The 72,089-nt window shown below is 37.3% G+C and overlaps 1 protein-coding gene across 18 annotated transcripts; it reads left to right on the top strand.

Annotated features, from left to right (window-relative positions):
* The first annotated feature begins 38,941 nt into the window (after nucleotides 1-38,941).
* On the top strand, nucleotides 38,942-47,649 carry LOC147504372 (AP2-like ethylene-responsive transcription factor PLT2). 18 transcript variants are annotated; one of them, XM_086557275.1, is made up of 13 exons: nucleotides 38,966-39,421; nucleotides 40,611-40,721; nucleotides 42,240-42,506; nucleotides 42,849-42,918; nucleotides 43,183-43,354; nucleotides 43,647-43,781; nucleotides 43,862-43,944; nucleotides 45,120-45,191; nucleotides 45,943-46,027; nucleotides 46,136-46,218; nucleotides 46,294-46,392; nucleotides 46,880-46,982; nucleotides 47,446-47,649. In XM_086557275.1, exons 5-8 carry the CDS (start codon nucleotides 43,248-43,250, stop codon nucleotides 45,137-45,139), a joined length of 345 nt encoding a protein of 114 aa, XP_086413401.1. In that variant the 5' UTR covers nucleotides 38,966-39,421; nucleotides 40,611-40,721; nucleotides 42,240-42,506; nucleotides 42,849-42,918; nucleotides 43,183-43,247; the 3' UTR covers nucleotides 45,140-45,191; nucleotides 45,943-46,027; nucleotides 46,136-46,218; nucleotides 46,294-46,392; nucleotides 46,880-46,982; nucleotides 47,446-47,649. The 18 variants fall into 17 exon arrangements, with proteins under 18 accessions (XP_086413407.1, XP_086413409.1, XP_086413401.1 ...); XM_086557283.1 differs by having other exon boundaries at nucleotides 46,291-46,392; XM_086557292.1 differs by having other exon boundaries at nucleotides 39,006-39,280; nucleotides 39,380-39,421; nucleotides 43,183-43,781.
* Nucleotides 47,650-72,089: the final 24,440 nt, after the last annotated feature.

Genomic DNA, 72,089 nt, shown 5'->3' on the forward strand with positions numbered 1-72,089 from the left:
AGACCTGTCCACTAACTGCAACGTCATAGTTGTAGGTTGCATTTCCTGTAGACCTATTTGTTTATACAAATAAAACGGGAGTAAGTTAACACTAACTCCCCAGTCTAAAGCGAAGCCGTCGCCGTGGTGGGAATCTCCTAAGGTGCATTTTACAGTAGAACGACCAGGGTCCTTGTACTTAACAATTCCATTATTTTCTGATAAAGTTGGGAACTGTTCAGTTAGAAAGGCTTCTTTAGGTATGTTGGTCTTACGCCTAGTAATGCACAACTCCTTAAGAAACTTAGCGTGGTTAGGTAGTTTTTTAATAGCTTCGAGAAAAGGAAGGTTTATCGTTAGATTTTTGAAAACGTTTCTAATCTCCTCAAAGTTTGTATCCCTGGTTAGCATGGCTAATTTCTGGGGAAACGGGGGTTTCTCTCTATATTTAACGTATGGCTCAACTGGATGTCTAACCTTGGGTATCTGTTTCTTAGGTTGTGGTTTAACTGGTACCTCTACAGTGGTAGGCTCTTCAGGTTCTATTTCGCTATCTAGTTCGATATCCGGTGTAGGGAGTACTGATGGGGTAACTATAGGCATAGTTACTTTGTTATCAACCACTTTTCCAGAACGGAGAGTGGTGATGGAATTTAGCTCACCTACGGTTGTAGTTTCCATACTAGTATTACCGTTTACCTCAAAGGCTGTGTTTGCTATTTTAGGGTTTGGTATCGCTTGGCCTAGAAACACGCCTTTTGGTTGGGCTTTCTCTTGGGCTAACTGTTGTATGCCCTGATTTATGGATTGTAAGATCTGTTGGTTTGATTGAGTCATTGTTTGGAAAAGTTGTTGGGTAACCTGTATAAAGGCGTCGATACGATCCGGTTGTGTAGGTGTAGTAGTCACAGGTGGTGCGACTGGAACTATCTCACGTTGATTATTTATGGGCAGGTTGTGATAGTTATTATTGTTAACCGGAACGATACCTCTATTGGTATTATAACTATTATAATTACCCTGACTTTGTGCTTGACCTTGTCGTGGTTGCGCTTGGTTGTTATAATTATTATAATTCCCCTAACCTTGTCCTTGGTCTAGGTGGAGCTTGGTTATAATTGTTTGCTTGCCTAACATTTTGGTTATTAAACCCTGGAGGTGTAACTTGTTGATTGTTTCTCCAACTGAAGTTAGGATTTTGTCTCCATGGGGCATTAGGAATAGGATAGCTATTAATGGAGCAAACATTATCTTACTCTGATTGTTGTTGTTCATAGGCGAGAGGACAATAGGAGTCAGGGTGCTCAGGACTCAAACAGAAATTACATGGGTTGGAGTTGACATTCATGACGGGGATAGGCTTTTGTTGAACGTAAATAGCCTCTACCTTTTAGTTAGAGATTCGATTAAATTTTTAAGTTCGGATCGGGTTTCATCTCAAACATACCGGGCGGCCTTAATCTGTTGAAGAAGAACTAGCGGTGAGCGGGGATATCATCACTACCCCCATTTATTATTAAGCTTTAGTTTGATCTTCTAAAATTTGTAAGCCTCCGAGGCTCCTTTACTTAGGAAACTACCCCCATTCATTATGTCAAGGACTTCTTTATGGTGGTGTAGAAGTCCTTTGAAAAAGGCACGAGCTAACGTGTCTTTTGCTAGGTTATGATGTGGACACTCTATAAGGAGATCGGTGAAACGATTCCAAGCCTCTGAAAATGATTCATGAGGATTTTGTCGAAAGAAATGAATCTTGGAAAGCATCTCATCCGTCTTTAGGGGTGGGTAAAAATGTTCCATAAACAGCTGAACAAGTTTAGCCCACGAGTCCACAGAATTAGGCGTTTAGGCAATTAACCAAGACACCGCCTTATCGGCTAAGGTGAAGGGAAATACCCTCAGTTTAATTTGTTCCGCACCAACCGTAAGATGGTGGAATGTTGTAAGGACTTGTTCAATCCTACGCATGTGCTAACGGGTAACAAATTAAATATGTTTGGGGGGATTCGAAAATCCCCCACTGGGTCTGCTAGAACGATGCAAGATTTAGGGCTATCGCTCAAGGCTGTATAAAAGTCGGGAGAGAGGAGTCTCTCTTTCTTCAGCCATTATGTCAGGTGTGGTGTGGGGAATAGTAGCTAGAGGTGTAGTGATTGGTATACTAGATAGACTGGTTTGTTGACGTTGACGGTTAATTACGTTCGGTGTTTTTCTCCGGCCAGACCTTAATCTCATGCAAGTCTAAGTTTAAACACGACAACACTCCAAACAATCTTGATATACTAGTATAAACCTCTAACTGGAGATGCGAGGTGTGGAAGAAAAGAGTACTTGAATGCCTCCTTGCTTAAACTTTACGAATAACGTCTTGTTTGGCGTGATCGATGTGTATAACAAGTTAGAACAACCGAAAACTTGAAGAAATGGAAAGTTTGAAACAAACCCGAGGAAATCGGGCAATTTCAGCAGAGGGCGCAGCGCTCTGTTTGGCGCTTGAGTGCGCCCGTGTAACTTCAAGTTACATGTTTGAGCCGCCGTCGCCTTCGGTTTTGGGCGCAGTCGCTCGTGGTTCAGTGTTTGAAGCGCGAAGTGCTCCCGTAATTTTTTTCGAGGAACTTTTCAATGCTTTGAACGGACAACCACACATGAATCAAACAAGGGTGGGTGGGTTTAATGGGACTTAAAAATGACTAATTATACTATGAAACCAAAGCTAAAGGGAACTAAGATGGCAGCGGCGCCATTTGATAAACGTAAAAATGTGTAGTTTTACCGACTAAAGCTCGCGAGAACTTTAAACGCTAGTAAAACTAGAACTATTTTCGTGTATCTAATTTATCAAAGTTTTCTACTCTCAATCAAATTAAGATATAGTGGAGTAGGAAGTTCGTTCCACTCCTAGTTCTTTAGCATGCGATGGTTTCGTGTCAAGTAATCAATCATAAGTCTAGTGAGAGATTTACGAGGGGAATTTTATACTACGAGGTGAATTCAATTAACAAGTTACAAATAACGAAATGATAGAATGCTAAGGGTTTGAATCTAGATAAAGAATTAAAGGGAATTGAATCCACCTTAACTCGACTTAATCCTACTAACAAAGACTCGTCGTGATCCAAATTAAATGCTTCGCATATCAAAATAGTGATTCTAATCCCTAATTATACATGGCATTTCTACCAATTCATAACTAGCATGTAAGTGATTAAACCCATTCTCATGGTGAATTAATCGTTTCTAGAGTGGAATAACTATCACGACGATTTCTAAGTTTAACAAAGATCAAGCTTCATCAAGGCTTCTTCAACCCCTCTAATGGAGGTTTAGCCTTGATTCATACAACTATCATTTCCCATTGAATTAAAACTAGACATCATATAAAAATTCTATCTTTATGCAATTTGTCTAAACAATAATTGAAATCTTAGGTAATAACTGGGAAATGAATAACAAGTAATAAATGAATTTAGATCTAAACAATTGTAAATGACAAAATCGAAATGAACAAGAATCTACTATTTTATTTATCTAATCGATGAAGAACAATGATTTAAGAGTTTAATCTAAAACATGAATTGAATTGAAACTAAACTTAATTAAAAACAATTAAAACTAGATCTAGAATTATCTATAGTGTAGGTTTAATTAGCTACCACTAACAAAGAGCTAAGCTTTTGTTTTTATATGCTTCAGATCCAAAAATCGTGCATGGGCTTGGAGCCATGTTTTGGGCCGGAAAATCGGGCCCAAAACCCAATTCTTTTAGTCCGAAAAGGGCTCTTCAGCTAGATTTGGCTTCAACAGACTTTTCGTCCACTTCTGCTCCTTTGATTGGGTCAAGACTTGGACCATTAGAAAGCTCTTCCCGAGCCGGTCGTTTTGACATAAGGTAGACCCAATTCCGAGGTCTGAGTCCAAAGATACGGCCTTCGGAAGTTCTGCTGACTTTGTGTGCTGTTTCTGCCCGCATTGACTTTGACTTCTTAGCTTTTACCGGGCTTTAGAAAGGCTTTGTCTCCTTGAATCTTGGCCTTTATCACAGAACTTCTTAGCAACCAATCCTTGCTCCTTTATCTCACCAAAGTAGCACATTTCTGCACATAATTGACTTTACTACCTGAAATACATAAAAAAACACGTAATCAGTGTTAACTCTTATTTATTACTCACATAATTGGTCTAAAAGTATGATTATTAAAGGGTTAAAACTACAGTTTTGGGCTCTTATCAATCACCATGAAGACACATGTTGTTGCTGTGTGATCAGACCCCAAATGTGCGATTAATTACCTTTACAATGCTTCAAATATTCCTTTCTTATGCTTAATGAACATACAACTCATAACTTTTGCTAGCTTTTGCAGGATACAAGCCATTTAGGACTTATACGCATTTTAGCATAAAAAGGAGTTTTATCGACGCTGCTTGGGAAGATTCCAGCTTAGGAGAAAAAGTGTCGAAAAGTCAAAGTCAAAGTCAATGGTCAACAGTTAGTGACTTAAAACCAAAAGACGGAAGATCATGTCCTTAACCCAAAAGACTGAAGATTATGTCCTCAACTCAAAAGTGGGCATCCTTAGCAAGCTTGTTCAAAAAGATACCTAAAGTATAAAGCAACCCTAATGAGGTGTCTTATTTCAAAAGGATGAGGGCAATCTTGTAAAGTGTAAAATGTGTAGTATATAAGCCAAAGTGAGAAGAGAGTGTGAGAGCTTAGCCTAGAATTAATCTTTGGTTATTAGGAGTAGTTTAACATGTTTTAATTAATAGTTTAATTGTTATTTACCTTGTTTTCTATTTTTATGTTCTTCAAGCTTTAGTTAATGAATCAAGTTCTTCTTTTTCTTCAATACAAAGTTTTCAATCTTGTTTCCCACTACTCTTATCTCATTACATCTTTCTAATCTTGCATTCACAACCCCAAACACAAGTTCACTCATTTGACAAGTTCAAATGAGTGTTACTTGGTGACTAAGCAATCTTAAACAAATCACTTTCCATACATATTTTCATCTTAACAATCTTAAAAGTCTAGTTGTTCAACTTCCTTTCAAACAACAATAGTTTTTACTTTGATAAAACCAACACAACCCATAGTTTGATTAGAAAAGCTTAGAGAGTTAGAGTTTCTATCATCAAAACCATCCTTCTTTACATATATTCAAGATGAACAACAACACCCTTACGTACCAATAAAACAAACATCAAATGGCGCCACCATCATGGATTTAGTACAAAGAGGAGGATGAATCAAACTCTTCTTCTCATTTTCATTTTTTTCAAGTTTTTTCATTGTGTTATAACTGACCTATCGTTTTGTGTACATTGTAGAAGGTTTCTAAGTAAACAGAGTCCAGGAAAAGCTTGGGGAAGACAACCTGGAGGCAGCTAGAGAAAAACGAGGCAAGTCGAAGAAAATTGACTTGCGCGGTGATTTTTCCATCCGTGCCTGCATCCTACGCACAATCACGCCCCTCAAAAGCCGCACCACACCTCAAATTTCTCTGACGAAGATTCTGTTGGCTCAGAATCTTCGTATGTAAGTGAGTTTTAGTTTCCCACAGTTAGTTTAATTCAACTGTTAGAAGATAAAAAGTAGATAGATTTGCAAAGTTTTGAGTTCTCAAAACCAAAAAAATTAATTAAAAAAGAATTTAAAATTTAAATTAATTAATTAATTAAAATAAATTAGTAATCCATCAGTAAAGTTAAACATTAAAATTAGTTTAGTAGCATACTTAAGTTTTATTTTCTATTAATTGTTGTTTATGCATGTTAGTTTAGGATAATATCATATAGTTAAGGAAAAAAAATTAATTAGAATAAATACAAAATAGTTTAAGTTTTGAAAGGGTAGTCTTTCGATTTAAGTTTACTTACCAAGAGTTGGGGATTCAACCAACTTGGACTAGTTGAATGCGCGAGGCGAGTAGTGTGATATCACGCTCGTGCATCTTAACCCAACTTGGGGGTTGAAGTTCTAATCTTTGATGAACACTTTTTAGCTTTTGAAATCAAAATAATATTTCGTTTAATTAATCATTAGTGAATAGTTAATTAGCTAAACGTAGTTACTTTTCGTGTTTACCGCTTCCATAGTGTTTCGGCAGTAAACTGCTTCAACACAACGAGAGCAATGGTAAAGAACACACTAAGAAACAGAGGAATTTGATGTTGGGGGAGATGAAACTGAACCAAATAATGGCTGCCTACGTACCCAAGATCTTTTCTCTAGGGATCAAGTTTCCACGTAGTTCCTTATGAAAAATAATGTGGTATTTATATAGGTAGAGTAGAGAGTCCTTGTAGCTCAAGTAATCTTGTTGCTTAAGTAATTGTGATAGAATATAACTGTCAACTAATAATTATCTCTTTGATAATAAATGAATCTTGACATAAATCAATGTACATTAGTGGCAAGCCATGTGGCTAAGGTTCAGCCTTAGACACGAGTTAATGGGCATGTACATTGATCCATGGTATTGTAAATTGGGCTTTAGCCCTGTTGATTAAATGAATAAAATAGAGACCCCTACTAATAGAGGTTTGCCACGTAGGTGGGGGTCGAAACACCGCCCCCTCTTTGTCATGCGAACAAAGTTCACATGGCAAAGAAGAGAAGAAAAATGAGCGGAATGTATAACGAAGTGTCGTGCAAAAGGAAATGAGAGGAAAATTGACTGTTGAAAAAATCGTGAATTATCGGGAACGAAAAAATGTCAAACTAACATATACGGAATGCAATATAATTAAATAAAAGATGGCCGAAAAATGCACAGAAAAAAATAAAATATGCACAGAAATAAAATTGCAAAAGAATTCGATTGCCAAAAACTGTACCGAACGCATAACGTAACAATATGAAAGATGATTCTGATGACGCATGCCAGCGGAATAGCGATACTAGTATAGACCGTTGAAATTATACGTAGGGGCAATATAGTAATAATAGTAATAAAAGGAAGTTAAACATTAATCGGACTCAAAGTGTTCGGATGAGATAAGAATGTGGAGTAGATAAGAATTGAGAGTAGAGATGAAGTTGGAAGGAGTTGGAGTTAGAGAAGAATCCTACCAGCAATGGAAAACTAGCTCGGAAACCCGATATAAGTGTTGCGCTTATCAAACAGACGTGGTCAAGACTCCCTGAAGTCGCAGTACTGCCGATATAGAACGCTGTGTTTCGTCTTCACGTAGACTAGCAGGTACGTTCTATCTCCAGCAAACTCTGTTTATATATAAACTTGCGTCGGTTTCCGGTTAGACTCAGGGCTGGCCGGCCAAGCAACAGGGCCTTTGGTGGCAGAGCTTTGTGCTTGCCTCATAACGACGTGCTCTCGCCATGAAGCTTTGCGTGAACGAGGTACTCACGTGATCCAGATTTGAGATTTCTGAACAATCAAAAAGGATCAAATATCGCATGGCGGTGGTGATTATCGTGGGTTGGACCACATTGAACTCTGGTGAGTTTGGTTGCAAAGTGGTGTCCCTCTTTAGATCAGCACCCCGTATAAAAAAATCAGCCGCTTCCATCAAACTGCCACTTTTCAGCTCATCTTGGATTTCGACGTTTGTGGTAAACAAACTTGGCGCGGTATGCTGCTGTCATTTTTCTTTATTTATTTTTTTTATTTGTTATGCATGGCCTTTGAACTGTTGAATTTTGTCCTTAGGAATGTCAACATATGGTGGTAACCAAAAAATACGAACATCGGTTTTCTTCATGAGCTGATGTGGAAGACATGCTGAGATGGCGATACTGATGGCGCCTTAATTCAAAAACGGATATAAGCAAACATGATACGGTGCAGCGCCAGAAAAGGAAGGGCACTGTACCTGCTTTTCTTTAATTTGGCCTGGTGCACCCTTTTGGATAAAGCGAACCCGGTTTTTGACCAATCTGACCCGATTTTTTTTTTTCCAGGTGAGAAACGACCGTATTATACTGGCGAAAGATAATCAAGAAGAAAAAATTGGATGACGATCGTAGATACGGTGAGGTGGAAAAAAGGTGACAAATACAACGAACACACGACGCCACGACGATGGTCACTTAAAGAACTACGGAAAATACTAGTACTCGAGAGATTTGAGATGGACGAAGTGTATGAATTTGAAACGAAAGTCGAAGAAGATGAAGTAGTAATGGCTTACTCACAATTAAGTTGCGGGAGTGCAATTCCGTTAAGCAAAGAAATTGTGCAATAATTGAGTTATATTGGGCTGCTTAAGAAGACGGAGAAAAGTTCGGAGAATATGACAAAGCGGTGGCAAAAAAAATTCGACAGCATGAAACAGGTATGTCAGTATTTTTTTTTCCCAGTTAGCTTCACATTTTGGTTAAGTCTGAAAGACTAACGAAAAGATTTGTATTTGCGTCGCAGGTTGAAATGGCGGAATTACAAGCAAAAGATATTGACGAAAAGTTTCGAACGGAAAGATCACAATGCCGTAGAAAAAATAATAATAAAGAAGTTGAATAAAGTTTTCGCTTAGAAAGTTAACGTAATGCGAATTTTTGCCGCACGGAGAAATGACAGGTTTTGTAATGAAGTCTTGGAAAGTTTAAGCTTTCGAAAAGTTCGGCTTAATGCCTTAGAAAAAATAATGAAGCCGCCAAAAATTTCACTTGGTAAATTTCTCAGAGAAAGATCGCAATGCCTTAGAAAAAAATAATGATCTTGTGAAAAAAAATTTTAAACGGAAAAATTTTTGGAGAAAGATCGGCACAATGCCATAGAAAAACTAATGACCAGCGAAAAATTTTCGCCGGAAAATTTTTCAGAGAAAGATCGGGCACGCTGCCTTAGAAAAATAATGAAGTTTGACGAAAATTTTTTAAACGGAAAATTTTTCGTAGAAAAGATCGATTACAATGCCTTAGAAAAAATAATGAAGCTGACGAAAATTATCGCTAGGAAAATTTATCGTAGAAATATCGGTACAATGCCTTAAGAAAAATAATGAAGTTGATGTAAATTTTTGCTCGGAAAATTTCTCGGAGAAAGATCGGCACAATGTTTAAAAAATAATGAAGTCGGAAGATAGTTAACCGAAAGCGCTAGCGAAACGAATGCAGATTTCGAAGAAGAAAACGAAGATTTAATAGAGCGACCGTAAGACAATTGACAGAGACAATTGATTAGGTAATTATGTGATGTAATACCATAGTGCTAAAACTTCTTTTGATGAAAAATAAAAATAAAAATGGGTTTGCTATTGAATATTGTTGTTGTGTCAGATAACATACCTGCGGAATACTGACAATGTTGTAGATTTATGTAATTGAAATGAAATAGAACAAGAGACGCCCCCATGTAGAAAAAAAATGCCCCCAATGCGTACTTAACTTTGCAAAATTAGGCTAAGCGAGCATAAAAGCGTTCAAACTTAGGCTGACGAAGCTAAACGTGGTAACCTCGTCAGATTTTGTCGGAACGATAGTAATGGACTAAGCGAGCGTAAAAGCGTTCAAACTTAGACTGACAAAGTTAAATGCGATAACTTCGTCAGATTTTGTCGTAGCGATATTAACGAACTAAGCGAGCGTAAAAACGTTCAAACTTAGACTAGCGAAGTTAAACGTAGTAACTTCGTCAGATTTTGTCGTAGCGATAGTAATGAGTAAGGGAACGTAAAAAGCGTTCAAACTTAGACTGACAAAGCTAAGTGTGGTAACTTCGTCAGATTTTTTCGTAATGATGGTAATGAATTAAGCGAGTGTAAAAACGTTCAAACTTAGACTGACGAAAAGATGACTATAAAAGTGATGTGTCAAGCCCTTCGCTTCTAACGGCGGCGGAGAGATAAGCCAATGAATCTGCATGACGTAAGTCATTTCGGGGTCTTTGAGTGATAGAGATGCTATCAAATTGTCGAGCAAAACTATGTATCAAACTAAGATAAGCCGCCATACGCTCATCTCTTGCTTCAAAAGACCCACCAAACTGATTTGCAACAAGGCGAGAATCCGTGTATAACTGGAGCTTTCACGCCCCCAGTGTCAAAGCTGTTCTCAAGGCACAAATGGCATCCTCATACTCGGCTTCGTTATTTGAAGCGGCGAAGCCAAGTCGCACAGATTTCCTAATCTTTTCTCCGCTGGGTTTAACAAAAACACATCCAATTCCCGACCCAGATTTACTATAGGAACCATCTGAGTAAACAATACAAAGGTCAATGGGTTTAGGAATTGTGCATTCAAGTTGGTCTTCGTCGCCCCCAGTTATTAGCCGCAGAATGTCTTCCATAGATTCTTCCTGGCACAAAAAATCGTCAATAGGAGAATCATCAATCGGAAAATCAGCTACCAAAGAAGCCAGAGCATGTCCTTTTTCAATAGTACGACTTTCAAAGACAATACTATATGCATTAAGATAACTTTCCCATTCGGCTAATCTACTTGATTCTGATAAAAAAAGACGGGTCTACCATCATTAATGAAAAGAACAAAGACTAACAAATTGAGTTGTAGCTGCCGGTATATGCCACTAGGTTGACCCGTTGAAGGACTTGTCAATATAGGAGGATGGCCAAGTATTTCTTCGGTTGTTGCAATGCCATCTCACAATCAATGTTCCAAGTCCGCCCTTCTTTAAAGTCTCAAGATCCTTCGATTTAACGACTATATCATCGATATAAGCCTCCATTATTTTTCCCAGCGATCGGAAAAATTGTATTGAAGAGTGAAATCCATTTCACCCGGAAGATTTAACGCATTGACAGACGCCGGGTCGAGCCTATGTGGAAGATGACACCGCCATTACCTCTTACAAGAGTTAGAGATTTTAGGCGGTACACACTTTCGGGTCCGACTGGAGATTGTCTTTTTGTTTGCGTGTAACCAACCTATCTAGGTCGGTAGTTTGTCTGGGATTGTGGTCTTCCCTCTAGTTGCTTCTGTGACACCTTCATCCCTGCCTGGTCGGACCTGTCTGGGATGGCAGTTTTTCTCAAATATGCTAGGTCGGCCTTCCCTGTCAAGTCGGTGCAGTCTAGGATGAAGGTTTTCATTATACTTTCTTCCGTGACGCCTTTTTTCCCTGTCTGGATGGACCTATCTAGGATGGCGATTTTCCGCAAATCTGCGAGGTCAGCCTTCCTTGTCAGGTCGGTCCAATATGGGATGAAGTTTTTCCTTATACTTTCTTCCGCGATGCCTTCTTTCAGAGGCGTTAAAGTATTGGCTCGAACAACTGGACGCCCCCGGTCGTGCCCATGTGGAGAATGATACCTTCCATTATCTCTTATTGGAGTTAGAGATCTTTGGCGGCACGCGACGATCATCCGACCGGTGATTGTCTTTGTCTATCCTCGTAAACTAGCCCGTTTCTGGCGGTAGTCACCCTTGGCCGGGTGGTCGGTATAATTATACCATTTCTCCATGTTTTGTTGCTTTTGTGCGGGATGCCCGCCTTCCCCATGTGTCGACATATATCTCGGATGGCGGTCTTCCCTGAAATTGCTTCTCAGAGGTAAATCTTCCATTTGAGATCGGACATGTCTAGGGTAGTAGTTATCCCTTCTAATTCTTTAAGAGGTTTATCTAAAAGATTCTGCCAATCCGATTCTCCCCATAAGTACGGGTAATAGGGTCATTACTCTTAGAGTGTGCACTGGTTGATTGTGTTTGAGAAATAACACGTTGTTGAGGACGATGAAGTGGATCTTCAAGACGGTCCCATACACTGGAATGGCCTGCATCCCTTCGTGGTGGCCTGATGTTGTTGAATTTGCAGCCTCGTCCACCGGCCTTTGCCTCTTTGCCAGCTTCCTTCTCAAGTTCCTATTTTAAATTTTTGACTTGTCGTAACTCACGCTCAACCGTATTAGGAGTGGCGGTAGCGGAGGCGGTGGTGGTGGCGGTGGCGCTGCTACGGTTGGATGTTGAGAATTGATCCTACCACTAGGAGCAACTTGATTGTTCAACGGTTCTTGCATTGGCCGATTTGAATTTTGAGGGTTGCAATTCCTATTAGCAGGAGGAATATGTTGACTATTTGGTCTGCTTCTTGTGCTTACCATCTTGATTGTTTCACGTGATAATGAATTCTAAATTCCCCACAGACGGTGCCAATTATGTTTCGGCAGTAAACTGCTTCAACACAACGAGAGCAATGGTAAAGAACACACTAAGAAATAGAGGAATTTGATGTTGGGGGAGATGAAACTGAACCAAATAATGGCTGCCTACGTACCCAAGATCTTTTCTCTAGGGATCAAGTTTCCACGTAGTTCCTTATGAAAAATAATGTGGTATTTATATAGGTAGAGTAGAGAGTCCTTGTAGCTCAAGTAATCTTGTTGCTTGAGTAATTGTGATAGAATATAACTGTCAACTGATAATTATCTCTTTGATAAGAAATGAATCTTGACATAAATCAATGTACATTAGTGGCAAGCCATGTGGCTAAGGTTCAGCCTTAGACACGAGTTAATGGGCCTGTACATTGATCCATGGTATTGTAAATTGGGCTTTAGCCCTGTTGATTAAATGAATAAAATAGAGACCCCTACTAATAGACGTTTGCCACGTAGGTGGGGGTCGAAACACATAGTTTTAAGCCCACGAAGGCAACTTTGTTTTAGGCCCACGAAGGCAACCAATTGTATCTTATTGGCTTTGCCACATTTCAACCTGACTTGTGGGTCTTAGATAGATTAAACTTGTAACCGTAAGGAAATGCTTAAATGGTAAGTTGACACGCAAGACACCTAACACTTCATTAACCCCACCACGCCGCCTTCACCCCAAGGGTCCTTGGGTGGTACTTTCTAAACCTCCTCGCTCCAAAGTGTTAGAGGATACTAGCATGTTCAAGGCATGATTGTATGATTGTGTGATTTCCGATTCAGTCTTGTTTTTACATTTAACACAATGGTATTGTTGAAACTTGCTTGAACATGAATAACTCCTTTTGGTATTCGAAATGGGTGTAGATATTCCACACACTACACCCATATATCTAGAAATGGGTGTAGATATTCCACACACTACACCCAGATTCCAGCCTATCTAGAAATTCACATATCACTACACACACCACCTACACCCACCAACACTACATCTGTAGCAATGGGTGAAGAAATAACAGAGAGAACCCTGTCTAATTTTTATAAGGCCTTGAACGATGGACCTGAGTCTTGCATCATTCTTGCATATACTACGGGAGATTTTAGAATATCCCCAAATATATTTAATCTGCTACCAGTTTTCCATGGTTTAGACCATGAGAAGCCTTATCAATACTTACATAGGATACAACAAGTTCTTACTACATTTCATCATCCTAACGTATGACCAAAACAAATAAAGCTTAGGGTGTTTCCTTTCACCTTAGCTGACAAAGTGGCTACTTGGCTAACAGCACAAAAGCCGAATTCTGTCGACACATGGGAAAAACTAGTTGAACTATTTATGGAACAATTCTACCCACCACAAAAGACTGACGAAATGCTACAAAATATTCATTTATTTTGCCAAAAGCCTTAAGAATCTTTTTCTGAGGCTTGGAATTGTTTCAATGATTTTCCTGTAGTTAGTCCCCATCACAACCTTGGAAAAGACACACTCATTCGTGCCTTTTTCAAAGGTCTTTCTCAACACCATAAGAAGACTTTAGACATCATGAATGGAGGTAATTTCCTAAGTAAAAGAGCCACAGATGCTTATAACTTCTTAGATAATCAATCCAAGAAAAGCAACAGTTAGAGAGGTAATAATTACTCCTGCTCCACTTCGTTTTCTTCAATAGTTAAGGCAACCAGTATGTTTGAGGTAAAACCAGATCGTGAACTTAGAACTTTAATTGAACCCTCACTCAAAAGGTCAATGCCCTCTCTGTGCATAAACAAGAAGCGAAACCCACTCCAGTCATGAACATAAACTCTCCTTGTTGTAATTTCTATTTTAGGTTTGAGCATTCATCCAATTTTTATTGTCCTATTGCCTACGAACAACCACCACCACAACCCGTAGATAATTACGCTTTCACCAACCCTAACACACAATGGAGGCAGAACACTAATTATAATCAACAACAACAACCTGCACCTCTAGGTTTTAATAATCAAAATGTTAGGTCCACTACAAACTTCCACCAATTTAAGCAACATCTAGGACAAGGAGATTTAGGTGACCAGAACAAAGGTTTAATGCCCGTGACCCAGAACTATCCTCATAAACACATGAACACTTAAAGAGCCTTAGTTCCAACCACTCCTCATATGGCCACTTACCCAATTAAACCATCTTCAGAGGAAGTAGTAGTGACTTTGCTGCAACAACAAAATCAAATTATTCAACAAAACTCCAACTTGATGAAATATTAGCATGATCAAAACTCTAACATGCTACAACGAACGATGCAAATGATGTAGTCTTTGTGCCAAAAGGTTATTGACATGTCTCCTAACCAAAATAATAACCAAACAAGCATGTTTCCAGGTTAAGCGGTGTTTAATCCTAAGTATACAAACACTGCCTTCAATGTAAACAGTATTCAATGTAATGGTAATATAACCTAAAGGGAACTACAGGCAGTCACTACCCTTTGTTCAGGGAGAGTAGTTGATATTAAAGTGACTATGCCTGAAGATTGCCCACATATGAAAGTTGAACAAGAAACCATACCTATTACTGTCATAGAAACTGAAGACCTTATAACTAAAAAAGTATCAGTCCAACCACAACCAAAAGAGAAAACCTTACAAGACCCCATAATAGAAATTGATGATCCTACACCTATAGAGGTTCCAATATGGAAACCTAGTTGGAAAGCGACAAAAGATAAAGATAAGGTTAATATTGCTATTGACCTTTATGCTAAATAACGAGATAAACCATTGTATCCCCAGAGCCTAGCTAGTTGTGTCTAAAAAGGACGAGAATTTTGATGAGATTAAAGAAGTGTTTAAAAATCTAACTATAAACCTGCCTTTTCTAGATATTATAAAAAGTCTACATGGACACGCTAAGTTTCTAAAAGAGTTGTGCACCACATAGAGGAAAACCAACATACCCAAAGAAAATTTCTTAACTGAACAATATTCCTCTTTATCTTAACATAACAGAATTGTTAAGTACAAGGACCCTGGTCGTCCTACTATACAATGCACCTTGGGAGATAACTTCATAACAACTACACTATTAGACCTAGGGGCGAGTGTTAACTTACTCTCTTTTTATTTATATAAACAATTAGGTCTTCATGAACTTAAACCGACCAAAATGACTTTGCAGTTAGTCGATCGTTCTATTAAGTATCCCAAAGGTGTAGTTGTAAACATTCTCGTTAAAGTTCAGGATTTTTACTACCCAGCTGACTTCGTTATTCTTGATACAGAAATTGCTCATGATTCTACTCCTATCATCTTAGGGCGTCCTTTCTTAGTAACCACCAATGCCCAAATCAATTGCTGGGATAGATCAATGACTCTTTCCTTTGGAAATCTTTCTATAAAGGTAAGTATGTTTAGACTCAAGCATGAACAACTAGGTTTGCCTGTAGAAGGAGAAGTGAAGTCCACTGAGAGTTTCGTATCCCACATTAGTGTGGCCGACCTCATCCCACACTAGTAGATATCCCTCTTAGGAAAGAAGACAAAGATCAAAATTTTGACTCCTTGAACGTAGATGAAATCGAGAAAGATTTCCTTCGACTTTTGCAACCCTTCTTTGCCACCTCGCGAGTACCCTCCTATTAACATCAATTCATCCATTAACGCCATGAGGGAAGAATAATTTTTCACCCTCTATCCTAGTAATTCTTCTGACCCACCTATTGAGGAATGTCTTGCATATCTCAAGGCTTCTGATGACCTAGAACTGAGAACACTAGCTGAGCACTATTCACCCACCTCACATCATCCTGTTACTAATTCACCTTCCATCACCAATGGTCCCCACCCTCCTCCTTTTCAAAGTAACCTTGAGTTTGCACTTGACCTTTTTGTTTCTCTTGTGCTTCGTGATTTTCTAAACCCTCCTGATACAAAAATAATACCCAAGGACAAACCACTTGACACCTTCATTTTTAGATATGAGACAATTCAGACCTATACTATGAATAAGTTTTGCACAAAACCCACATTCTTAATTTTTCCATTCCTTCCTTCTAAAACTTATCCATATCCCACGTATCTTCCACAACCATCCATTTTCTCACGATCATTCACTTGGCCACCCTTTCGTTGGAAGAAAAAGAAAAAACTGCATGCTCGATTAGGTTCTTGGTCAATCAGACTTCACTCTCATTCCACTAAGCCACGTCGTAGGAAGTCTTGGTGCTTGATTCTGTTTGAGGGTACATTCCGTGTTAATTATTTATGGAAAGACCCACAACTCTCTAGGTTGTTCATATATGATAAATTGCATGTTAATACACGTTTTAGATAAAGTCTCAAGTATCTAACTATAAAAGACTCATTGTACTTTGCGGTGCACTCCTTTCTAATCTTATTTTATGGGAGTGCAACATTAAGGTAACCGGATCCTCCTTTTGGAGTGAGTGGTTGTAAGTGTCGGATCCTTAGACCACATTTCATGTGACTCATGCATTCATCTCTTGCATTTTCTCGTTGTTTGAGTTGTATTTCTCTATGGAGTGAGTTCCATTTTTAATTCTTCATCGAAATTTTGTTTTTCCAAAATAAGAACTTAAAAAAAAATAAAATAAATAAATAAAAAATAAATAAATAAGTCTAGAGAATCTGACTTTAAACGACCCATGTTTTTGTAAAATACTACTTTAATGGAGTATAGGCTACAAAAAAATTTCAAACTTAAAAAGAGTTTTAAAATTTTGTTTGGGGGTTGTGTATTTGGTCTATCATTTCAAAACTTTTTGCCACCCCTTAACCTGTCATGTTTACTTCAGTAGAGTCTAGGTTAGTTAGTTACGTAATTTAATTATGCTATTGAATTATTTCATGAACCCCCTTCTCCAAAATTGTTTGGGGGTGATATATTTAATTTTAGCATATTATACATTCAAGTATTAAAATTGCATTTATAAATATCGAAATACATAACCCATGGGCCTTGTTGATTTAATTGGGATGCATAATGTAATTAGGTACCTTAATTTTGTGAAATTTCACTATTTTGTGGAAGTTCGGAGGCTTATCCTATAGGAGCCACGATATGCGCATGCTTGATTTGTGAACTTATGGTACTATATTATTTCTGTTAGAGTCCACTTATGTCCCAAGTGCTATATATTTATTATTTCATCTTATCCCCATAACGGGTGGAACTCATATATATAGGAGTTGTGTATGTTTTTTATTTCTTTATATTAGTATATATTAACCTTCTTTTTCAGGTGCTCCCATTTACAGGCACGTTTCGATGGTACTCTCTATCCTTTATTTTCATTTTATACTTTGGCGACAAAGCATGATTCTGTTTGGTGGTAGTATAAAAACACGTTGTAAATGTTTAAGCACATATTAGGTTGTATATTACGTATTATTTGTCGTATAAAAATTAGAAAAGTATAAAAAAAATTATAAAAATAGTTTATACTATGCACTTAGTGATAATGGTATTGTTCCCTTCTCCATGATGACATTAGTCTAGAAATCTCACATAATATTTGAATTAGGATTTAATTTTTGAAACTTAGATTAATATGTAGGTAATAGTCAATGCATCTTTTCATGAACATCTTACATGAGCATCTATGATTGTACTTGGCAGTAATTTTGTGAAACCTAGGTTAGAGTACTTAATACATATCCTGTGAGTATCTAGCATGAAGGCCTAATAAAAGTGAAATATCTTAGGGATGAGACAAGGGAGAAGTAAATTCCGAGTAGAGAAATCACACATCCAATTGCTTGATCATCATACCATATCCTGATAGGGTTATATACTAAAAGCATTACTTTTGTATTAACTCTAATTCTTTATATTTTAAATGAGAATCATATGGGCAAATGTTATGCATATTATATATGTTATTAGTTATATGCATGTGTCTAATACTTTATGTTGTAGATGATATGGTGTGAACACACAAAAAATCATATCATCAGTACTTTATAAAGTATAAGTAATCGTTCACAACCTAGATGGATTTGGACAAACCATTAGTACGGTTGTAGTATAATCCGGTATTAGTCTATCTTGACTATAGGATTACACTAGTACACTTTGTGTGTATTGAACATGACCAAGTGAGGTTGTTTCTCTTTAACTGACTATGTAAAAGAACAAACGCCTCTGTTATTATGGATGTTTGTCCTCTAACTCCGGATATAATAACGGGCACTTACGTGCATTGTACATAGCTTTAAATCATCAATGAGTGAGATTCATTTGTGAATCAACAAACTCGATGGATTGGGTAATGATATTGTATGTAAGGTGTGCTGTTGATTATAGAATGAATCCGTGACCCGCAGGAAGTCGGGTTGATGATGTCCCCTTAAGGAGCTCAAAAAGATTGTCATGTAAACCCTACAGGTGGATTTATTCCGATATGACAATGAGGTTAAGTGGTACTACTCAAGGACATAAAAAATTGATTAATGTAGTTGTCAATAACTTAACTTAATCAACGGACATTCGATATCTTAAACGCAGGGAGATCAACGAGCATATAATATGGAGCCCATAAACACTGACACATAATTTGGGATTAGGGCGGTAGTGCAACAATGGCTTCTAGTGGAATAAGCTATTTGTTGACGGACTTGAGCCGTGTGTTATGGGCGAACATGGGAAGCCCAAGCCCGTCAGGAGGCCCAACCCTAATTTCTCCCCATGGTCCCTGTTGTAGCCTATAAATAGAATACTCTCTCTCTTGGCCGAATTCACTATTCACTGGATTAGAAAAAGAAACAAGGAAAGATAGATCTTAGATCTAGCTTTGTGAGAAATAAGGGGATTGGTAGATCGTTGCCCACACAACGTCCAATCTATTCTAAAGGAATACAACAGAAGATCAAGGGGTTGATTGTTGATTCGGATTCATAAAGCTTGGATTCTCAGAGTTATCTAAACCGGATCTAAAAGGTATGTTTTCCATTCCAAAATCGTGAGAACTATTAATTCCGATGCGCGTGGTTTTCGCGGTTTATAGAAATATTAATTCTGAAAATAACGGTTCCTACAATTGGTATCGGAGCATGTAGATTTGTTTGGTAGATGTAGAACTGTTCTAACATGGTTTTGCAGGCATCTAGACCAACTATTATAGTCATAATGATTTCTGGAAAGAAATGGATCGTTTTTTATTTTATGAAAAATTGATCGGTTTTATAAGTTTTGATTATCAATGGATGTAATTTAAATCACGGTATGTATCGTGTTATTGTTTTTATCATTGATGTAATCTATTGTAAAGATCAAAAGATCAAAAAGATCAAGATTTGGATTGGTCGAAATCTGGATTTGAGTTTTTTCTCATGGAGCGCGAGTCGCACTGACGCACCTAGAAGTCGAGACAAGTTTGAGCGCGCCACGCGCCTTGGACAGGCAAAAGTGGAGCGCGGGTCGCGCTAATGCGCCTGGAAGTTGCTGAAGGTATGAGCGCGCCACGCACCCTATACAGGTATATTTGGAGCGCGGGTCGCGCCCTTCAAGGCAGAAAGAGAAATTTTTTTCTCTATAATGAGATGATTTTTGTTTGCTATTCGGGGGTCTATGAAGTGATTTCATGAGGTTTCCAGTGAAAGAAACAAGTCACGATTTCTAAATAAAAAATAAAAAAAATCGGGGCGCTGCCCCAAACCCTGCCAAATTTTGCGAAGGCAACTAAAAGAGTTCGGCGAACAGAATGGAGCAATGAATATGGGCCATAACAGTTGGGAATTTATTTTCCATTTTATTGTTCATATTTGCTTATTCTATATGCATGTTTTTATTTGTGAATGTTTGTGAAAAACTAAGCCCACATGAATAATAGAGAACATGGACATAGACCTGACTAGTAAACAGAAAGATCCTCAGTTCTAAATAACTAAGTGGGAGCAGGAATTTAGTTTCGTATAAATCTCACGGTCTCCATTACTGGTTTGTTGGTAATGTAATTATACTTGCGCGTCGGTTTTAGTGCCTTCCTCCATATCGGATGAGTCTAATTACGGATTACCAGAACAAACTTCTAAAGGACAACTATATGAAGTTATTAATGTATGGATTCACTTCTCCATCTGAAGGGATTCATTACAAATAATGGACTAAGAAGTTGAATAATGGTATACACTTAGATGCAAGTAATGGTATCCTGCCCGGCCATCGAAGTCACTGCTATTATTTGTAGGACCAAAGAAGGTCAGCATTTTAGTTTTACTTGTCTAGATGGCATGTGTCCACTTTAATGAGTGGTGTGTTGTTAAATTGACGAGAAGTAGAACTAATAGGAAAAATCTCTCTACACGAATGTAGATAGGGTAAACGTCCACACTATCCTGGCTTACTACATCTCGGTGTGTAGGGTGCTGACGGGTTAATTAATTGATTTTTAAGTTAACTCCAAAAGTATTTCTACGAATGTAGAATGGTAAACGTCCACACTATCGTGGCTTACTACTTCTCGGTGTGGAGGGTACAAGTGATGGGTTGATTAATTAATTAATTTTTGTTATTCACTCAAGAAGTTTTTACCCTACATAATAGTTATTTTATGTGATTCTCAGGTTTTCAAAATGGTTACTTTCAACCCACTAGCAACTATTCTTAAGGAAAACAAACTTATTGTCCCTAATAACATAGACTGGAAGGGAGATGGTCCTCTTCTCAAACCAGAGAATAATGGAGGTATGTCTCATGCACTAGTTGTTGAAACATGTTTAGTGGTGTTATCTACCAACACCTGGTGTGTAGATATAGGAGCCACTGACCATGTATGCATTTCGATGCAAGGGTTCCAGGAAACCAAAAAACTAAGTGCTGGAGATATTACCATATCTTTGGGGGATGCTACGAAAGTAATGGCTGTTGTAGTGGGAGATGTTTGTTTATCTTTTGGTAGAAATAAGACTATGATGTTAAAGAATTGCCTTTATGTGCCTAATTTTAGAAAGAATTTAATTTCAGTTTCTATGGCAATTAAGGATGGATATTCTGTTTCTTTTAATGACAAGGTAGTCATTAAGAAAAAGTAAACATTTTATCTGTTCTGGTACATTAGAAGGCAATTTATACATCATTAATCCTATTCCACCCACAGTGCATCAAATGGAAATTAATAACACATCTTCTAATTCAAATAAGAGAAAGGAACCTTCTCAAATGAACCAAACACATCTCTGGCATCTACGGTTAGGTCATATCAACTTGAGGAGGATTCAGAGATTGGTAGCCGATGGACCTTTGGGTTCATTGAAAGTGGAAACTTTTCCTATTTGTGAATCCTGCTTGAAGGTAAAATGACGGAAAGGCCTTTCCCGGCCAAGGGGTATAGAGCCAAAGATGTGTTGGAACTGGTTCATTCTGATTTATGTGGACCCATGACTGTCTAGGCTAGAGGTGGTTTTGAATACTTTGTCACTTTCATTGACGATTATTCAAGATATGGGTACATTTATTTGATGCATCGTAAGTCTGAGTGTTTTGAGAAATTCAAAATGTACAAGGCTGAGACGGAGAAACGTCATGGAAAATGTATCAAGTCACTACGATCAGATCGTGGTGGTGAATACCTTTTAGGAGAGTTTAGGGATTATTTATCAGAGGTTGGGATTACATCCCAAATGTCTGCACCTAGGACTCCCCAACAGAATGGTGTAGCAGAGAGGAGAAACAGGACTCTTATGGAAATGGTTAGATCGATGATAAGTTATTCGGATTTACTAATTTTGTTTTGGGGATATGCCTTGGAAACGGCAGCTTACATCTTGACCCTGGTACCTTCTAAATCAGTACCTAAGACCCCAACAGAATTGTGGACCGGGCGTGAGCCTAGTATGAAACACATTCGGATTTGGGGTACCCCAACACATGTGTTGGGAGATGTTGATAAGTTGGGATCTCGTACAAAAGTACGCTTGTTTGTAGGCTATCCTATAGGAACGAAGGGTGGTTTATTTTATAGTCCTAAGGATCAGAAGATCATTGTTAGCACCAATGCTCGATTCTTAGAAGAAGACTATGTGATGAACCACAAAACCCCAAGTAGTATTATTCTAGAAAAATTAAGAGGAGAGACACCAATTACTTCAGTACCAATTGTACAAGAACTAGAACCACAACGTGTCAATAATGACGTACAAGAACAAGAGGTGCTTTGTTGTAGTGGGAGGGTTGTTAGACAACCTGACAGGTGGATTGGTTTGGGAATGTCTTCAGACATAACCACTGATAACCAAGATCCTGATCCCCTGGACCTACAATGAAGCACTCCAAGATAAAGATGTAGAATCTTGGCAAAAGGCAATGATTTCTGAGATAGAATCTATGGATTCTAATCAGGTATGGGAGCTTGTAGAGCCACCCAATGGTGTTAAAACCATTGGATGCAAGTGGGTCTATAAAAGGAAAAGAGGGGCAGACGGTAAGGTTGAAACCTTTAAAGCAAGGCTAGTGGCAAAGGGCTTTACTCAGAGAGAAGGTATCGATTATGAGGAGACCTTTTCACCAGTAGCCATGCTTAAGTCTATCCGGATTCTTTTATCTATTGTAGCTCATTTCGATTATGAAATTTGGCAAATGGATGTCAAGACAACTTTCCTTAATGGAAGTCTTGAGGAAACCATCTATATGAAGCAACCGGAAGGATTCATTGAAAAAAGTCAAGAGCATCTTGCTTGTAAGCTTAAAAGATCCATTTATGGACTTAAACAAGCTTCTAGATCTTGGAACATTTGTTTTGATGAGGTAATCCAATCTTATGGATTCGATCAAAGCCCAGACGAATCTTGTGTGTACAAGAAATTTGATGGAAACGTAGTGGTATTTCTTGTGCTTTATGTAGATGACATCTTACTCATTGGAAATAATGTGAAAGTGTTGTCAGACATAAGGGTATGGTTATTAAAGCAATTTGATATGAAGGACTTGGGAGAAGCGGGTCACGTCCTTGGGATCAAAATTATAAGAGATCGCAAGAAAAGGATGTTGTGCTTATCCCAGGCTATCTATATTGATACTGTGTTGACTCGTTTTAGCATGCCAAACTCCAAGAAAGGTTTCTTGCCTTTCAGGCATGGAGTTCCCCTATCAAAGGATATGTGTCCCAAAACACCAAAAGAGATAGAGGACATGAAAGCGGTTCCTTATGCTTCGGCTATAGGAAGCTTAATGTACGCCATGCTAAGCACGAGGCCAGACATCTGCTTTGTCGTAGGCATGGTTAGCAAATATCAGAAGAACACACACTACACCAAAACAGTTTTTTTGTGACGCCTATTTGGCGTCACAAATATTATTTGTGACGCCAAATAGGCGTCACAATTTAGGCTTCACAATTTGCGTCACAAAAATTTATGACGCCATTTTGGCGTCAGTAATTTTGTGACGGTATATTGAATTTGTGACGGCATTTTGGCGTCAGTAATATTGTGACGGTATTTTGAATTTGTGACGGCATTTCGGCGTCAGTAATTTTGTGACGGTATTTTGAATTTGTGACGGCATTATGCCGTCACAAAATATATTTTAGAAAAAAAAATAATTGGTTGCTATACAGTGTATGTATAGCAACCAATTATTATTATTATTATTATTATTATTATTATTCGAGATGCAACTAGCTCTAGCCACCACCGGTTGCTATATGAACTAGCCAAGATACAACTCTTTTAAAAAACAGTCCATTCCATAAAATACGCAATCACACCGTCAATCCCATTCAAGAATAAAACATTCATTCCATCACTCAAAATGATCAAGTCACTTGTAAACACCAAGTACTTCAATTTTCCAAGCGCAAGGAAAATACAAATCACTTGTAAACACCAAATACTTCAATTATCAAAGCGAAAAAGTACATTACATTATGCTTACAACTAGCTAGAAAGAAAGTCTTCTTATTAGAAAGTGTCCAAGTGGCAATATCAACCACCTCCATCCTTCAAGGTCGGCAACAAACAAATGTCACATGCATTACCTGTTTCATTTAACAAAAGAGTTTAGATAGACTTCTACCTTAAAATGTAATGAGAGATATATACAACAATAGGTTCACTTATACTAATTAAAAATAAGTGACATAGTTTCTAGTCTACCAAATTAGTAACATAGCAAGAATGTAACCATGCCACTAGGATATCAAAGAAGCTATAGGTCATTACTATTTGACAACACAACACTAATACACAGTAAAGCACCTATGGGAGCCTCTCTAGCCCTAGAAGCTATATGAACAACAAGGTGACATATATACAACTAAACGGGTATTGCCTCTACCTTCTAGTATATAGCCTGGTGTCATAAGACATGGAAACTGGCTTACATTAATAAGATGGTGTATCACACAATTTAATTTGCTTTTTCTTGTTCATTTTTTATCCTTAAAACAAAATTCATGGAGACACACAAAGATCACATAAAGAATGTCCTAAACTACCATTGCCCCTTGCACCCTCCACGGTTAACCTGAGCACTAGTTACAGATTATGTGGTCCGCTAGCAGAGACCATGGGAACCCCAAAGTAAAGCAGAAACTTAGCAAAAAACTAAGCATAGAAGTAGCAACTACTTACTACAATTATCTAGCAATAGAAACCTGAGAAAAAACAATGTGTTTGCAACTAGCCATATATATCACCATACAAAACATTGCCTACCTCTCGACTTGCATGATTTCCAATATATACAATAACATTCAACTCAAGGAGCCACTTCTTAAACTCTTTCGCTCAGTTGGACAAAGTCGACAGTGGTACAACAACAAGAAAAGGCCCATGGATTTGTTGAGCATTCTGCAGAAAATTCAAAAGAAGATATTCTTGAGAAAAGGAGGGTATAACTGAAGGTTAAAAACCATATCATAAAGAACCAAAAGATCGTACCTGAAGAAAACCTAGCATGGAAACATAATGAACAGTTTTGCCAAAACCCATCTAATCAGCAAGAATTACATTTGTATCATTCCTCCAACTGTTACAAACAAACCACTGATTACCATATTACTAAGGATGTTGCTAATTACCTATACATCACTCCCCGAAAGGTGGATATAGCATACCTGTTAACTAGAAAGTTTAAGCCCTCAAGCTGATAATCTCGAAGTTTTCCTCCTTTCAACCATTCATTCGCTCATTCATCAAGCTTTCAAGACTAGCTAAACAAATTATCGGAAAAGAAATTTAAAAAGAAAATTATGACAGAACTTGAAGGAATCTTTAAGGACATAATATACTTAGAAAGCTGAGTTGCAACACTCAAAAGATGACTAGAAAAATTGTAAAGATAAGCTGAGGTATGTAGTCAAAAGCTGAAAGTGCCACTAGGCACACTAGTGACTCAGCAGTGACACGCTCAGAACTTGAGGTGCAGATTGGCCCAGTCCATTCACACAATCAACTTTTTTTCCTAGAAAATCTTCCTTTCACAGTTTATGTTCGAGGAACTTTCACTATCTTGCAATAATGATTGAAAATCTCAAAATGACAAACCTCAAATAACTTTTCAACAACTAGAAGCATGATTCGTATATGCGTCCAAACTCAAAACTAACCAGACTCAATAATCTTTTGCAAAAAAAAAATATATATATATATATATATATATATATATATATATATATATATATATATATATATATATATATATATATATAAACATTTAAAGTTGTACTACAGATAATATAATATCTACACATACAAAGTAAAACATATTGAAGTAAACATCTAGGTATTATTGAGGCTAGCATTCGAGTGTAACTAGTTGCCATGAGTAAATGGTGGAGAGTTGGATTATGTCTAGCAACAACTTCAAACCCCTGCTCCCTAGACACATATGACATTTTCCCTTGGTTTAGTTAAAGGAGTTAATGTGAATAGACACAAAAATTGTTTTAAGGTAACCTATCCGTGCAAAGTGGAAACACAAAATCAGCAGAATAAGATTAGAAAACAGAAACTTGTACTGTGTTATATATAGCGCCTATACCAACTGATTTGATATATAGCAATGTCTTTTTATGGGTATAGAGAAAACTAAACAAGGCAATGCAGGAAACTTGATTCCTTAAGACAATTAAAATACAAATGGACAAAAACATACAAGAGATGTAGCTAGAAAAGAAATGAAAAAGATAACGATAATTTGATGATAATTATTCATTCAAAACAAGAGATGCAGCTAGAAAAGTAACAAGATTGGTTTGCTCCATATTCGATATCAGTGATCTGATGATAACCATGATAAATAGGAATGTAAAAAACAAGTACTATGGTCCAGCCAAGAGTTAGCCAAGTCCATTATTTGTTTCATGAATGGATTGAATATTTGAGATTCCACTTAATACTTGCAAAGACATATAACGCAAGCAGAATACTCATTTAAGCCATTAGGTGAAATCTTGCCCAATGTTACTCAGAGAACCGTCTCTTCAAAAAAATTCTCTACTATAATACTCTAATTATGTTACCACGCTCTAAATATCTTTACACAATTAATTTGTTGTCAACCGTCCACTAAGAAAGTATAGATCATCATATATCATGGAATCTCACAAGAGATGTAATTTATGGTAGCCACACTTCCTATATCTTTGGATTGCTAGCCTAGCATGAACATTTCATTAACTATCAGTATACATGTATGTCTCCAGTTCTCAATTCATTCTCGTGAAACTTCTTTCCCCTTTTGAGAAAGTGTGAGAAAACTAATATCGTTATCATGAAAATAGTACCTGTTTGTGTCCAAAGAAGTAATCCTCCCTTGCGGGGAGAATCCATGATTTCCAGTTCGAATGACAAATCTCTGTAAAGACCCCTTTCATAGGGAATAATGGATGCATTGTTCCTTGCTTCTTTTGGCGCCTTGCTTTCGGTCGCAGCTCCTCGTAAAGCTTTAGCAATAGAAAATTGTACCACCGTTAATTATCAATTCATCAAGATGTGAAGCATTCATAAAAGCGGTGCTTTTCTTCAATAAAATGAGAAGTTTTACATGCCATAATTGTTCAGAAAAGTCCACAAGAGACTAAGCAATTAAGTGGAGTTACTTGTTGCACCGCAAAGCAATAAGAGTTATAAGATCCTTTGGGGTTCTAATGCCAACAAAATTTACCTTACAACGGAAGCCACCCGATCATGATCCGTGACCGACCGATTCTGCAATTTCAAGACAATGTGATGCTAAGAGCTCCGTAGCTGATGCCACATTTGCTCCCATTTTTGAGTTATTGGAGTTCTCTGTTGCAATAACACGAAAGTAAACATAAATTGACCGAATTCAATCAATCACGCAAGACTTAAGTTACAATTTTTTCACACCAAACATTAATGAATTCAAACTAGATTACACTAGAATAATGAACTAAGTAAATTAGAAATTTAAATACCCTAACTTGATTTCAAATTAATCACAAACTTTCATGGTGTAAGTACCTTTCTCCATTAAATCAATCACATCTTCGAGCTCCTTCTTTAGTGTCTTTGCCTTCAGATACTTCAATCATTTAATAGTTTGACAGTAAATAAATTTCGAAGCTTTAGATCTAAATACTTCAATCGTTTAACGGTGACTGACCAATCATCATTTCTAGGTTTATGTATCTTTTTTAGAGGTAGTGGTGGGAAGTTGAGAGAGGGTGGTGAAGAAAGATGAGATAGATGGGCACTACGGCGAGAGAGCAGTGTTTGGGTCGTAATTTTTCCGAGAAAACACGGTCCCTTAATTGTAATTTTCGTTCTTCACGCTCTTTTGCCATCACTTTATTTAGTAAAATTCCACAACATTTAATTGAAATAATTCTCTAATTATTGGTGACGGCTTTATCAGTTTAGTGACACCAAAATGCCGTCACAAAATTCCTGACGCCAAGTTGGCGTCACAAACGAGAAAAACCTAGTGTCACAAAAAAGCTGTTATGGTGTAGTGCTAGGACAAGGGCACTGGACTACGGTAAAACATATTCTGAAGTACCTGAAAAGGACTAAGGATTATATGTTAGTATATCATGCAGATATTTTGGTTCCCTTAGGGTATACAGATTCTGATTTTCAGTCAGATAGGGATAAAAGTAAATCTACCTCAGGTTGTGTGTTTACCTTGGGAGGTGGAGCCATAGTATGGAGGAGTGCAAGCTGAAATGCGTGTCTGACTCCACCATGGAAACTGAATATGTGGTAGCCAAAAAGGCAGTTTAGCTCCGGAACTTCTTATTGGGCTTGACAGTGGTACCTAGTTTACCTAAGAGTATCACACTTTATTGTGATAACACTGGTGCGGTATCTAACTCGAAGGAACCACGAGCCCATAAAGCAAGTAAACACATTGAGCCAAGTACCACCTGATACGATCAATCGTAAAGAGAGGAGATGTCATTATTACCAAGATAGCATCAGAAGATAACCTGGCTGACCCCTTTACAAAGAGCTTACCGGCTAAGTTTTTTGACAGGCATGTTGAGGGGATGGGAATCAGATGTTTGGCAGCATAGCTTTAAGTATAAGTGGGAGATTTGTTAGTAGTATACTAAAAAGCAATGCTTTGAGTATAAGTGGGACATTGATAGGGTTATATACTAAAAGCATTACTTTTGTATTAACTTTAATTCTTTATATTTTGAATGAGAATCATATGGGCAAATGTTATGCATATTATATATGTTATTAGTTATATGCATGTGTCTAATACTTTATGTTGTAGAAGATATGATGTGAACACACAGAAGATCATATCATTAGTACCTTATAAAGTATAAGTAATCGTTCACAACCTAGATGAATTTGGACAAACCATTAGTACGGTTGTAGTATAATTTGGTATTAGTCTATCTTGACTATAGGATTAAACTAGTACACTTTGTGTGTATTGAACAGGACCAAGTGAGGTTGTTTCTCTTCATAATGACTATGTAAGAGAACAAACGCCTCTATTATTATGGATGCTTGTCCTCTTAATTCGGATATAATAACGGGCACTTACGTGCAATGTACATTGCTTTAAATCATCAATGAGTGAGATTAACCAAACTCGATGGATTGGGTAATGACATTATATGTAAGGTGTGATGTTGATTATAGAAGGAATCCATGACCCGCAGGAAGTCGGGTTGATGATGTCCCCTTGAGGAGCTCAAAAAGATTGTCATGTAAACCCTGCAGGTGGATTTATTCCGACATGACAATGAGGTTGAGTGGTACTAGTCAAGGACATAAGAAGTTAATTAATGTAGTTGTCAGTAACTTGACTTAATCAACGGGCATTCAATATCTTAAACACGGGGAGATCAACGAGCATATAATATAGAGCCCATAAACGCTGACACGTAATTTGGGATTAGGGCGGTAATACAACAATGGCCTCTAGTAGAATAAGCCATTTGTTGACGGACTTGGGCCGTGTGTTATGGGCGAACATGGGAAGCCCAAGCCCGTCAGGAGGCCCAACCCTAATTTCTCTTCATGGTCCCTGTTGTAGCCTATAAATAGAATACTCTTTCTCTTGGCCGAATTCACTATTCACTGGATTAGAAAAAGAGGCAAGGAAAGATAGATCCAAAATTGGATTTAGCTTTGTGAGAAAGAAGGGAATTGGTAGATCGTTGCTCACACAACGTCCAATCTATTATAAAGGAATACAACAGAAGATCAAGGGGTTGATTGTTGATCCGGATTCATAAAGCTTGGATTCTCAGAGTTATCTAAACCGGATCTAAAAGGTATGTTTTCCATTCCAAAATCGTGATAACCATTAATTCCGCTGCGCGTGGTTTTCGCGGTTTGTAGAAATATTGATTATGAAAATAACGGTTCCTACATATCCTAAGTGAGAATTTGGGCCCTCTTTGGATCGATATAGCTAGAAATTCTGACCTAAATATATTTTCTTCTAGGCACCCCACTAAGCTTTTTCATTAGCCTTTACACAAACCACAAATCCTTCACCCAATAAAACAAAATAAAAAATAAAATCTACCTACCTATATAGATAAGTCTGAGAAATATGATGAGTGAAGAAAAGAGAAAAGAAAAACTTGTGTAAACAAAAATTAGTTAGTTGCTTCAAAAGAAAAAGAAATAGAAAAAGAAAATAAAAGAAAAGAAAGTTTCCATCTAAAGAAAAGTAGAAATAAAATAAAAAGTTAGAACTCTAAAAAACAGAATCAAAAGAGTCAAAAGCCAAAACAAAAGGGCTAAGGATGGAAACAAAGTGTAGAACCAAAGAAAGAAAAAGGTTTTCTCTAGTTACATAATATGAAGACCCTATTTTCTCAAACTTGTCTTTTTGAATATTCATTTCCTTCATTCTTTAACCAACACCTATGCCCCGTATCACCTAATAAAGACCTCTAGCTCAATTAGGAATAGGTTGGTGTGATAGTAAGTGGCAAATGTGTTTGATCGACCTCGGCTTCCTTGGATTGTCATTAAGATTGTGAGGGAATGTGTGCCCACTACACACTGGAGTTAGCAAACTTGAGTGGAAAAATCAGAGTGTTATGTGTCTTGACACATTTCTTGTGAGAACCTACTTAGGCACGCTACCCAAAAATTTCATAAACGGACCTGTCATTACATATCATAGCATAATTCATTGTATAGTTGTTTATATTAAGCTGATTTGATTATTATGCATGTTTTAATTTAGGAGTTAGATTGATGATCCTTCTTTAAATGCTAGTGAGATGTATAGATATCTGAGATAAATTAGGGGACAATTACTTTTATTCCTTAGTCGTTGTAGTATAAATGAAGTTTGTGAGTATCTTCTCTGAAAACTCACACGAGGTTATAACTCGTCCACTAAGGAATTCCTAGTGGTTTAAGACCTTATTGCATATGGTCAATGCAATCGCACTATGCGAAACGAGATTAGTTCGGACCACATTTTTTGCCACTTATCTGTTGTTATTTCTCATCTTTGCTTGAGGACAAGTAAAATGTTGTTTGGGGGTAGTGAGATAAACACCCAAAAGTGTAGTTTAAACCCCTCAATAGTATTACATTTAGGCCAATTATGTTTATAATAAATAATAGTTAGTATTGTTTACGTGTTTTTGTGTATTTCAGGTCTTGAAGTTGTTTATGTGCTTTAAGATGCCATTTTGCATGGCAAATAAGTCAATATAATTACTAGAAGAGTTCTATGTTTAAAGCCCAGGAATCAAGAAGAAAAATTCTTTTCAAACCCAGTCAAAACTGGGAAGTCAAAATCAATTTGGGTAGAAAAAGGACCCAAAGCTATCAGAACTTCAAAAAGGTGTATCTTTGAACTCATGACTACGAATTGGGCATACTTTATGTCAAAATGACTCGAAACAAGATTTCCAATGGATCTGGACTTTCTCGAATCAAAGTTGTAAAAGTGGACAAAAGGGCACCGTAAAGGTTATATTTGGTTTTACCTTATAGATTCAAGAAAGAGATGGAGATGATGTTTGAGTGTGGGTTTGACCGAGTTCGTATGGACGAATTGCCTACGTATCAAGTTCTCTCTCTGGGGGGGGGGGAGAACTTGAATCAGGTCAGACGTATAGGAACCGTTATTTTCAGAACGAATATTTCTACAAACCGCGATAACCCACACGCAGCGGAATCAATATGGTTCTCACGATTTTGGATAGAGAACATACCTTTTATAATCGACTAAAATGTAATATCTGAGAATCCAAGCTTTATGAATTCGAATCAACAATCAACCCTTTGATCTTCTGTTGTTTTCCTTTAGAATAGATTGGACATTGTGTGGACAACGATCTACCAACCCCCTTCTTTCTCACAAAGCTAGATCCAATTTTGGATCTATCTTTCCTTGCCTCTTTTTCTAATCCAGGTGAATAGTGAATTTTGGCCAAAGAGAGAGTATTATATTTATAGGCTACAACAAGGACCATGAAGAGAAATTAGGGTTGGGCCTCCTAACGAGCTTGGCCTTCCCATGTTCGCCCAGAACACACGGCCCAAGTCCGTCAACAAATGACTTATTCCACTAGAGGCCATTGTTGCACTACCGCCCTAATCCCAAATTACGTGTCAGCGTTTATGGGCTCCATATTATATGTTCGTTGATCTCCCCGTGTTTAAGATATCGAATGTCCGTTGATTAAGTCAAGTTACTAACAACTACATTAATCAACTTCTTATGTCCTTGAGTAGTACCACTCAACCTCATTGTCATGTCGGAATAAATCCACCTACAGGGTTTACATGACAATTTTTTTAAGCTCCTCAAGGGGACATCATCAACCCGACTTCTTACGGTACACGGATTCCTTCTATAATCAACAGCACACCTTACATACAATGTCATTACCCAATCCATCGAGTTTGTTGATTCACAAATAAATCTCACTCATTGATGATTTAAAATAATGTACAATGCACGTAAGTGCCCATTATTATATCCGGATTAGGAGGACAAGCATCCATATTAACAGAGGTGTTTGTTTTCTTACATAATCAGTATAAAGAGAAACAACCTCACTTGGTCTTGTTCAATACACACAACGTATACTAGTGTAATCCTATAGTCAAGATAAACTAATACCGTATTATACTACAACCGTACTAATAGTTTGTCCAAATCCATCTAGGTTGTAAACGATTACTTATACTTTATAAGGTATTGATGATATGATCTTCTGTGTGTTCACACCATATCATCTACAACATAAACTATTAGACACATGTATATAACTAATAACATATATAATATGCATAACATATGCCCATATGATTCTCATTCAAAATATAAAGAATTAGAGTTAATACAAAAGTAATGCTTTCAGTATATAACCCTATCAAGACGTAGTTCCTCCTCTTCTTTATATAGGCAAAGATGCCCGCACTTCCTTCTCTCCCACATCAGGTCAAGTTCTGGACTTGATGATTGACATTCAATGAGCCATGAAGGCGTCCTGTGGTGGATTAATGGCGTGCGCATCTAAAGCTCCGTTCTTTAAGGTGACAGCTAGGCCATACGTTTCTAGCCATTATGGTGTTGGCTGATGTGAGCGTTCTGGACGCCTATCGTTCTGGACATGTGATAAGAGCCCAAAACTATAGTTTTAACCCCTTAACAATAATATTTTTAGACCAATTATGCGAGTAATAAATAAAAGTTAATGCTAATTACGTGTTTTTATGTATTTCATGCATTGAAGTCAATTATGTGTAGAAATGTGCCACTTTGGCGATATAAAGGAGCAAAGGGTTGGTTGCTAAGAAGTTATGGGATTAAAGGCCAAAACGGGCAGAAACAGCACACAAAAGTCAGTAGAACTTCCGAAGATCGTATCTAGGGCAGGGAATCGGGTCGGGTTTGACCCGAATCCGACCCGACCCGACCCAAACCCGAATAGTTTGGGTTCGGGTTGATTTTTGTATCCGTTTATTTATTCGGGTCGGGGTCGGATTCGAATTTAGATTCGGATATATTTTTTGGGCTTTTTTTGAATTTTTAGTGTTATCCGATCAGGTTAGTCGGATATAATCGGGTTCAGGTCGGGTTCGGATATTAAATTTCGAATATAATCGGGTTCGGGATTCGGATTCGGATATAGCCATATCCGACCCGAACCCGACCCGATTCTTGCCCTAATCGTATCTTTGGACTCAGGTCTCAGAATTGGACGTACCTTATGTCAAAATGACCGGCTCGGAAAGAGCTTTTTAATGGTCCAAACCTTGACCCAATCAAAGGAGTAGAAGTAAACGAAAAGCCTGTTGAAATCAAAGCCAGCTGAAAAGGGGCCTGTAGACTGAAGAAATTGGGCTTTGGGCTCGATTTTCCGGCCCAAAATATGGACCCTCAGCCCATGCACGAAAATGTGGATTTGGTCTCCTCCATTTCCACACACAAGACTTAGCTCTTAAGGATGAATTAGTTTAGATTAGAGTAGCGATTAGAGAATAGCTTCTAGATCTAGTTTTTAAGTTTTTGGAATTAGTTAATTAATTAGTTTCATTCCTTGTTTCAGATTAGTTATTTGAATCATTGAGTATCATTCATTTGATAAATAAAATAGTTAGTTCTTGTTAAATTCGATCTTTGTTATTTAATGATTATTTACATTAATTTCGATTCTTGTTATTGAATGATTTCTTAGTTGTTAATTTAGATTTCAATTATTGTTTAGTTAAATTTAATAAAGGTAGAATCTTTATATTATGTCGTATTCCATTTCATATGGAAATGATAGTTTGATGAATCAAAGCTAAACCTCCATTAGAGGGGTTTGATGAAGCCTTGATGAAAACTTGATTGTATAGTATAGAATCGTTGTAAGAGTCTATTCCACTCTAGAAGGTCGTTGATTCGCCATGAGAATGGGTGGACGTCCTCACATGCTAGTTATGAATTGGTAGAGATGCCATGTATAATTAGGGATTAGAACGACCAATTTTTACCATAAGAATGTAAGAATTGGATTACAACAATCTATGCTAGTTTCTTAAGTTGGATTCAAGGTGGATTCAATTCCCCCCTAATTTTTATTATAAATTCAAACCGTAGTATTCCGTAGCATTTCGTAGTATAATTCGTAATTCTCTCATTGACTTTGGTAGGATTGATAGTCGTAGGAAACTTGAATGCTAAAGAACTAAGAGTGGAACAAATCTTCTATTCCAACTCTACTTCAATAGTATCGAGAGTAGAAATCTTTGATAATCACGAGCATATATTTGCATGCACTAATTATATATAAGATATTTCTTAAAGATTTAAAGTAAATCATTAGTAGGTATGATAGTTGAATGCAAAATAGTTAACTCAAGATCATAAATACCTATGTGAATAAGTAGAATTGCAACTGTTAATATATCTAAGGGTTAAGTCAACCGAAACTATTTGAAACAAGCTACAAGTCATTATAAGTATCTTATAAGAAACCCTGATATCACAAACAAACAATCTGTCCATTGTTAAGTTAAATCAAGATAGACTTAGGTTCAATACCCATTAATTGTTATTGGGGAACACATGTACAACTCAAACCCTTTGTGAATAACTCAAACACTTACAACCAAGTACAAAGCACCTATATATAAATAAATAAACATACTGCCAATGCTTTAGCCTACCCCCAAGGAGATGAAAATAAATGTATATGTACACTTTAATCAATTTTAAGTGCCTAAAAGTCGAAAAATAAACTACGAAAATTCATTATCAATGTAAGTATATGAACGATAAAAATTTTAGTTTGAACAGTCTAACCTGTTAGTTTTGTAGCTTTTAGCACAGACATCGACAAGTAATGAAACTTGGTTCACTTGAATGTAGACTCGACGGGGTAACATTTTCGTGTAGGTAGCGGAATCCCAACTTGAACACGACTCAAACTTTCTACCCTACGCACACAGCTAAACACAACTATTATCACTTTTGCTAGTAACATTACCAAATATCAGCCATTCAAATAGAGACTAATAACATCAACTTGGTGATGAGGTCCACTGAAATATAAGAAACATTATACAGTAGAATCATCATAAAGCATGGAAACAAAAGAAAATAATCATCATATAGTCAAGTGTAGTAGCATAAACAAAAGAATTATTGGAAAAAAAAATACCTAGTAATTAAGAAGCACCTGAAACTACAAGCAACAAAAGTAGATTCCTTCTTTACAAAGTGATGATCCTTCTTTACAAAGTTTCATAAATAACTACCGATTATTGCATGTGGAAATTATGATCATCTTATTCGAGAAAAACAAATAATTCATTTGCAATCTTACAGGGATGGAATCCAAATGAGATAGCCGCTTTCCCAGCTTGCCACTCTCTGCAAAATTTTCTTCCGCCAAGATGCTCACTATAGTTTTATCGTCTTCTGTATCTTGTAGGCTGCTATTAAAACTAGAGGAAGAACTTTCACACGCAATACTACTGCTCTCCGGCCATTTTTCCTTATAGAGATCAACGCCTTGTATCACCATGAAGGTAGAAAAGTCAAGCACAAAGAAAGAAATCAATATAAACCCACCAAACAAAACTAATGCAGAAAATAGTCTTCAAGCATAGTACAAAACCATATCAAATGCACACACAAACCAAAATCCACTGAAACAATTATCCAAGTTTCTAGCTAAGTGTCTATAACATCCACACAAACAAAAAAATGCTGAGTAATAAGTAAACAGTCCTCCAAGTTTCTAATTCAGAAAGAACATCCCGCTCCCCGCTCCCCCTCACAGCCACCCACTCTTTTATTCTCCTAATTCAGCAGACATTGAAAAGCTACACCAAAGCCTAAATGCATTACTAAACAAGCACAATGCAGCAGATCCTACATACATAAAACTAGAGGTTACATTTCCACATAATCTCAACAAGAACCCACCCAAAATTCACAACAATCACTAAACAGCCAAAATCCAACAGAAGTCATAACTAACTTTTATCAATACCCAATTCAATATTTTTCACTATATCACAAAAGGGGTAGTACAAACACTTGTACTTATGCACACTCCAGGCCCTACTTGTTAACTTTTTTTATAGTTTAAACTCATTTAATTTGTTAATATTGAAAAACTAGTCATGAAGAAGTATACCTTGTCATTCGGTCTCACCATAAGGTTTAAGCATCAGTTAATATGTGCTTGAACAATTCTGCACTCTTTGTCTACTTCCAGCAGCACAAGGTTTCCAATCACTAAGAAAGTAATCCAAAACAAGAAATTAGAAACCCAATACACCTATCCTTTGTTGTCCATCAAAACTCCCAAGCTTAATTTAAATCAATAATAAGGTGGAGATTTGAGATTTAGTGGCGGAAAAGCAACGACTGTGAAATAAAAATGGCTGCTACTTACTTGTCCCTTGCACATCCACTCTACAAGGCAGCCAAACATGGATTCACTCAATCCACCCAACTCGATTCGATCCGGCATTCGGCCTCACATCAAAGACTTCTTTCATGCCCACATCTAAATCATTATATAGGGATGAGCAAGTTGATTAATAGCTCTTGAATTTGCCACCTACGCTTAACTCTCTGGCCTTGGCTTCGTGGGTGGGGACTAACGGTCTCTGGTGCATACGTTAACTCCCCCAAGTGAAAAGCTCTTCACATTATGCCTATAATAGTATGATTCTAGAATCTAGACCATTTAAGATAATGCAAGTACATAGTAGAAAGAAGCAATTCACACATAAAAAAGAAGGAAACTTACTTTCTCAATGTTCTCCCTGATGGCATACTTGCAAGCTCGCTGCATATCTTTGTGATATCGGCTCCACTAAAGCCTTGAGTATACTTTGCAAGGGCATTCAAATCCACATCTTTAGAAACAGGGGACTTCCTGACGCAGGCCTTGAAGATGGAAAGACGAGAGGCCTCATTTGGCAAAGGGATGTAGATCGACTGATCAAGACGGCCAAGTCTGAGCAATGTAGAATCAATTATATCAGGCCTGTTGGTAGCACCAATAATAAACACAGTTTTCTTTTGCGACATTCCGCCCATTTCAAATGGTTGGTTCAAAACTCTATCAGCAGCACCTCCCGCATCTCCAACACTACCCCTCTCTGCTAGAGAATAGAATTTACACATTAGCTGAGTACAAGTGAAATACAAAAACATTCAGTGGTTTGCCATACAAGAATTTAAAACACTTTGAATTTCGAAGTATAAACGATAAATTTTTACCAAATTCTTACCTGACGAGAATGATGAAAATCGAAAAACGAAGCAACACGATCTTGTGAAGCACGAAACGAGAAGATTACAACCTGATGAAACACTAATCTCATAACGTATAACATCTTTTTCCTAAAAATTGTTCAAACTAAAAAGAAGGATGGAAAGATAAAGTAGTACCAACTCACTTTAAGGTGCGCGTTTAAGATCTTTCTCAATTTGATCCGCTGCGTCAATGTTTTTACCTTTTTTCTTAGCCAGTTCTTGTTTAACATACTTTAACCTGTCGAATATAAGGACTCAATCAGCATATGATCTCATCAACACGTGCATATGTCAAATTAAGAAATTCTAAATTTCTAAGAGTAAAGAAGCATGTATGGGAGGGAAACGGTTCTCTAATCCGTTAGGGAGGGTTATTCATCGGTTGAGGTAATTTAATAATTGTGGTGGAAGCAAGAAGAAAGGGCAGTTCAGTGGGGGAAAGAGTGCGACATTTAGTAGTAGTAGCCTAGGGTTTATTTTTGTTCTTTTTTTCTTTTTCTTTTCTTTTAATGGGCGAGAGATAACCTTAAATTTTGAGCCTGAAATTTTGAGTGGGTTGGAAAACTTTTCGAAACAAAAATTGTCACAGTGAAATTATAAATTCACAACATTTTATGACACAACAAAAGTTTTCGAATCCAAAGTTAGCGGGAGATAGAGGGAGGTGAGAGTGAACGTGGCTGTGTCGTGGTTGTCTCATGTTTCGAATTAATTGTTTTTTAGTACATTTGTGGGCGCGTTGGACCAAAAACTAGTTGGGTCAAATATGGGGTCAAATGGTCACTTAAGGTCGGATAATATATAACTATTTTAGTAAAATAGTCATAAATAGTTCTCTACACATATACACTTTAAAAAAAAATCATTTGTGACCGTTTCGAAAACGCACGTCACCAATTTTTTTAAAACAGTCACAAAAACCCTTTTTTGCCATTTGTGACCATTACGAGCAGAACAGTCACAAAAAACCTTTTTTCTACTAGTAATATATGATTTTAGAGTTCCTTTTACATGGAGGTGAGTTACTACTATATAGGCTTACTGCACTACACCATAACACTGATTTTGCAACATATAGTAAAATTGATTGCTAACAATTATTCATCCGTTTCACACTTTTGTTCCCTTGGAAATGTTACCAACCGTTACATAATCTCATGACAAATACTTGATTTTTTCGTAACAATTACTCGATATTAAGTAACGGATAATTAAGTGTTACCTGTGCAGAAAAATAAAATAAAAATTGAAAACAATTGAAGGTGGGTGAAAACTTTGGGGGGAATGTTTTCATTCTCGCGTTCAGCTCTCAGACTCACACCCTTTCAGTACCAAAAAGAAAAGGCGGCGAGATAAGTGAAGAGAAAACCGCTGCTGTCACCGGCATTGTTTTTCCTTTTCTCTTTCGATCTTTTTCTTCGTTTTCCTTTCTTCCACTTTTGTAACAGCAAAGTAGAAAACTTAAAAGGGACAGAAAATAAAAAGCCCAAGCGCTCATCTCTTCATTCCGAAATATCTCCACCACGTTCTTCAATTCAAGTATCAAATTTCAAGTTAAATTTGTTTGAAGTTAGGAATCTAAACTTTGGAGCCTTGAAATAATTTTGTGTTCTTGTTGGTTTCGTTTCAACTTTCAAGTCGGGATTGAATCAAAGTTTGAAGCTTTAAATTTCTTATCAGGTAACTCTCTGTCTATCTAAAAATGCAAACTTTAATTGGTGTTACTGTGTTGGGGAATTCTGTAGTATGTTTAGTACGTGTTGTTTCTTAGTTTGTTGTGAAATAGATCTGAAACCTTTTTTGGTGTTACTATTTTTGGTTTTTTGTTGATTTATTTATATGAGCTGGATAAATATATGAAATGTTTCAGTTGAAGAAATTTTGTTAGTGAGTTGATATAGATTTGGTTTAGTTATGGAAGTGTTGACCTGTTATGTTTGTTCAAGTAATCAATATCATGCTAGGTAGTTGCAAGGAGAAAAATTGAACAGATGAAAATGATATGTAAAAACTTGCTCACTTTCGAAATTTTATGAGTTCTGTAATGGAAAGGCATCTATTGAGAAGTGAGACCTTAATCGTGTTTGATTTTTGACTGATATATAGTGTGCCTTTTAAACAAGGATTGGGTCAAATCTTAAGGGGATGAATTAGGATCAGAAATAATAATATGTAGTAGAATGTAAAGAACATGTGTCAACATGAGGTGAGTCGCGTCGTACGTAGGACACAATAGGGGTTGAACTTGACCTGCTTGAAACAAATTAAAGCATTAAAGCAAACATGACTGCGTTAATTGGTAATTGGAAGACAGGTTGCATATTATTTATATATTAGTTTAATTCATGTTGATTGTTGGTTGAATATTGCTCTAACTCTATGTTGGAATGATGCTGCATCTCATCATATTTACAATAAGTTCTTTGTGAACATTATTCTTCTAGTCCCTAACCTGATCACTATAGCGGGTGACTCTTATCTATGTGCGTAAATCTTTATTTTGTTTATAATGGTAGCTTGCGTTGCTGTTCTAGTTAATTTTTTATGGACTGTATCAACTTGTTTATAATGATAACTTGCATTCCTCTTACTATGTATTCTGTTGTCATTGCAGTTTGGTGTGTTAGATGATGTGTTTTTATGTTCCTTGCTTACTCTGTACTTGGTTGTGTAATTGTGATTTCTCCATGGTGTTTTTGTTGAATCTGGAAACAATGTATATAGATGGCATATAAATGGTTCTAGCTAGATGCAAGACCTTTCTTGTCTTGGTAAATGTTGTCCACCAGGAAAATTTCCAGATTCCACAATAAAGAAGTATGAAACTGATTATCCCTCACTTGTTTTTCTATTCTTTTACTATTTGTAGGATGTGGAGAATGTAAATCAGGATGTAGAAATAGGTAATCACACTTAAAGAGAGGAAAAGAAGGCCTTGTTTAGTTCTCTGGAGATTATTGGGCCTACAAGGATTGGCAAGGTACTGTCAAACCTTTTCTAGAGTTTCATTTGTTTGTTTAGAGCATGTTTGATTGATGAATGGATTGTATGGATAAGCTTCAGTTAAGTGACTCTATCTCTATGTTTCAATACCATTATTTCTTGCAGTGATCAAACCTTTCTACTGATCCTTTTACATCTTATACTTATTGTTTCAACTTGAGCAAATTTAGCACTGACCTTTCTTAGGTGCTATGCTTGTTTTATGAAATTTTACTTCTCATTATTTTGTCTCTTTTGAGTTCAATATGTAATAAAAAAGTATATTACATGATGTGCAATTAAGCCTATAATTAATTTCTGAGAGACATGTTAACAATTACAAATCCTTTTCACGTTTTTACTACAAAATTTGTAGTTGGGTAAAATTTGTAGTTACGTTATGAAATTGTTTTTGTAAGCAATATTGATGGTTCCAAAGCGAAGTGCTATTATAACTCAAAATCACTTTTGTTAAAATAATATGAGCATCATGAATTAAATAATCCTGAGTTCATGGAAAACACTACTTCTTTGAAAACGATTCAGATTAGGTGGATGCACACATGTCGTGTCAAATTTTATGATAGCTGAGCGATGAACATTACGACGTAGTAAGTAGGTGTTTAGAGTGAGGGTTACCGGAGTTAAAATAATTTTGTGAGACTAAATCAGAGATATCAGTTGAAATTGCTTGCAAAGTGCTAGTTTGAAGTGTACTTGCTAGTACCTTTAGGAATTATGTCACCACTAGTGAATGTAACTAATAAGTTCAAGTCTTGTCAAGGTTCAGTTTGTTAGATAATGGGGTTTTATGTTCCTTGCTTGCTCTGTGCTTTGTTATCTAAGTATGATTTCTCCATGGTGTTTTGTCTGCGGGGTCTGCAACAGCATCTGGACTAGGTGATTTCTCCATGGTGTTCTGGAGAATGCAGAACTAGCTGCAGTTGCTTTGTCTGCGGGGTCTGCAACAGCAGCTGGACTAGGAGCACTAGCAATGGGTGCTATTGGTCCCATTGTAGTTGTCGGATTGACTGCTACTGCTGTGGGTGCAGCAGTGGCTGGTGGTAGAGCTGCAAAAAAAGAAACTAGAAAAAATATGGCCCAACTGCCGCAAGTAGTTTAGGAAGGGACTTTTATAATGTTATCCTTCAAGAACCTTTTAAGTCAGCCACGGTAAGCTTACTTGAGTCTTACGTAGAGAACTTGCTACTTTATAAAATTATGTATCTGCATAGATTATTATGAGTACCTAGGACCTAGATTCAAAATTGTTTCTGAAAATGAAACCTGTAATGTTTGTTTTAGGGATGCTCTGTAAATCCTTTGAAAAGAAAAGGAAAGAAAAGAAAGCATTCTTTTGTATGTCTAGCCTTTCCTTGCTATATATTCCTTTAGCATTTTGGTGTACCATTGTTTTTATGTGTTGCAGTGCTGTTTAGTTGCATTTTATATTCCATATTGCGATTTGTATGGCCTCTTCCTATATTTTTGTAATGAATATGCCCTTGTATTTTAGGTCAAGCAAATCATAAAGTCCTTCAGATGGGCTCCTTTTCTTCCTGTTGCAACTGACATCTCCATGCTGAGTGTCTTGTTGTTGCTATCAAAGTACAGATTGAGGAGTGTGCCCATTATCGAGACAGGAAATCCTTTCGTTAAGAATTTTATTACCCAGTCAGCAGTGGTGCAAATTCTCCAGCAATGCAAAGGAAGGGACTGGTTTGATTACATTGCAGGTCGCCCAATATTTGATTTTGGACTTCCTCTTACGTCGTATGAGGAGGTGAGTTATTACTATATAGGTTTAGTGGTCTGTCAGTCTATGTTTCTTGGCACTTACGGCTTACTTTGTGCGGCAAAGAAACTCTAACAATAACCTTTTGAATTATGACACTTATTTCCTCATTTCCACATCCCAGTTGATCTTTTCAGCACCTTTCTATCATTAGGGTGCCTATAGCATAAACTGCTGCAACCATATGTCAGGAGCACCTTATTAGGGGGTCATGGTTTATTTGTTTCTATCCTATATATAACATAATCATCGCATCATCTTCTGCGTTCTCCAACACTAAGGCATTTACAATCAACTATTCATGTTAAGTTACATGTATATGCTATATAGGAGTTGATTGGGGTGGAATTTAGACATTGGAGCTATCTCTTTATGTTCAAAGAATATTCTGCTGGACAAGGTATTGATATACAAAATTTGTAACTTGCTCTTGGCAATGTGTGTTTCATAGACTAATTCTATATATGCATTGATTTATCACGTACTCAATTTCGCTTAATTTAATTGTGGTTTAGATGTAATATATCCGGTATTGATATTTGATGCAACTAGTTAGCAGATTTATTCACATTGATTTTATTTGGTCAAATAGTAATGGTACACTAAATGTAGTACACTAAGTTGTTCCCTGGTACGTTTGATATTTTTGTACTTGTTTTCTTAGTATTAAACAGGTGAATTATTCTTTGTGAGCATCTTGGAGTGGATCAGTAAATATAGGAGAGCCTCATGGTTATATACTTGTATATGTATGGGTTCCACACCCTATGCTATCTAGAAAATTTTAATTGGCGGTGGACATGCAAGATGAAGAGGAGGCGGTGGCTTGCACTAAGGTATGCCAAATTTATTAACAAGCTTTTATTGGCTACACACACCTCCTGCTTGAACCAAGCAAGAGCTGGTCTGCTCCAAGTGACCCAGTACAGAGGGGGGATAAGAAGAAATAAAAAGGGGTATCCACTGTTTTTCTCCTCCATTTTTTAGTTACCTTATATCAATAATAAAAAATGGGTGAGGGTTTTAATATATGCTTTGGTTAGTTATTTGACCCCATCACTACACTATAACAAAGATTTTCTAACAAAGGATTTTCTAACAATTTTAGTTATTTGCTGTTCCAATAAGTTGTAGTAGTGGTGTTAGGATTGGTGAACTTCCTGTTACTACTAGTAGTAGTAATAGTATTGTAAGGGTGCCGCTGGAGAAGAGGTCGCTGTATAAGTTTGGGCAAAGAACTTCTAACTTTCGTGGAGTTACGAGGTAATTTATTTTGTTTGTTTTTTAATATATGGTTGGTTTTAGGAAATTTTGTGATGTGAATTATGTTATTTGGTTAACAGACACAGATGGACTGGGAAATATGAAGCGCACCTTTGGGATAATACTAATATAAGTGAAGGCCAAAAGCGTAAAGGAAAACAAGGTGCAGTTTAGTAGAGAGTTTAAGATGGTTTTTTTGTTGTTGTTTAAGTAAAGCCTAACCTCTATGGTCCAAGTTTGTGTTATTTTAGTTAGATAACTAAGTCGAAATGCTAGCTGAGTTTGATATATACCATGGATTGAAGGCAAAGTTTTTTGGGAAAATTTGCATTTTTTGTTATTGAAACAGGGAGTCTTTGCCATGGTAGTTTGATTACTTTGTGATTAAGATGACATATTAATCACCAGTTGCCTATGTGGAGTTGAGGATGTGATTTTTTATTATGACTTGATGTCATCTCGTGTGGGTAAACCTTGTTAGCTAAGCCTGTGATTTCTTATTTGCTCAGCAAAGTAAAGTAATTTTTAAGTGTCAAAGTGAGAATCACACTGCATCTTGGAATATGGTTATATGATTGTATTGTCACGCCTTGCATTAAATGTAATGATTTCTCTGCTCTATATATGTAAAAAAGTACAAGGTATATCAATCGTGGATCTTAGTCGTGGCTTCAAACTTTAGCCATGAAAAATTGCCTATCCTTTTTTCCGAGTTATTTTTTATTTTAGAGTCTATGGATGCATTATCTTAGTTTAGTTTAATGTATATAATGGGAGGGGTCGGATCAGTAAGAAGAAGACATCAAGGGATAGTTGTTATTGTTAGGAGATCAACACCTCTTGCTACATGGGGATGGAGGGGCTAAATTTAGGTAAGTAGCTCTTAGAGGGGGGTTTATGCTTATCATTAGAGAGGACTCTAATCCACCTTAACAGCTTCAATCGTTAAGGTAATACAACTTCAATCGTTAAGGTAGTTTATCAGCATCAAGTTTGTTTTTCTTTTTACGTTGGTGTCGCGCTTCTTGGCCTCGGTGGGTTGTGGATATATGGCAAATACAAAACCTTTCCAAGGTAAGTAAATTATGTCTGCAAAATCCAAGTTACATAAATAATTGTCAAGAGTGTAAAATGGTAGCTAGCTTCTTGCAGTGGGAGAATTGTCAAAATGTTTTTTGCTGTTTGTCTTTGAATCACTTCATTGTATATAAAAATTTGAAGTGGTTGCAGATGTTCCTTTAATGATGAGAATTAAAATATGAAATGTCTCCATCAGAGTAAATATCTTATTGATGTAACATTCATGATTAACTGATTTTTGTTTGTTTGCTCACCTAGAAAACGAAGAGGTCACCTAAAGTGGAAGTTAGCACTGGAACTATTGATGCCTCCATGGATGAATGGTTGCAGGTAAAATTTTTTGTACACGTGTTCAGTAAAAAAAGGTCTGTTTTTGTACATCCCCATCTTGCAATGTAAATAAATGGTGATTAGTTGATTAGGAGGCGTTAATGATTAATTCCGAGATGTGTAAATTACTTTATACTGATTTCTTTACTCTTTTTTCAAAACCTTTTTCTTTTGTCTTTTTGTTGAAGTAAAATACATAAGCACTTAAAGTATGCCTTGGGTACTTGGAAACAGTGAAAGGTTCCTATTGAATTTCTCGACCTTTGTACGTGTGCTTCATTATCTTAATGGCTTGAGGATAACTCTTATTTATGAAATTTCAAGTTTGAAGGTTTCCTTTTGTTTAGCTTGCCTTCTTTTGTTTTGAGTCTTATATATTGAATGGCTGAGCAGTGTCAAGTGATGTTAACTTGACTGAAAATGGTTCTCCTAGTTTCAGAATGTTGTCCTCCCAGAGGTTGAACCCTATGTTCCTTGGGGGCAACCCTTATTCTGGACTGACATCCAGCAGCATCGAGGCATTGCCTGAACTTCGTCCATGAGTTGATAACATTGTGAACCAAATAGATAGCAAGAAGCAGTATCAACTTGACTTGGATAAGATTGTTAATAGGAAAGATACTCGTACTACTCTAATGATAAAAAACACTCCTAACAAGTATGATGAAATTTGATCACTATGCGATTGAAATGAAATTGTGGGACAAAAACTTAATTCCTTTTTCTGTTTGCTCTTATGTCTTTGATCCAGATACACATCAAAGATGTTGTTGGCTGCAATCGATGACAACGACAAGGGTACTTATGGTTTTCTTTACTTGCCAATTGATTTTAAGGTAGTTTCCTTCAGTGTATACCATTGCGATTTATTTTAAATTCGTTTTAGCTAATGCTTGCTTTAGTATTCTAGAAGATTAATGATTTCTTTTGTATGTAATACAAAGGAGAGGATAGAGGATTGCGATGCGCATCATAGTGCCGTTCTTGGATGGTGGTGCTGTTTTGAACCTTCCAATGTTCTAAGTAGGTCGGTATTAGGATTTTAATTCCCTTGTGATTTTGTTTGTCTTGCATTTCATTATGTCTTTGTCTTTTGCAGCAGAAAACTATATGATATGATACCTCCTGCTGATGCAACATATGATTTGTACCCTGTTAGGGACCAAAGATAGATATTCGATGCCTGCTCTCCACCTCAGAGGTATACTTTGATATCTCCTGTTTCTTAGTTGAAATCCTAGGCTAGTACTGGGTATTTATTTGGCGGGTGGTGCTGACCTTAGCAACCTAAAGCGTCAGGTGTAGGTAGCGCGCTCACGCACTGAAATCGCGTTTTCCTGTTTAATATCCCATATATGTAACTATTTGCCAAATAAACGACTTTATTCATGGGAAAACATAATTTGAATAGCATAATCACTTAATATACGTAGTTTAATTTTTGCAAAAAAGAAAACTACTTTTATATGTTTTCTTAATGTATATATAAGTTTTTAAATTTTCACAAGGCACGCTTTTAGGGTGCTTGGGATAAAGGGAATTTTTAAGTTTAAACATTACGGCAAACTCGCCCTCGCCTCATGCGCTTTGGTTGCTAAGTTGCTGACTGTTGACTTTGTTGAGCACTAATTTTTTATTATTTATAGATTATTCATTGTTGTCCTAACCTATCCATGAACATATTTCAGAGATCCACCAACAAGGCTTGGTCGTATCCAGATGCTAACATGGAGTTTCTTAAGTCGAATGGAATGAGTTTAGCTTTTTCATTTTAGGATTGAAGGACATAAGGTGTGTTCATTTTTCATTTTATTATTCTTTTGTTAATCCGATTGTGGACTAGTCTGTTGCAACATTAAGTTAAAATTGAGAATCAATTGAATTCATTTTGTTTCATCAGTTTACCTTCACATTTTTATTGGAATGAATTGTAACTTGTGAATGAATTTGGCATTGTTCAAAATGTAGATAGCTAGGGAGCTTTTTCTTGACAAGCACCAAGTCTTTATGCACATATCTTCCTACCTCCTTAAAGTTAGAGATCCTTAAGGGTCTTCTTTTATGTAAAAGATTGTTCTTTGTTTTGCATATCTTTGATTGAGTCTCCAAATTCAATTTGAGTTAACTAACTCTTGAGAAGTGTTTAATCTAGATAAAGTAATGGTATGTTAATAATTAGTATGCTTTTGTATGGGTGATATACTAGTCTTGTACTCGATAAGATGAAAATATATTTCTTTATTCATATTTGCAGATATTTGGAACTTTTGATGGAGCGTGTTGATAAAGCTAAACCGACCACCCTTGAAGCATTGGCTCTTTCTTACTTAATTCTTGGGTTATTTATGTTGTATTTTGGGTGAAAAATTTCTAGTTTACAATATATGTATACCTGAAAAGAACTTTGTATTTTGTGTTTTTCTATCATTATAAGATTAATAAAGTTATTATTTTTTTAGTTGTATAGTACTTACTGATTGTGGATTGTGTTATGTTGAAGTGGTGTGGTGGTAGATTTTGTTAGAATGGACTAATAGAAGAATTTGGTTGATATGTAATGGAGTGAACAAGTACAGTTACATTGTGGGCAGCCCGGCCAAAACAAATGCCCACAAAATCCAATTTTTTTTTATTATAACAAACTATTAGTAATGGATATGTATTCGTTTGCTATCTGTTACTAAAATTAATTTTAGTAACACTTAATAAACGTTAGTAAAATTTGTAACGGATATAACTGTTACTAATATTTGTCATGTTTGTGTCAACGCAAGATAATTGTTACTAATATATTTTGTAATGGATGGATATCCGTTACAAATCTTCTGTTATGGTGTAGTGATTGGCTCTTATAGACTTAATCTAATGGAATTTAGGCTCACATTAGAGTCCCAAAGTCTCCCTTTTAGGCCTATGCACGAAAATGTAACTCTAATCTTCTCATATATAAAGAGGATTAAAGCTAAACTTAGTACTTGACTACTCCCCTCATTAGTTTAGTGATAATTTAGGTCTTTATCTCTCTCCCAGTTTCTTTAGTTTAGTATAGTTTAGATTACAGTTTATAATTATAGCCTCCATTATAGCATTTCAATAAAAGCTTAGTTTCTCTAATATTCAATTCTCTTCTTTTATATTATGTCTTTAGTTTATTGTTTAGTTAGTTTAAATTTAATGAGACAAGGCTAAAACCTCCATTAGAGGGGGTTAATGAAGCCACGTGAGGATGATTAATTAATTAGAATAGTTATTGCATTGTATATAGGACTTCAAGTTTATCGTTGTGAGTTTCTAGAGATAGAACTCATAACGGTGAATTAGAGTTTAGAGTCACTAACAAAGAGATTTAGGGGGAGCTAAACTCTCATGCTAGTGAAGTCATGATCAGAGATGACTTGGTATTCACTAGGAATCAAACAAGCGATTCAATAACTAAACTAATAGTCAATCGAATCGCGTGGTGGAACTACCCCTTTATTATATTTTTCATTCATCAATTTACTGTTTTAGCATATTTTATTTATTGTTTTCATATCTTATTACTCTCATTAGTGAAATAGTTTAGTTTAGTCTAGATAAGTATTCAAGTACGTGCAAACAAGAGTGGATTGAACACGATTACTCTCTTTATCCTATGATATTTGAGAGTATTATAATTTATTGATTAGCATGAGTTTAGTACTATAGAAACACTGTTTTCACATCTATTAAATCTTAGTTGTCAGTAGTCCTAGAAGAGGTTGTCAAACTTCTTGACGCCGGTATTATCTACCCTATTTTTGATAGTCAATGGGTTAGTCCAGTTCAGGTTGTCCTGAAGAAGTCAGGAACCACAGTGGTTGAAAATGAAGAAAATAAGTTAATTCCAACTAGGATGCAGACTGGGTGGAGAGTTTGCACCGATTACAGGAAGCTGAACAATGTATCGAGGAAAGATCATTCTCCATTATCTTTCATTGATCAGATGTTAGAAAGATTAGCTGGACAAGCCTACTACTGCTTTCTTAACGGTTACTCAGGATATTTTCAGATCCATATTCACCCTGAGGACCAAGAGAAGACCACATTCACATGTCTGTTCAGAACATTTGCCTATCGTCGTATGTCTTTTTGATCTATGCAATGCACCGGCCACTTTTCAGCGATGCATGATAAGTATTTTTTATGACATAGTAGGGAAATACATGGAAGCTTTTATGGACGGATTTTCAGTTTTTGGATCAACTTTTGAGGATTGCCTACACCATATCTCCTTAGTCTTTAAATGTTATTGGGATATCATTTTAGTTCTAAACTGGGAAAAGTGCCACTTCATGGTAAAGGAAGGGATAGTGCTTAGTCATCAAGTTTTGAAAGAAGGTATTCTAGTAGATCGAGTGAAAATTGATATTATAAAGGATCTACCCAAACCGAGAACTATCAAAGATATTCGTGCATTCCTAGGTCATGCGGGATTCTACGATCGATTTATCAAGGATTTCAGCAGAATAGCAAGACTACTATCACATCTGTTAGGGAAAAATATTTTTTTATTTAGATGAATCATGTGTCGAAGATTTTATGAAGTTGAAGGAAGCACTCAATTCAGCGCCGATCATTCGTGCACCAGATTGGAACTAGCCGTTTGAAATCATGTGTGATGTATTTGACTATGATATAGGAGCTGTTCTAGGACAAAGAGATAAGAAAGTGTCATACACAATCTACTACGAACACCAACAAGACTTTAAATGGAGCTCATCCACCATAGAGAAGGATCTTTTGGCCGTTGTATATTCTTTTAACATATTTCGTCAATATCTGATAAGTTCAAAGGTAATAGTCTATACTGACCATGCTGCCTTGCATCATTTACTCGCTAAGCAGAATGCTAAGCCAAGACTAATCCGGTGGATACTACTTTTACAAGAATTTGATTTGGAGATACGTGATAAAAAAGGAACAGAGAATGTCGTTGTTGATCATCTTTCAAGATTGCTAGTGGAGAATGCAGAAGACAACTTACAAATCTGTGAGACTTTTCCTGATGAACAGTTGTTAAGTATATCATAAGTACCATGGTGCAGTCACATCACAAATTATCTTGTGACCGACAAGGTACCATTGCATTGGAGCAAACAAGAAAAAGAGGTATTCTTTTCAAAGGCCAGATATTATTTTTAGGATGATCCGTACTTATTCAAGAAGTGTTCGGATAAGATCATTCGAAGATGCATCCCAGAATCAGAACATGAATCCATTCTATCATTCTATCACGATCAGCTTTGTGGAGGACACTTTGGTCCCAACGTTATGCAGAAAAAGTATTACAAGCTAGATTTTATTGGCCTACTCTGTTTAAAGATGCAAATATTTATTGCAAAGCATGTCTGAGATGCCAACGTTTTGGGTAAGACCTCAAAAAGGTTTGAATGGCCTCAACAACCGATCCTTATCTCAAAAATCTTTGATGTATGAGGTATAGATTTTATGGAACCATTTCCACCTTTTGGTTACACCTACATTCTAGTAGTTGTGGACTATGTTTCGAAGTGGATTGAAGCAGTTCCTACAAAGACCACCAATCATAAAGTCGTCATGGACTTTTTGAATAAAATATTCTACCAAGGTTTGGAGCACCGAGAGCCATCGTTAGTGATAACGGTTCTCACTTTTGTAACCGTATACTTGGGAATCTTATGGCAATGTATGGAGTAATCCACAAGCTAGCTCTACCATATCATCCTCAGACAAATGGTCAAATAGAAGTTTCAAATAGGGAAATCAAGAGTATTATGGACAAGACAGTCAATCCCTCAAGGAAAGACTGGTCTCTTAGACTCCAAGATGCACTATGGCCGTACAAAACAGTATTCAAAACACCCATAGGAATGTCACCCTATCGTTTGGTATATGGAAATGCGTGTCATTTACCTATTGAGTTAGAACGTAAAGCTTATTTGGCCGTGAAAGAGATGAATTTCAACCTATATCAAGCAGGAGAAAGGAGGGAAGCTTCAGATCAGTGAATTAGAAGAATTGAGAAGTGATGCTTATGACTAAAGCATTACATGACAGAAGAATTCTGAAAAGAGAATTTGACCTGGACAAAAGGTTCTGCTCTACAATTCTCGTCTAGAGTTTTTTCCTGGAAAGTTAAGATCTAGATGGAGGGGAGCATTCATAGTGACACATTTTGGAGCAATTGAAGTAGAAGACTTTAAAAGGACTCATTTCAAAGTCAACGCTTATTGACTAAAGCCTTTTTTGGAGTTGCTACTAGAGACTTGGAAGCAATTTTTCTCAAGGATCCAGTGTATCAAACCAATATTGAAGCGGAGAATTGGGGTATGTTACCTACATATCTTAAAGATTACATTCTATGCCTTGCTGAACCTGTTACTCTGTTTAGTTTAAGTTTCTTGCATAAGGAAGCCAAACGTCCTAAGCTTGACTCTTTAGGATCTCATTAGTATAATCACCACTAATAGCCGGGCTCTCAGATTTTTATAGCTTTATCCTTTACTGAGAAGAGTTGCAAGTGTCGGAGTCAAAGTTTCATAACTCTAGCAGACCGAGTATAAAATGTCTACAGGAAGGAAGCAAGCGTGTTGTTGAGAGAACAGTTTTGAGATGGAAACCTAAGTGTTCACCACCTGTTAGTTTGTGGGATTTACTCCTCATTGAACTTCAAAGGAAGATTATTTCTATCGCTCGTGTAGGGTTTGGTAAAAGTTCCTTCACGCGTAAAAAGAGAGTGTGTAAGCTATGATGCATGGTGTAAGAATTGTCATTCTGAAACTTGCCCTCGATTACAGCCATTAAGAGATAATTGTTGGTATAAGGTTTACTTTTGTCAATCACTTGCTGAGAGAGATCGGAAGAATTCTTACAAAGTGAAACCTAGTGGATGGGAATAGATAGTCTTGAGGATCTGACTATAAAGGACTCAAAAGTCTCAAGGATTTGACTTTAAAAGACTCAAGGATCTGACTTTAAAAGACTTATATTATGTCTTGGGGATATGATGTGAAAATACCTAACTCCTGATCATTCTTTTCAAAAACTTTCGCTTTCGTAATTCCAGTCACTTCATTTCGTGTTTCGTCTATTTCAAAAAAAAATCGTCACCTCGTGTAAGAAATTTCGAAATATCCCGAAATTTTGATTTGGTCGTCATGCTTTATGGTCGGATAGCTTTCAAAATGAATTTCAAAATTCTACTTTTGCCATTGGTTTTGAAATGGTCTCTTTAGTCTTGAGTAAAACTTTCATCAAAATCCGAGTGTTTTTACAACAAAGTTATTTTTGTCTTTTCAAACTAGGGTTTGTGGTAAAATTCGATTAGGAAATTTCCTTTTCATTTATATTCAATTTTTATAGGTTTATAAACACTAAAAACTCTCTCTAAATCATCTAGATTCATTTTTGGGAGCACATTGCTATTTTGTTTGGTCAAAAATTCAAAGACAATCAAAATAGGATGTATTTCTAAAATCAATTGGGAAACTGCTAAAAGGCCATGCGTCCAAACGCACGAGCCATGCATCCCAACTGCATGAGCCACTGCCTATATATGCATGGCACTTCATTTTTCACAATTCAATCCATATTGTGTGTGAGGAAGAACCAAACTTAGCAAACATGTATCAAGTCCAAAATAATGGTTGTGAAACTTCTTTTTGCGCCATCTTTTCTAAACCATCATTCGCGGAGTTTGTCATGAAGGAATTTGAAAGAAGGAGATGGAGCAAGCTTCTATGGGTTGGAGGAAAATTTATTCCCACTTTCGTGAGTAAGTTCTATAACTGTTTTAGGAAGCAAGACATCGACTTGAAGACAAAGACTATATATGTGAGAACTCCAAGCAAGGTATTCGAACTTACTCCTAGTATGATTAAATCGATTCTTTCATTAAGAGATGTTGAAGATGGAAGAAAGAAGGAGAAAAGGACTATGATTGAATACACTACTTTACTTGGAAAGAATTTGAAGATGGGATACGGTAGAGATATTTAGTTAGGAGCATGCAAAAGAATCAAGTTGCTATAGTGGCATGGCTAGCTAATAATGTCTTTTTCGTACCTATGCCTTTAACGATACATGAGGACTTTTGTGAGATTTTTTAAAACTTCAACATGAAGAAGATGATATTGACATGGGAACCATCCTTTGGGAAACCATCGCTTCCTTGAAGTTAGGGGAAGAGGACACATATCCTTTACCTTTATTAGTGAGTACGATAGCCAAGAAGTTGTTTATAGCGGATGGACATGCTGTGATACCCGTCAATGTAACACCACCTAATAGAGAGTACTTTGTTAATTGTGTGCAAACACAATGGGGGAAAATGAAAAGGGGGGATTTCATGGATGAGTATTACTCCATCTTGACCAACAACAGAACTATTGAGCTTATTAAGAAAATATATATCAAAGAAGAATCAAGTGATATAGTTGAAGTTTTGGATTCATCAACATATGATCCAAGTGAGTACAATGATGAAGAGGAATATGAGGAGGAAGTATCTTCTAGCAAGAGAAGGACGACTTAGATTGAGGGAAGATTTTCCATGGCCATAGATTAGGATTTCCGTTTTCATACAAGTGTCTAGTTTTAGGATTTCCTTTTCTGTTGTGTGTTTACTTTTATTAGTATGTTGTTTGTTTTTGATTGTTTATAATAAAGGTCATGTTTTTATAAAGGTTTTCACTTTAAATAAAATAATAATAAAAACAACATTAAGGTGGTCAGGGAGATATAGATAGCCTGCGGGATAAGATTAAGAAGGACATAAGTTTATATTTATCCCTTCTTAACTTTTTGAAAACGGTGAACAAATATATGGATGTGTGGCCACTGTCTCAGCATGCATGCATTAACCATACCATGTCGTCATTCAGGAGACATCACAAAACCACCGGAAATGACTGATAATGGAGAGTAAGGATGCCTTATTGTCGGTATACCAGAACCACCGCCTATCCCTATGACTATGCAATCTGCACTCTCATCGCAAGGAGATGCTAGTGCTATCTTGAGGCCTCTGGGTGTTGTTCCCTCTCTTGATGAGACGTTACTTGATAGGGCATTCCGTATACCCTTTCACACTGTGAAAAGTATACCACGTGCATGTCATTTAGCCTTTTCTAGCGCATTGAAGTTTGCTCTCTGGGATATTACGGCTGATCCTATTTCAGTTTTGTCATGGGTTCGTCTTCTCCTTCTCCCGTGCTACACTCTATAGGTTTTTCAACGACAGAATCGTCATGAACGTCGATCTGGTACTAGGAAAAACCTTCAGCAGAAACAGATTCTCCATGCTTTGACGATATAGAACGAGCCTGGTGGACTGTTTGGCCTCTTAGAGTCTGCAGTAGAGCCTCCTTCAATCCAGCCACCCCAGCGATCTATTTCTACTCAGAATGTGTGTCGATGCTTACAGAAGGTTGCTGATGGGCATTTTACGGCAGCGGTAAAAGTGTTGTCATCATCGCTTTCCCCTCAACTTCGGATCGCGGCAAGCATTAGAGGAGAAACACCCAATGCGACAACCACCTGTGAGACCAACTGTTCCTTTTGCTGAGCCTCCTTTATTTGTAGAGAGAGATACCCTTTTGTCATGCATTAGGACATTTCCGAAAGGCACTTCTTGTGGCCGTGATGGTCTTCGAGCTCAGCATTTGTTGGATGCTATAAGTGGTGCTGCAGCAACTATATTGTCTGATTTGCTAGATGCATTGACCCCTATGGTGAATCTTTGGTTACAGGGATGATGTCCACAGCCGTTAGCGGAATTCATAGCGAGTGCTCTGCTTACTCCACTTCTTAAGCCGGATAACAGTATTCGTCCTATAGTTGTGGGCATGGTTTGGCGTCATCTGGTCTCTAAGATTGCAATGAGAGGAGTTTCCAGAGATGTGGTTGGGTACTTACAGGATTTCCAGTATGGGGTGGGTGTTTCTGGTAGAGCAGAGGCGATTTTGCACGCTGTCAACCGTATGGTGTATGCTAACAACGACAATAGCTCTCTTTCTATGCTGCTAGTACATTTTCAGAATGCTTTTAACATGGTTGATCGGACAATCATGTTGAAAGAGGTTCGTATCCGATGCCCAGCTATTGCCCCTTGGGTCGAGTACTTGTATTGTCAGCCTGCGAGGTTATACGTGGGGGATGGCTATATATGGTATGCTACTGGGTCCAGCAAGGCGACCCTCTGGGTCCCCTTCTGTTTGCACTGGTGTTGCATCATCTTATTCTATAGATCCAGTCCAGTTATCAGTTATTGCTACAGGCGTGGTACCTAGATGATGGGACTCTGATCGGGGATACAGAACAGGTGGCAACAACTTTGGGTATGATTCAGGAAGAAGGACCTTCTTACAGGTTGGTTCTTAATGTGGCTAAAATTGAGATATTTTGGCCATCACTAGATCCACGTCACTCTACTCCTAGTCTCTTTCCTTCAGATTTGTCCTATCCTCAGCAGGGGGTCAGGTTGCTTGGAGGTGCAATTAGCACTAATGCATCTGTTGTCATGGGTCTTGCTCGCAAGCGTATTGACAAGGCTATGACTCTGATGGACCGTTTGGCTGTATTGGAAGATCCACAGTGTGAGTTAGCGCTCTTACGAGCTTGTGTTGGGCTCTCGAAGTTGGTCTTCGCAATTCGTACTTGTCCACCATCCTTTTTCAGAGAGGCAGCTCGGACTTTTGATCGGCATCTCCGCAGTGTTCTCTAGGGTATTGTGGTTTTTGATGGTCTTGGCTTCGGTGATTTACAGTGGCGTTTATCGACACTCCCATTACGTCTAGGTGGTTTAGGTATTTATTGTGCCACTGATGTCTCTACATTTGCTTTTGTGGCATCCCATTTTCAGACTTCTGAGCTTCAGGACCACATTTTTAGGAGTTGTGGTACAGTGCCTTTAGATGAGATTCTTGATGTTGCTAGCAGTGCATTAAGTCTCCGCCTACCCGATTTTGACCTCAATTATCTAGATGTGAATGCTACCGTCCCCTCAAAACCACAAAACGTTTTGGCGGAAGCATTTTACAGTAAGATTGTTGCTGGTCTTGAGAGGGAGTTTGATTTATCTGTTCGTCAAAAGGCAGTCATGGGATGCTTGCAGTCGGAACACGCAAAGGATTTTCTACTTGCTATTCTGATGGAGGGACTTGGACAGCGTATGTCGCCGGTGGAGTATCGTTCTATTCTCCGATACCGTCTCATGATTCTTTTGTACTTTGACGATGGTTTATGCCCTGTTTGCAAAAAGAGTAGATTGGATGCTTTCGGAGACCATGAAGCACATTGTCGACATTTTCCAAGTTTCAAATACCGACATGATCATGTCAAAGACATTTTATGTGATGCATTTTGGAGGGCTGGGGTACAAGTGAAGAAAGAAGCTCCTGTTAACTTTCTCACTGATCCGAATGAGGGAAGATCGACTCTTCAGCCTACGGATGTCTTGATTTACAGTTGGTTTGAGGGAAAACCTGCATGTGTTGATGTAATTGGAGTCTCTCCATTGGTGACCTTGTGGTGGGAGAAGCAGCTAAGAGAGTAGTGACAGGGAAGATGGAGAAGCATGAGGAAGCTTGCAGGGCTAACCAACATTGTTTCATTCCGTTTAGTTTCGACACTTTCGGTTTCTTGGAACAACAGTCTGTTGAGCTTCTCAAGAGACTTCAGAAAGTTATGAATAGTGACGTTATGACAGCTGGTTCTAACGAGTTTGTTTTTAGAAGGATAGGATTTGCTATTCAGAAAAGACTTGCGGCGCAGCTTGTTGCACGCTTGTCCTAATTTTTTTTGTAAAATTCGTTATCAGTATCAATAAAATTTCCACTTAAAAAAAAAAACTTGAAAGGGCTCTTGAAATTTGACCCAGGGTACAAATGGGAATCAAATAAAATCTTACCCAGGAAAGAAAAAAAAAACGTATAGACGGGCTTGGGCTAAAACAATTCACAATTTTGGCCCAATAACCTTTTTGCTCCACAAAAACCACCATTAAACCTTAACCTAGATCCACCACCACCACCACTTGACACCATTTTCACATATTTGACTCACACCATCATTACCACCTTGCCACCATCATTGATTTCACCAGAAATAGGTGAGAAATCATCCCACTAGATTTTTTTCAAAAATCATCTCAACTGTGCATCTAGGACGCATTGATTTAAGCTAGCCCTTGCGTCCAGACGCATCCACCCAAATTTTTCAATTTTTTAGACCACCAATTAATTCCATTTTCACTTATATCATTCACACCACACCCACAACCTCCCCACCATCACCGTTGTCATAGAAAACCATCATATCTTAGAACCTGCCTAATTTCAAAATTTTGAGTTTGACTTGTGAGTCTGGGACACATTGGATTGTACTGAGCATTGGGTCCAGACGCATTGATCCATACAGTACAATTTTTTTTTTTTGTGTTTCCGTTGTTTGTTTGTCCTGCTTAATAATCATGGACACATTACGAGAGATACACCCAGAGTTAAAGTTCAATGACTTGTTTGAGAGAGAGGGTTTCTCGACCCATTTTAGGAATGCCATCTCGACGTTGAGTTGGGATGAAGATTATGTTTGACCACCAAAGGACTAGCACAGCGCAAACCAGCCATATGCTTTCAGGAGTAGACACCCTAGCTGGTAGTGTAGATGAGATAAGAGAGCGCTTAGTTAGGATGGGGGGTCATCTGAGAGGCGGGCCAGTAGATAGAGGACGTCGCAACATCAGAGGCTGCCACTAGTAGTTTTTTAGCACTATTTGCTCAATAGGATTTGTTTATTTAAACTCCTGTATTTTTGTTTAATGAACTAATCGTATTTGATTTTCTCTATTTTGTGAGCTTAACATTTATATGATAGAGAAAGATCAAAATACTGATATTCGGCATCAATGGTAATATTCTACCTTTTTCTCATCCATTTCATTTACTTCTTTATACATTGATGTCAATGCATGTATAAAACCAGGTACTTGAGAAATAAATTTTGAAAATTAGTTTTCAAAACAAAAAATAAAATAAAAAAAATAAAAAAAATCTTTTTGTTTCTATATCATTAGCATGAGAAAGATGAATTTTAATGATGAGTTTGGGATATATATTCTACATCATTGAGTGTTGAGTGTGATGAATAGTTGATATTATTGATTTCATTACCGTTTAGACTATTTATTATGCTCAGACATAGTTTTTATTGATAGAATTCTTTATCAAGGCACCACCATAGTACTTGGTTAGTTTTGTGTACTTCTGCTAGAAGAGAGATTTAAACCCCTAGTAAACTGGAAGTAGAATTTTTTAGACTTAACCCGTGAGACTTGAGCTTTATACCCATTCTATGGAGAGTTCTTACGTAAAATCTGAGTCTGCATGACACTCAACCTCTTTTAGTTCTTTATTGTGTTGTAATATAGTCTTATTATTCTTTAATTTGGTTAATCACGTAGTGACATCAACTGGGGAGATAGCCATTAGGTCTTGTAGTCTATTCAAAATAGAGTATCATACTGATAAGTCAAAGTAGTTAACCCATTCAGCCTTTATCCCACCTAGTAGGACCATCCTGTTAAACCTTTTTGAGCCATACATCAAACATTTTCCTTCATAAACCCTTTTACCCAACTCCAAACAAGGAGTATAACCCAAAAACCTTTATCAGCCATACCTATATGTTTATCAGAATGCGTAGGGCACAAGGAGGAAGAAAGAGCCTAAAAGGAAGATTACAAGGAAATACCAGAGAGATACAATGAAGACCATCATTCTATTCTAAAAGAAAGAAGCTAGTGGAAAACAAACATATCCAATACTAATCAAGGATATACCATTGAGCAAGAAAAAAAAAGTTGAGTAGAATTGATGGAGATTTGATGGAGAAGCCAATACAAAGGAAGTATTTTCTCTATAATATAGAAATCGAAGATATCTTCTAAGAAAGAAGCAAAACCCTTTGTGTTCTTCAGAAACCCTTCGAATCCTTTTTACTTTTCTTTCATAAATCAATCCTAAGCCAAGTTACAACCTATGAGTTATCACTACAATATGATATGAAGTTTAGAATAGGTGCGAGGATGCTAAAGTGAAGGACCCAACACTTCATATGTGATTAACATTCTTTCCATGAGACTACTTTCATTCAGAAGTCCATTTTTCAAGATAGTATGTGGGATGTTCGTATTCCTTATTCTTTTCCCAACATACATGAGGTAAAATAGTAGACCATCTTCTGAGAGATTTTTTTTTCTGAAAGTATGACCAGTGAGGATTGAAAGTCAAGATTATCTATCTAAAAGTAAACTAGGGATTCCGTTTCTTGGATAGGAGAGTATAGGAGATTGACTAAGTACACACATAGGCCTTGATCGAGAGTTCCGTCAATATTTACTATCTCCCAGTATAATCTATGAGTTTTTGCAGCAATGAAGTTAACAATGGAGACCCGTCCATTATATTGAGCACTAAGTTGGTAAGGAATTTCTCTCTCTGAAAAATAATATCACTCTTAAACATGTTATTGATTGATTTTGTGGGTATATCACTTGAAAACCCTCACGAGACTATAACTCGTCCATTTTGAGGAACTTAAAGTTTTAAAGCCTTGTTGCATATGGTAAATGCAATTGCGATTCCTGTGAAAGTGAGTTAGGATTTTTTTTTTTTTTTATTAGGTAGTGATTTCAATCACATATCTTTTTTTTTTTTTTTTTTTTTTTATCTTATTTGCTAAGTGATAAGAGCCCAAAACTGTAGTTTTAACCCCTTAACAATAATACTTTTAGATCAATTATGCGAGTAATAAATAAGAGTTAATGTTAATTACGTGCTTTTATGTATTTTAGGCATTGAAGTCAATTATGTGCAAAAATGTGCCATTTTGGCGATATAAAGGAGCAAGAGTTGGTTGTTAAGAAGTTCTGTGATTAAAGGCCAAGATTCAAGAAGAAAAAGCCTTTGTAAAACCCGGTCAGAAGCTAAAAAGTCAGAGTCAACGTGGGCAGAAACGACACATAAAAGTCAGTAGAACTTTCGAAGACCGTATCTTTGGACTCAGGCATTGGAATTGAGCGTATCTTATGTCAAAACGACCGGCTCGGAAAGAGATTTCCAATGGTCCAAACCTTGACCCAATCAGAGGAGAAAAAGTGGACGAAAAGCCTGTTGAAGTCAAAACCAGCTGAAAAAGGCCCTCTGGACTGAAGAAATTGGGCTTTGGGCTCGATTTTCTAACCCAAAACATGGACCCTCAGCCCATGCACGAAAATGTGGATCTGGTCTCCTCCATTTCCACACACTAGACTTAGCTCTTAAGTATCAATGAGGTTAGGATAGAAAGTAGCCATTAAAGCTTAGTTCTAGATCTAGTTTTTCAATTAATTAATTAGTTGTTATTCTTGTTTTAATTTCAGTATTGAATGATTGTTATTTAGTTGTTAGATCAATAAAATATTTAGTTCTTGATAGTATAGTTTCGTTTTCCATTAATTATTAGCTTCAATTCTTAGATTTACTTATTTGTCATTATTAGTTTAAATCAATTATTGCATGAGTAGTTTCCATTTGAGTTTAAATAAGCAAAGTTCCAATCTTTTTATGATGTCTAGTTTTAATTCATATGGAAATGATAGTTTGATGAATCAAGGCTAAACCTCCATTATAGGGGTTTGATGAAACCTTGATGAAAACTTGATTGTATAGTGTAGAATCGTTGTAAGAGTCTATTCCACTCTAGAAGGTCGTTGATTCGCCATGAGAATAGGTTAGACTTCCTCACATGCTAGTTATGAATTGGTAGAGATGCCATGTATAATTAGGGATTAGAACGACCAATTCTTACCATAAGAATGTAAGAATTGGATTACAACAATCTATGCTAGTTTATTAAGTTGGATTCAATTCCCCCCTAATTCTTATTCTAGATTCAAACTTTAGTATTCTGCAGCATTTAGTAGTTGAATCATTATAATCCCATTATCTTGTTAGGATAAATTGCATCGTAGTATAATTCGTAAAACTCTCATTGACTTTGGTAGGATTGATCATCGTAAAAAAACTTTGAATGCTAAAGAACTAGGAGTGGAACGAATCTTCTATTCCAACTGTACTTCAATAGTATCGAGAGTAGAAATCTTTGATAAGAACTGTTACGTATAAAGTTTTAGTTTTACTTTCTTTTAGACTTCATCGTTTATTCGAAGTAGAATTATATTCAATTTTACGTATTATCAAATGGCGCCGCTGCCATCTTAGTTCACTTTAGTACTGTTTTCTTTAGAGTTGTTAGTTTTCCAAAGTACCATAACCCACCCACCCTTGTCTGATTCTCACTGTGGTTGTCCGTTTCAGCACTGAAAATATTCCTTGCAGAATTACACGGAGCGACCCACCCAGGCAAGCTAAATTGAGCCACACGCCGCCAAACGCGCTGAACTCCACTTTTGGTCGAAGACCCGACCGCTTTGCCAAGGCAAAACACGAGCGCCCCTCGCGCTAAAGCACCTGGACCTTGAGTTTTTCCCTAAGCACGACCCACGCCCTACCAAGGCTAAGTTCGAAATGACTCGCACTCCAAACGCTGAAGTCCAAATTTGACCGAAGCGCAACATGCCTACCTAGGCCTATTCTCGAAGCGACTGCTCTATGCTTTGCCCGATTTCCATAGGTTTGTTTCAAACTTCCATTTCTTTCAAAGTTTTCAGTGTTCTAACTTGTTATACACACTGAGCACGTGTAAACAAGACGTTATTCATAAGCGAAGCAAGGAGGCATTCAGGTACTCTTTTCTTCCACACCTCGCATCTCCTGTTAGAGGTTCATACTAGCATATCAGGATTGTTTGGAGTGTTGTTGTGTTTCGTTAAGATTAGCTTAGCCTTGCATGAGATTAAGGTCAGGCTGAAGAAAAACGCCTAACGTAATCAACCAGCAACGTCAACAAACACGCCTTTCAAGTATACCACTCACTACACCTCTAGCTAATATACCACACACACCACCTAAAATAATGGCTGAAGAAAGAGAGTCTCCTCTCTCTGACTTTTACAAAGCCTTGAACGATAGCCTTAAATCTTGCATCGTTCTATCAGACCCAGTGGGGGATTTTCTAATCCCCCCAAATATATTTAATTTGTTACCCATTTTTCATGGATTAGACCATGAAAAGCCTTATCAGCACATGCGTAGGATTGTCCTTACTACATTCCACCATCCTGCGGTTGGTGTTGAACAAATTAAACTAAGGGTATTTCCTTTTACTTTAGCCGATAAGGCGGCAGCTTGGTTAACTGCCCAAGCGCCTAATTCTGTGGACTCGTGGGCTAAACTTGTTCAACTATTTATGGAACATTTTTACCCACCATTGAAGACCGATGAAATGCTTTCCAAGATTCATTTCTTTCGACAGAATCCTCATGAATCACTTTCAGAGGCTTGGAATCATTTCACCGATCTTCTTATAGAGTGTCCACACCATAACCTCGCGAAAGACACGCTAGTTCGTGCCTTTTTCAAAGGACTTCTACACCACCATAAAGAAGTCCTTGACATAATGAATGGGGGTAGTTTCCTAAGTAAGGGAGCCCCAGAGGCTTATAAATTTTTAGAAAATCAAACGAAGCGTAATAATAACTTTGGGGCTCGGGGTAATTATAATTATAACAACCAAGCTCAACCACGATAAGGACAAGGTCAGGGTAATTATAATAATTATAATACTAATAGAGGTATCGTTCCGGTAAATAACAACTACCAAAATCCATCCATTAATAATTAACATGACATAGTTCCTGTCACACAACCAATAACAAATACTACTCCACAACCGGATCGTTTTGATACCTTTATGCAATCTCAACAACAGATTTTACAAGCCATCCAACTTTCCTTACAACAGTTAGCTCAAGAGTAAGTACAACCCAAATGTGTGTTTCCAGGACAAGCGATACCTAATCCTAAAACACCAAACACAGCCTTTGAGGTAAACGGTAATACTAGTAACGAAAATGCAAACGTAGGTGAGATAAATTCCATCACCACTCTCTGTTCAGGCAGAGTGGTGGATAACAAAGTAACTATGTCTATAGTTACCCCACCAGTAGTCCCTACACCAGATATTACACTAGATACCAAAATAGAAACTGAAGATCCTACCCCTGTAGAGGTACTAGTTAAACCACAGCCTAAGAAACAAAAAAGCAAGGTTAACCATCCTGTTGATCCATATGCTAAATATAGAGAGAAACCATTGTTTCCTCAGAAATTAGCTATGTTAAACAAGGATACAAATTTTGCCAAGATTAGGAAAGTTTTTAAAAATCTAACAATAAACTTACCTTTTCTTGAAGCGATTAAAAAGTTACCTCACCATGCTAAGTTTCTTAAATAGTTGTGCACTACTAGGCGTAAGACAAAGATTCCTATAGACGCCTTTTTAACTGAACAGTTTCCAACTTTAACGAAACACAACGGAATCGTTAAGTACAAGGACCCTAGTCGTCCTACTGTACAATGCACCTTAGGGGATACTCACACGACCACTGGTTGATTAGACCTAGGGAGAGTGTTAACTTACTCCCTTATTATTTATATAAACAAATAGGTTTACAAGAAATGCAACCTACAACAATGACGTTGTAATTAGCTGATAGGTCTATCAAGTATCCTAACGGTGTAGTGGAAAATGTGCTGGTTAAGGTTCAGGGTTTCTCTTATCCTACGGATTTTGTTATCCTCGATACAAAAGTCGCTAACGATTCTGTTCCGATCATTTTAGGGCGCCCTTTCTTGGCAACTGCCAACGCGCTTATAAACTGCTGCAATGGTTCGATGTCCTTTTCCTTTGGCTATCTTTCCATTGCGGTTAATGTTTTTAAAATGATCAAATAGTTGCCTTATACGAATATCGATGGAGAGGTTAGCATGATCGAGAGCTTAGCTCATGATTATTTCAAAACCACGATTTCGAATGACCAGATGCATAAATTCCTTTCCTTTGGAAGCTCCAACTTCGACAAATACTCCTTGGACGTAGAGGAAATTAAGGAAGATTTCCTTCAACTCTTTTGCAACTCTTCCCTGCCACCTCGCGAGTCCCACCTTGCCAACATCCATGTATCCCTTGACGCTATAACGGAAGATGAATTTTTCACCCTCTATCCCAGTGATTCTTTTGACCCACCCATTGAGGAATGTCTGGCATATCTCAAGACTTCTAATGATCTAGACCTGAAAGCTCTAGCTGACACTCATTCATCTTCCCTCACCAATATTCCCCACCTTCCACCTTCCACCCTTTTGTTTCTTCTGTACTTAATGATTTTCTTATTCCTCTTAATACAGAAATAACTCCCAAGGGAAAGGCATTTGACACCTTCACTTTTAGAATTGAGACAGTTCCCACCTACACCATGAATGAATTTTGTGGCAAACCCACATTCTTATTTCTTCCATTCCTTACGTCTAAAATTCATCCATATCCACCATATCTTCCACAAACATCCATTTTCTCACGATCATTCACTTGGACACCCTCTCGTTTAAAAATGGAAAAGAAGGTGCATGCGCGGTTACGTTCAAGATCTATCAGACTTCGTTTTCATTTCAATAAGATGCATCGTAGAGAATCTTGGTGTTTGATTCTATTTGGGGGTGCATTCTATGTTATTTATTATGGAAAGACCCACAACTCTTTAGGTTGTTGATATATGGAAAACTGATATATATAATATATATATATATATATATATATATATATATATATATATATATATATATATATATATATTTTTTTTTTTTTTTTTTTTCTAGTTATTTGTTAAAGTCTCGTGTATCTGCCTATAAACGGCTCATTTTGTTATTTGGTGTACTTCCTTGCAATTCCATATATTGGTAAGTGCACCATTCAGGTAACCGGGCTCTCCCTGTGGAGTGTGTGGCTTTAAGTACCAGATCCTAAGTCCACATTAAACATAATTCACGTTTTCCACTCTTGCATGTTTTCTCGGATTTTGAGTCATGTTCCTCTATGGTGTGAATTATGTTTTTATTGCTTTCTTGTTTTTCTTAGATTAAATCTTATTCATAAAAAAATAAAAATTGTTAAAATCATAAAAATAGTAATATAGGAAGTCTTGGGAATCTGACTTTAAAAGACCCGCTTTCAAAACAAATTTTCTAAACTTCGTTGCAAAAAATTTGTTTGGGGGTGGGGTGTTCGTTTTCCATACTGGATTGTTCAACTTTCCATTTGAGCTGCTTTGGCCCTTTAATCGTATTTCGATTCGGGTTGACATTATCTATGAAATTAGATTTTATTCGTTCGCATAACTTATGTCATGTACGCACTTGGAGGCGTTTTCCATCTACTTATATGTCACCCTAAGTTGGAATAGAATGTTTTATGTATCATTGGATTGGAAATTCTCTTCTCATCGTTTCCATATCTTATTCGCATAAATCGGATCGGTAACGAAGCGACAATTTTAGGTTGAAGTTGAGCGAAAAATCGACGATTTTTTAAATCGATTTGGGCTTGGGCCCAAGGTACGCACGTGTGACGCGCGTGCGTTTCCTTCTTCCAAACAAAACATGATCGCGATTTCTTTCCAATTCCGCCATTACCAAATCCAAAACCATAATCTAAAATAAAATAAAAAAAGAAAAAAGAAAAAGAAAAAAAGAAACCTAAATACAACCACACCCAAATTCAAAACCTTACCCAAAACACTCCTACCACCATCCCTAACATTTGTAACCACCGAAAATTAGGAAAAAACCACAAAATATTTGAACTACCGCGCAACAGCTGTCCCACCACCATCGTTTTTTTTATTAAGTAGGGTTGTTTCACATCGTTTCCTACAATATATACAAACCCTCAAATCAGTTCAAAACTTTCAATGGCTCTAAGAAGAAAAATTCTGCCAGAACAAGCTTTTACGGCCGTCCGCTTCGCGCTTTTTTTCGTGATGAGATGATTAGGAGGAATTGGAATAGGTTGTGGTACTCGACAGATAATTTCTACCACTCCGATTTGGTCGAACAATTCTATAAGAAGAGAGAGTTGGATGGTCAGAAAGTTTTCATGAAGGTGGCTGGGGTTAGGAGAGAATTATCGAGAGAGAAGTTAGCTGAGATTCTAGGCATTACGCCTGAACGCCACCTCGACGCCACCGTGCAGGAATCCCAGTATACTAGAGTTCCTACATTTATGAACGACACTCTCATGGAAAGTCAATACAATCCGAATTCTCATTGTGCTCGACAGTCATCTCTGGAAACCAACCAACTGGTTGTAGCTCAGTGGATTGGTAAGAACATCATTAGGAAGGAGAAAGTGAGTGACATCGGTTTGACATGTCTGCACGTTATCTGGATATTGCAAGAGAAGAGGTATGAATTATGTATCCTCGAGTTTTTGATAAATATGATTAGAAGAGTTGGGAAGAGTATTGCACCATTCCCTGCTTTAATTACGAAGATAATGTTGTCTTGGGTGGGGAACCAAGAACTGAGCGGACTATGTTGAAATTGCATTCAAATGAAATTATTTATACGGAGTGCATCCAAAAGACTTGGATGTTGCCGGAGGATAGGGTGGTTGATTCGGATGAGGAAATGGAGGACATGACATGTTTGGATGAAGATGCCTTGGAAAAGTGTATGTCTGAGTCAGAACGCATGTCAGTGTTGTATACTGGCTTGCGTTGCATTTATGCTATTTGTGAAGATGTATGGGATAGGCAGATTATAATTCGAAATAAACAAAAGAACCTTCAGACGAGTTTTGAAAACCTCTAAAAGGGTCAGGAGGATCTCTTGTGTAACATGGAGACACTCCTTCAACGTCACAAGGCGCAATATATGGAGATGAAAGCATCAATGGAAGCACTATGCCTATTCCAAGTAAAGATTCTAATACGCATACCACCCCTGGAGGGTTCTGTTTCAGATGAGTCTGAGAGGCATGAGCGTCGTCGTTAAAGGACGAATGGCTCGGGCCCATCTTCATCCCAGGCCCAATCTCCATCTCAGGATCCATCTTCATCACGTGGCTAGGTTTTCTAAAAATATGTTGTTTCGATGTTATTTAGTTATTTTTATTATTTTTATTAGTTCGGATATTAAGTTTTTTTTTTAAATTCAGTAGTTAAATTTAAATTCGGTAGTTAATTGTATTTGAATTTGAATTTTAATATAATTTGGTTATTTTCAAATTGTGTATTGTTTTTATCGTTAATCCCACCTTCCCGAATTGTTTGGGGGTGGTATTATTTACTCTAGCATGATTTGTTATAGGATCCTCCATTTTAGTAGTTGGTTTGACGTGAGGGTTGAGAATATTACCGATATGGGCATACCTATGATTAGATGTTGTGGTAGGATGAAATCTAAATGAAGTTAGAAGTTACTATTCTAAATTCAATCTAAAAGATATTAGGGTTGTTTTAGAATCAAGAATATGGGTTGTTTCTGTTTTCGGTTTTGGAATTTTTTTTGTTTCCGGCAATTGCCTTAAAGCTTATTGGCAACTTCCTGATTCGTTTTAGCAACTTAAAACCTATAAAAACTTCATTCATTCTACACTCACAACCCATACTACACCTCACTTTCATCTCTCACCTTTCACTCCCATGTTTCCCATTTTTCTTCTCCATTTTAGCAACTCGGCAAGAAATCGAGTGCTGCGCCCGCAACCGTCGGCCAAATTTCATCGAGGCGTGACTGCGCCTACCAAGCCTATAGCTGAGCGCACCCTACGCCCAAAACACTAGAATTCCAGTTTTCATGTGGAGCACGACCCGCGCCCATCCCAGTCAAAAGTGATCAAGCCCTACACCCAGTGCACGGAACTCGAATTCACCGAGAAGCACCCCGCCCATCCTGCATAGGTTGAGCGCACCCCGTTCCCTGACCCTGTAGGCACGTAAAAATCCGATTTTTGTGGGCTGTTCTAGGATCCTTTGCAGCTATTCCAGCGAGTTTATTGGGGATGACATTCCCTCGTATCATATCGGAACAGTCTTTTGAAGACTTGTTCCAAAGTGACACCTATGGTGTGTGGTTTCGCGAAGTGATCATTCTAGCAAGCTGGGAGCCACTATTGGTAAGTCCTGATGAACTTTATTTTCCCGCACTTACATCTTATTTTTATGATAATTGTAAGTTTTTTGATAGACCAGATGAAGAACAAGTGTTCTCCATCACCATCGGGGATGAACCAATGGAAATTTCTAGGTTCTTGCTAGCCTTTGTGCTTGAACTTGCTATGCCGGCCGAAATACAAGACTCATGGGCCTATTTGGTAGATAATATGTACATGTATAACTATGATGATTTGCATGAACATTACGGGGCAGGAATCTTTAGGATAGAGGACCAAGGGGATTATAATGTCGCCCTTGGTAGCCTGTCTATGAACGTAGGCACTGTTATGTTTTGGATTATGCTAAACATTAGAGGGGAATGACATTATTCTTCTGTGAATGACGAAACTTGTGATATTTTCCTTGCTTTAGCTGGGGGACGTACACTCTATGATATTCCCCATACCCTAATGTCTAGTTTAGCCTGAGCCCATAGCAAGCGGCATAAGTACCTTCTTATGCCTGTTTTAATTTGCCGTATTATGCTATGTTTCTTCCCTATTTTTTGTGCCCGTTTCACGGATTGGGTTGGGGTCGACATTGTGAGACCCACCAATTGTATTATTCAATTGTTCCGTGCAATGACTTGGCAAGGGTGGAGAATACAACCTCATCAGGTTGCACCTTACACCCCATCCGACCAAGTGGTGCTTGACAGGTTAGCTATTGTAAACGATAAGTGGTGTGAAGCCTGACAAATTACCATGGTGTGGCAGGATGCGAATGAACCTCATTTCTTTATTGAGGACGTTGAGGAAAATGCTTAAACGGGAGTTAAGGTTAGTTTTTATTTCAGTTAGTGTCTGCTTATGTCCCAATCAATTTATTTCTCCTTAACCCCATTACGGGTGAAACTCTTATAGAGTTGCGTCAGTTTTTCTTTTCTATATTTGTATGTTTAACCTTGTTTTGCAAATGTTCCAGAATTTCACGAGTTTCTATGGTATTTTTCTACCCTATTTATTTAAATTCTTTGAGGACAAAACATGCTTCTTGTTTGGGGGCATGAACGTATTTAAAATACGTATTTAACTATTTATTTATTTATTTATTTATTTATTTAAAATTTGATTGGATTGAATTTGGGATATGTGGGCCTGGTTTCTGGGCCCGAGTCTGTGTTGGGCTTGGGTTTCAAACCCAAGTATATAATCACATTGTTCTAGAGAATAGGGTTTTTAGAGAATAAAATATAAAAATGGAGGCAGAGATAGAAGCTGGATTGCTAGAGCGTGGGAGCGCGACGGTTCGGACGATGAGAGATTCGTCGAGTTTTAATACAGGTGAGTAGTTTAGTTTTCATTTCACGTCGATACACGGAGATAACTTTAACTTTACTGTAGTACAGTGTTTCCGTTCATTTTCTGCTCATTCCCTTCAATTAGTATTCTTCTCGTTAGTATTTTAAAAAAAATTGGTTAAATTGTAGGACTGTCGAAACTCTTACGGGGCTGTTAATGGCGGCTAAAGTCCCAAAGTAATGAATCCTCCTCTGTCCGGTTTTACTGTGATACTGGGGGTATGGATATGTTGTTTTGAACTGTTATTTGGTGTTTTTGGTGGTTGAACTGTCTGGGGGCTGTCGAGATTGAAATGGGTGGTCGAACTGTTGGGTGGTATGGGAATAGTATGGGTTTTGATGTTAGTTGTTGATGTCGGGGCTGTTGAAGCTTGGAAGGCGTTAATGGCGCCAGTGGTGAGTTTTGAGAAAAACTCGGTTGGGCTGTTTTTGGGTTTAATTGGAGTGTGGGGTTTTTATCTAGACTAGTTTATAGTTGATTGTAGTGTGTGGGCGAGTGTTGAGGTATGAGGATGTGGAAAGCTGTAAATCCGGCGTTAATGGTGGCGAAAATCAGATCTAGATTTGATGAAGGGGGATCGAGGTAATGAATCGAGTTTTTGTGTGTATTAATGTTGTTTGGTTTGTGATGAGGAGGGAAACTGCTGGGTTGAAATGCGTGGAGGAGTGGAGATTGTGGTGGCTAAAATTTGGGCTGGTGGTGGAGGAAGAGAGCTGGTGAGGGAGATGACCGGCTGGGCTTGGGCTTTGGGCCAAAGCCTTTTGGTTTTGTTTGGGCTGAAATCTAATTTTCTGTGTTGGGCCGAAATCTAATTTAGTTTTGGGCCGGTTTCTATCTTAGTTGTTGGGCCAGATTCTATTAGTTGTGTTGGACCAGTTCATTTCTTTTTGGTTGGACCGGTCCATATGACTTAAAAATGGGTCCAATGGGTCTTTCCACATTTAGACTTTTGGGTTATAAGGTTTGGGGTTTGGGCTTGGCTAGTGGGTCCGAACCATGACCTTAGCCATGAGCCCATGAACCATGCACCTTTGCCCTTAGCCATGAACCATGGCTATGACCATGAACCTGTTGAACATGGAAAAGACAGTTTGACTTTGACAATGATGTGTTGACTTTGACAATGATGTGTTGACTTTGACTTTGACTATTGACCGTGGAATGTTGACTTTTTCCAGTTTTTCACATATTTAAGAATATGAACAAATGTAGTAATAAAATATTATCGAAAATTGTATAACTTTGTTTGTCATTATCTAATTAAGATTTGACGTGAGTAGTGTGTAAAGCATATAAATATTGATACGTAACAAGATGGGAATTCTTATAAGACTTGTTATTTGGACTCGAATAATTATGCATGATATTTGGACTTGAGTTGTTCTTTCTTTTAAAGTCGTTTCAATTTGATATTTGGTGGAATGGACTTATATTTTGAGTATTTATATACTATTTATATTGTGTACAAATGGAAATAATGGTGCCTTTGATGGTGAATTGAGTTCACACATAAATATATTGAATGAATACATTACATGATTGATTACTATTATGAGTTGCTACTTAAATGAATGGTAGTATTTATGAAGGCTCGAGATATTCCATATAGTGTAGTGCAATATATGATTGGCAAGTGAAATAATAGGTTTTGAGATTTGATATAGAGATACTTGGATATTGTGCAATGAATAGTATTGGCACGTGATCATGTGGATTGTATTATAACGAGAAACGTTGAGCTTCAGTACAATTAAGTATACTGGCATGAGATAGAATAAGAATTATTCTGAGATATAAATGTATGACACTGGAATAAATTACGTAACGAAAATCCTAGAACCTAGCTACCACAACTCATGTGATTTGGCCCTTGTGATGGGCTTATGTGATATGATTGGCCCTTCTAGCGTTTCAGTGAATCTGAATGGCCCTTCTGGCGTAAGTATGTGATTGGCTCTTCTGGCATTTCAGTGAAGCTGAATGGCCCTTCTAGCGTAGTCGAATGGTGGCTTGATTATTCCGTTCGCAAAATTAGAACGAGATGCGCGATATTTTATGCCAAATAATGATAGTACTTACATAATGGCTTTCGTGTGAGGGTTACCTGGTGTGCGGCATCCCGCTCAAGGTAGTTACGCACGGAGTGGTTCATTATGTAAGGGGAGGCATGTGGATGTACATGTTCGGCATTGGGAAGCGATTGTGGTAGCCAGGAAAACTAGGTAAGACATAGTTACGACGTGATTTTAGGGACAAGCAAAGAAAGCCTTAATTAATATAATTATGGTAATATGTTGGTTAATGATATATCTTTAGATAGATGATTGTATATGGTTTTGCAGAAGGGTGGGTCAAACTAATTATTTGTGTAGAGACGACCCACTCTGTAATTGAGCATGAAATGCGGTAAGTATAGAATATGCTTGGGTGGTTATTAGTTTAGTT

This window comes from Coptis chinensis, chromosome 4 (assembly GCF_015680905.1).
Source record: "Coptis chinensis isolate HL-2020 chromosome 4, ASM1568090v1, whole genome shotgun sequence".
In the NCBI taxonomy this organism is placed as follows: domain Eukaryota; kingdom Viridiplantae; phylum Streptophyta; class Magnoliopsida; order Ranunculales; family Ranunculaceae; genus Coptis; species Coptis chinensis.

Coding starts and splice junctions, on each gene's coding strand:
- LOC147504372 (XM_086557274.1), top strand. CDS start 43,248: ATGGTTATATACTTGTATATGTATGGGTTCCACACCCTATGCTATCTA. Junction 43,355..43,646: donor AGGCGGTGGCTTGCACTAAG/GTATGCCAAATT, acceptor TGTTCCAATAAG/TTGTAGTAGTGGTGTTAGGA. Junction 43,782..43,861: donor AACTTTCGTGGAGTTACGAG/GTAATTTATTTT, acceptor TTTGGTTAACAG/ACACAGATGGACTGGGAAAT.